This window comes from Coptis chinensis, chromosome 4, assembly GCF_015680905.1.
Source record: "Coptis chinensis isolate HL-2020 chromosome 4, ASM1568090v1, whole genome shotgun sequence".
Classification (NCBI taxonomy): domain Eukaryota; kingdom Viridiplantae; phylum Streptophyta; class Magnoliopsida; order Ranunculales; family Ranunculaceae; genus Coptis; species Coptis chinensis.
The window spans coordinates 9199106-9271194 of record NC_141459.1 but is presented as its reverse complement, the minus strand read 5'-3'; the positions used below and the strand labels follow the sequence as shown (position 1 = coordinate 9271194).

General features: G+C 34.3%; 5 protein-coding genes and 1 long non-coding RNA gene across 6 annotated transcripts; 2 read left to right on the top strand and 4 right to left on the bottom strand.

Annotated features, from left to right (window-relative positions):
• Positions 1-22127: 22127 nt before the first annotated feature.
• Positions 22128-22418, bottom strand: LOC147501724 (zinc-finger homeodomain protein 2-like). Its single transcript, XM_086604382.1, has one exon. The coding sequence runs from the start codon at positions 22416-22418 to the stop codon at positions 22128-22130; it is 291 nt and encodes a 96-aa protein (XP_086460508.1).
• A 22300-nt stretch (positions 22419-44718) lies between these two features.
• LOC147501723 (uncharacterized) lies at positions 44719-46317 on the bottom strand. The gene is made up of 3 exons (XM_086604381.1): positions 46145-46317; positions 45160-46093; positions 44719-45060 (listed from the first exon to the last, which is right to left on the bottom strand). The coding sequence occupies exons 1-3, from the start codon at positions 46315-46317 to the stop codon at positions 44719-44721; spliced, it is 1449 nt and encodes a 482-aa protein (XP_086460507.1).
• Positions 46318-46412: 95 nt separating this feature from the next.
• LOC147501722 (uncharacterized) lies at positions 46413-47315 on the bottom strand. The gene is made up of 2 exons (XM_086604380.1): positions 47109-47315; positions 46413-47015 (listed from the first exon to the last, which is right to left on the bottom strand). The coding sequence occupies exons 1-2, from the start codon at positions 47313-47315 to the stop codon at positions 46413-46415; spliced, it is 810 nt and encodes a 269-aa protein (XP_086460506.1).
• Positions 47316-53183: 5868 nt separating this feature from the next.
• LOC147501721 (Tetratricopeptide repeat (TPR)-like superfamily protein) lies at positions 53184-54012 on the top strand. Its single transcript, XM_086606734.1, has one exon. It carries the CDS (start codon positions 53276-53278, stop codon positions 53909-53911), a length of 636 nt encoding a protein of 211 aa, XP_086462860.1. The 5' UTR covers positions 53184-53275; the 3' UTR covers positions 53912-54012.
• A 5195-nt stretch (positions 54013-59207) lies between these two features.
• On the top strand, positions 59208-65712 carry LOC147501720 (uncharacterized). Its single transcript, XR_015221438.1, has 2 exons — positions 59208-59451; positions 65245-65712. It is a non-coding gene; the product is annotated as an uncharacterized LOC147501720 (long non-coding RNA).
• A 27-nt stretch (positions 65713-65739) lies between these two features.
• Positions 65740-70574, bottom strand: LOC147501719 (AP2-like ethylene-responsive transcription factor AIL7). Its single transcript, XM_086606733.1, has 9 exons — positions 69967-70574; positions 69187-69763; positions 69029-69111; positions 68157-68165; positions 67975-68063; positions 67206-67279; positions 67051-67101; positions 66863-66939; positions 65740-66635 (listed from the first exon to the last, which is right to left on the bottom strand). The coding sequence occupies exons 1-9, from the start codon at positions 70115-70117 to the stop codon at positions 66121-66123; spliced, it is 1626 nt and encodes a 541-aa protein (XP_086462859.1). The 5' UTR covers positions 70118-70574; the 3' UTR covers positions 65740-66120.
• Between the last annotated feature and the right edge of the window lie 1515 nt (positions 70575-72089).

The following is a 72089-nucleotide window of genomic DNA, read 5'->3' as shown; positions in this document are numbered from 1 at the left end:
TGACACTCCAATAGACACATCTTCTTTGTTGTTATGGATCCCCTCATGTGAACAGACCAAGAGACCACTAGAAGGTACGTCCACATGTGATTGTCTCTTAACTGCATTCCTAACACGCGTTTCAAATCCCTATTGTCGACCATACTCTTTGTAATATTTCTTCGCTTCCTCAAAACTATTAAATGACATCCCTACATACGGTGCTTCTAACAATTGTATGTCTTTGTTTGTGGCTTCAGTTGGAAAAGAATCCACTAGTACATAATAGGGAACATCGAAGGCTCCATTCAAAGTCATTGTTGGTACAAAAAAACAAACAATTAATTAACTAGAGAAATGTAAAAGAGTGCAACTTAGAAAAAATTACTTGCAATCAGTTAATTAGGACAAGATGTTTTTCTACATCCCAAATTTTATCTTGTGCTGGCACGCATTTATATAATACAAGATTTAATGAACTTCCCAAAAGGGCAAAAACAAATATACATGTGTATTAACGGAGAATGACATCAACTGAGTTGGTGCATGCATTGATGTTGAAGAATGATATCAATTAGTACTATAAGTTAACAACCCCATAGACCAATTAGATTTCTTGTTTGATTGTATAGTAAAAACACGATCGTCCGTATAACCCCCCAGACCCCATAATTTATAGAACATCCAGTTTTGGTTCAAGTTTAACTACTCGATCACCTATCTAATTTATTTTTCATAGCATAATTGATATTAGTTATTAAAACCAATCCCATAACTCAATGCTAACGTTATGACTCGTGAATCGACTTTCGTAACTCTTGCATTGCAGAAATCCATTTGACAAACTATTTCTATTCAATTATCTTTAAAACTAAAAGAGAAAGTCAAAAAAAAAAAAAAAACAAAAAAAAAAAAAACAAAAACAAACCTTTTATTTTGTTCTTTGGTGATTAGAATGAAGAAGAACGAGTTTTTTCTCGTCCAGAAACGAAATGAATTAAACTAAGTACCAAATCTAAAACAACCCACAACTTCACCAACAAAATGAATTAAAACCTAATTTTTTGTGGATATGATCTACCAACCACAAAGATCATCTCTTCAAAAATTAAACTTGTTTGACAATTTTTAACATTGGCAAAAGATGATTTCAAAAACTCGACATTTTTTTGCCGTTAGATATTTTTTCAAAAATGGACAATAATTTTTATCTAAGTTAGAGGATATCAAACTAGTTGAATTTTTGTAGAGATGTTCTTTATAGTTAGTAGATCATATACAAAAAAAATAAGTTTTTAATCATTTTGTAGGTGAAGTTGTGGGTTGTTTTAGATTTGGTACTTATTTTAAAATCCTTTTAGAAGTCGGGCTTAAAAGTTGAATTAAAGGCTGATTTTTTGTAGATATGATCTCCCTACCATGAAGAACATGCTCACAAAAATTCAACTCATTCAAAGAATTCTAATATTAGAACATGCTCACAAAACGTTTAGACCGTTAGATGAAAAATTAAAAAATTAACACAAATGAACACTAATTTTAACATGGTTAGACATATCCAAATATTATAATTTTTTGTGAAAATGATCTTCATAGTGGGGTTATCATCTCCACAAAAAACTAGGCCTTAATTCATTTGTATGTCGAAAATGTGGCTATAATGTGCGCATAATGAATGTGCCTCTATCCCATATATATATATATATATAAATGAACACTAATTTTAATATGGTTAGACATATCCAAATATTATAATTTTTTGTGAAAATGATCTTCATAGTGGGGGTTATCATCTCCACAAAAAACTAGGCCTTAATTCATTTGTATGTCGAAAATGTGGCTATAATGTGCGCATAATGAATGTGCCTATATCCCATATATATATATATATATATATATATATATATATATATATATATATATATATATATATATATATATATATATATATATATATATATTGGTGGAGTTGAATTAAAGGTTGACCTTCTGTATATATGATCTCTCCACCATAAATAACAAGCCCACAAAATTTTGGCTCATTCAAATATTTCTAACCTAATCAAATATTATTATGAAATTGGAAAATTTTAAACAGTTATATAAACGTTCAAATTTGAACACTAGTTTTTAACTTTTCACAAGGTTAGACATATATATCCAAATATGATGAAATTTTGTGGGCATGATATCCATTGTGAGAAGATTATATTCACAAAAAATCAGGTCTTAATTCAATTTGTAAGTTGATGGAGTGGCTCGGGAGTAGTTTTATTCCTTCCTCTAATCCATATCTAAAAAGTAGCTATTTAAGTTAACTTAAAATAAGTAAATTAGTAAAAATTTACCTAGAAAATAAATTCAATCATAATTTTTTGTGGATATGATATACTCAACATTAAGATCATCTCCACAAAATTTCAGCTCATTTGGAAACCTCTAACATTGGAAAAAAAAATGATTACAAAAACTAGATATTTGTAGACCGTTGGATTTCTTTTTAAAGATGACAACAATTTTTATTTATGTTAGAGGTTTTCAAATGAGTTGAAATTTTGTGGAGATGATCTTTATGGTGACACTACTAAAAAAAGGTTTTTTATGACGACTATTTTTTTTTCTACTTTGATGGCTTCCGTATAAGACGTCATTATTTCTATCTCACCATTAATTTTATGACATTTGATGTCAAATGTTGACGGTTATAAGTAGGGATATCAATGTGTTTCGATAACCCAATAACCAACCCGAACCAAACTGATAAAAAATGGTTTGGGTTTTGGTAATTTACTTTACCTTCCACAGACCTGAAATTGAACCGAACCGATAAGATATTGGTTTGGTTTTGGGTTTGCCCTCCACCGAACCGATATAAACTCAAACCGATAAGATGACATTTTAGTAATATTTATGATTAATTTTGTATATGTTTATCAATTGTGTGGTTGAAATTAATTGATTTAATTTAAGATTTAATTGATTTTATAGTTTTCGGTTCGAGTTGGTTCGGATTCGGTTTGTAATATATCTTTTCGGTTCGGTTCGATTTTGGGTTCCCAACTTTCTTATCGGTTCGGTTCGGTTTCGGGTTCCCAACTTTCTTATCGGTTTAGGTTTGGATTTTCCAGAATCCGACCTAAACCGATCCATTGGCAGCCCTAGTAATAAGTTAGTTATCATAAATATCTTTGACTTTTTTTGTCAATGTGTCAAGTTTGTGACTAACAATTGTATACTTACCGCTCACTTTATGATGCATGATGTTAATGTTGATTGTTATAGCCTAGCCATCATAAATTGATCAACTCCCAAATGTGTGTTTTATTACCCATATATTGTCGCATTACAACTTTTCTTATGCTTAACGAAAAGACAACTCATAGCTTTTACTGCCTTTTTTAGGTTAAGAAGTATTTCAAACCACTTATTATAAAAGTTGCTTCTTAGCACCAAAAGGAGCCTTATCACGCTTATTATGAAGACCAGTAGCTGTTATAGAAAAGTGTTGAAAAAGTCAAAGTCAACGGTCAAAGTTAAAAATCAAAGCCCTCAAATAAGAAGACTAGAGATGGAGGCCCTTATCTCAAAATATAATGACTTTCTTCCTAAACCTACCTTGGTCATGAAGAAACCAAAAAGCAAAAACAAAAGTGAAGTGTGAGGTGTCTAAATTATAATGGAGAAGGGCAAATCTGTAAAAGGCAAAAGTAAGGGTATATAATAAAAAGGGTTAGTTAGACTAACCCCCTATTACTAGTTGCAATTAGTGTTACCCCCCCCCCCCCCATTTTCAAAAATATTAGTGATACCTCCCCATTTGAGTGATCCAACAGTCAGATTTCTTTATCTGAAAAAAAAATCATCTCGTAACCGTTGGATCTTGCAATTGGGGGGGTATCACTAATATTTTGAAAACGAAGAAAATTGCAACTAGTAATGGGGGTAAGTCTAACTAACCCTAATAAAAAAGCAAGGGAGAGAGAAACCATCTATTGTCTTAGGATCAAAACCATTTGGTTTGTTTAATTTATTGTCTTATTTTTCAATTCATATTTTTATTTTCTAGTTGTTTTATTTCATTTCAATCAACTTGTTATTTTCTGTTCTTATTTCTATCAATCATGTTTACTTGTTCTTTGTATCAATCTTTAATCTTGCTCACTTGTTATTATTTCAATATTTTAATCAATCTTCTTTTTCATATTTTCAAGTCAATTTAATACAACAATCAAAGCTTTCAAGTTTTCATTAACTTATAACCATTCTTATCCATACAAAAGTCTACCTTTCTTCTTCACATCTCCCTCACTCAAACTCTAAACAATTTAGGATGAACATCACTCTTAAACAAACTTTTTGAAGTATACTCACCACAATCTAAAGCTTTAAATGGCGCCGCCGTCATGGATTGAAGGAGTGAGAGTGATTGATTGAGAATCTAAGAAGGGAGCATCATTCTCATCTCTTCATTTTTATTTTTATTTTCAATTTTTCGTCATTTTATTTAATTATTTTTCAGTACTGATCCAATTTCTTGCAAATCGAGTCTTGAGAACTAACAACCCGGAGAGGAGTCAAGAAGGCGATAAAAATTGACAAAAGTTATGAGAACTGATTGGCGATCAGCCCCTAGCTAGCTAATCGCCCTACCACGCCCAAGATACCACCGACTGATTTTTTCCAATATCGGTTGATTTGAAGTCAGTAGAACTTGTTTGTAATAGTTAGAGATAAAAAGAAAAAAAAAAAAAAAAAAAATTTATGAAAAATTGGTTTTTGATTGATTTCTTATGATGAACACGAGTTAAACTTGGTTTAAGTTATATACTTACCAAGGAATTAGAGTTTTAATTACATTAGGAGGTTCAAGTGTATGAGGCAAGTTGTGGATCATAACTCACACACTATGAATAAATTTGGTAATCAACACTCTAAGTCCATTTGATTCTAGTTAATATAGGTTATCAATCTAAAACTAGATAATTAGATTAGTATAATATTAGTTTAGTTTTAAGTTTGGGCTCTTGAAGGAAAAATTGTATAAATTGTCAAAAACCCAACTTGTGGGCTTTTTAAGTGGGCCTGTATTGTAACTTAAAGCAGAGTAAAGCTCGAAAGGTTGGGCCTGATTCTCTAAATCACGCGCCAACTGACGTCACATTCTCCTCAAGCAGTGTGTAAGCATGGCTTGAAAGGTAAATTCTAAACCTCCTCAAAACCCAAGTAAGAGGATACATTGTGTGTTCAAGCACGCTTACATGATTGTTTGAAATTTACTTCCGCACTGCAATTTACTTTCGTGCATAAAGTTGAACACAAGCCACATAACAACCATTGGGAAGTCATTACCCAATGTAGGTAAATTGGACGTTGTTTGATTTTTGAAGCCCTAGACAAAAAAAAAATGAATTAAAATCAATCAACTAGAGTCCAAAGTAGTCACGCTCCTCCAAAAAAGTCAAAAATATAGCCACGAGGATTTAGAGTAATCATTTACCAGATTCATGTGGACCAACTACCTTCCTCACTCTCCTCCCCCAGATTCATCGTAAGTGAGATTCTTAGTAGCACACCACTTGGTGAAGTGACTATCTACTTTTCTGAGACGTGTGGTAGGATCATCTTAGTCTCGTGCCCAATTGTTCCTTTGAATAGGGCATTGTAAAATATATACCAAAAGCAAATATTTTCAAATATATATATATATATATATATATATATATATATATATATATATATATATATATATATATATATATATATATATATATATATATATATTTTTGCATCATCATTGATTGAGCATTCATATCTTATCAATATGTATCTCACGGAATTACAAATGCAACCCCAAAATCTTGTTCTTTTTGTGGTAGTCCTTATCACTAGTTATCTCATTGTCCATCATATACGGAATTCGAGTCTGCTACGGGAAATCCTTATGTTCATGAACTTCAATTTTTAAACTTCCCTAGTACCCCATTCACTCAAGAGTTTTATAATAATGCTGACAATTCACGGAGTTCCACCACAAATAGTCAACCACCATTCATCTATCCACATGGTCAGTCAGAGTACGGTTTCATCCAAAACTCATTACCATTCACATCACCATCCATATCAAATTCATATCCCACTACAACATCCATCATAGATCAACTCTACCAGGAAATGGCCAAGTAAACAATACTAACTCAGCAAATAGCAACTACCATATGTTTTCTCCAATCCGATTCAAATAATGCCACATCTGAGACTAATATTCTTCCTACCAGTCCAGAACCCATCCGACAAGAGAAACAAGGTGTTAATATAACAAAGGCTATTGCTAAAGCCCATCCTGATAATAATGACCAATTAAAATCTCATCACCATTCACTTGACTATCATGTGAATTCCAAATCTTATGATAATGACTATATGCCCAAAATCACAGTTTCTTTCACATGCCTTAATGAATCATCACACATAAATGAGAAAACTCCGGCAGAAGAAACTTAAGAGCATGTATTGGACTCAACACATTTGGAAAAAGGCATCGAGAAAATTTATGAAGATATAGGCAAAGAGGACAAAGAAAATGAAGTGCTTGGAAAAGAGGAGTAAAATCTATGGTGAAAAGTGGATTTCAATTTAGTTTGGCCGTTAAAGACTTATATATGGAACAATCCTTACTATTGTAGATATAAACCACAATCTTGTGGAAACACTAAAACTAGATAAAGAATTCTCTGAGTCCTCGAGATCATGTGAAGAACCACCACCCAACCATCACCATCCCAATTTAACACCTCTTGAAATCGAACCTCCATTCATAAAAAAATCCACAAATTTATGAGGACAGCACCACAAAACCATTTCAAAGAAACCTCAAATTCGTACTTAAGCTAATTGCCCTTAAGATCATTTATAATTTTCTAAATCTTCCAAGTAAAGAGACTTTACCCAATATACAAACGCAAGGGTCCATCATTTCAATAGTTGAGAAACCTGGTATGTCCAATTCCCCATCATTTGAGCCTCATGAAGGACAACTACTACCAACTTCTCACTCTTTTTAGACAATTATATTCAAACATGACGGGTTATTACATAAATTCCATGATGAGTTACATAAGTTTTCTCTTATCATTTTGCATTTTACATTCTACATGCATCAATTCATTTGGTTTGGGGGTGTATGTGTTTTTACATGTTTTTATGGATTGATCCTCAATTGTTTAGATTATTAGTTTATAGCGAGAATAAAACGCAGCCTTTGAAGTAATAAATTAGGTGAACGAAACTGGAGCGCTAAAAACTCTTTCTTAATCATCCCATCTACGAGGATTGAATCCTTTTTTCCGCTGTATTCCTATTCCATTCCATCTTTTCCTTTAAGGGGATACATCAATAAAGTAACCGGACCTCTCCACTTGGAGGGTGTGGTTGTAAGTGCCGGAGCCTTAGTCCACAGTATATCTCGCACATTATTTATAAAACATTTTGTACTCGTCGTTGGAGTAAGTGTGAACCTGTGAAGTGAGTATACAATTTTTATTTTCTTTATTATACACTTCTTTTTCAAAAATATTTGTTTTCTTTGTGCTATTAATGATAGATTCTCGATACATTAATAGTTAAGTGATTTTCCAAAACGGGCAATGGATTTTACACAAACCAACCCTTAGAACAACGTAATCTAAGGGCGGTTTAAGATCAGCTTTGCTTACTAATGGTTGTCTATATCATCGAGCTATTCGCATGGGTCAGGACATTCCATGTCTTGCGGAGTAAATCCCCCAACTCGCATAGTAGAAGCTCTATTCGTCTAGATTAGGTTTGCCACAGAGCCGACACGAAAGTTGCCTAATATTATTTGCCATGTTTTGTTTTCAAGTAGTAACATCTAGAATCACTGCTTTTAAGTATGAGTTTCTTAAAACATCTCTCCATAGTTTTCAAAACCAGAAGATATAAAAATGAAAGTTATACGCCTAAAGTAACCAAAATGATACCGGATTAACGTATAATTGTATTTTTTTGGCAAAACCTCTATATGGATAGAGATATATTTTGAATGAGAAAACCAACTAAAAAAAAAATGAGGCGTCTCCAAATGAGAATTAAACAAATAAAGTAACCCAAAGTGATACTATTCTCTGTTTTATTCTATCTTTTTGCATCCACCTCTCAATTTTGTCTCGAGAATCTGACGTTAAAAGACTCAAAAAATTTAAAAATTTTAAAAATTTCCTTTCTTAAAAATCTTTCCCCTCTCGTTTAAATCTTTTCCCCTTCTAAATCTCTTTCGTTTTTGAAAAAAAAATTCAAAAATGTCTTCTATAGCAAACAAAAATCTTCCACCTAACAAAACTAAATAGATCAGTTTCAATGATCGTGTGCAAGCACTTCCTAGAGAACTGTAGCTTAAGATGTGGGCACATATACTGAAAATCATTCCTAGTTTAGGTAAGAGTTCATACGCATGTAAGAGACGAGCTATGAGAGAAGACTGTTGCTTGAATTGTCAAACACCAACTTGCCCCGTCTTCAACCTCATAATAATTCTGTTTATAAAGTCTACAGGTGTTATCCCCCAGTGCATTATGCTCAGTTTAAGAGAGTAATCCAGTTATCTAGTTGGGATTGACTTAAGTTTTTATAAACTTCCAAGTCTTGGGGATCTGACTTAAATGACCCACCTATTTAAAATTTTAGTCAAACTTATTCAAAACCCAAAAAAATTAGTTAAAATTTTCTTTATGTTATCTGTACATGTTTCCATACAGTTCTTGTACAGTTCTTTCCATCATATGTTTCTCATCTACCGTTAGATGTGAGTGTACCTATACCGTTACGTTATATTTTTTATGTTGATCATTTTGGTACCTCACGGGTCAAGATCGGAGGAGTAACGAAATATGGATCGGTTCTTGAAATTGGCAAGGCACTGAGGACAAGATCGAAATTTCTTGATTTCATTTGGGCTTGGGCCAAACTTTCAAACTTTCACTAAAATGAGGGGTGGGATATGGATTATCCATTTTAATTCGATTCAAATATGGTTTTACTCTAAACGGTTCGGATCCTCCTAGATCCGAATCCAAAATATAAAATTTTTGCCATCAAGCTATTAATTATCCCATTTACACGGTATGCCATTTTGGATCCATTCGGTCATGGATCCGGATCCTTTTGTTGGATATGGGCATGGATATAGTCCGATCCGATCCTCCGACCAAAAATTCCCACCAACCCACCTTCCTTTCTTCCTCCTCACAAATCCCCAACCCTAGCCCCTCTTGACTCTTGCTCTCCCTTCTAGCTCGCGACCGCCTGTACACCTCAACACACCTCCACCCAATTTTTTTTACAATCTTCCCCATTTTGCAACCCCCATTCCAACTAAAAACCCCAATTTTTTAAATTCCTACTCTAAATAGCTCGAGTTCTTAAAATCGTGCCGGAACAAAATTTTCAAGACCTCTTCTATTTCAATATGTTTGAAGTGCACATCGGGCAAAGATTATAATAAGAGGATGGGAACCCTTGGTTTTGTTGGAAGGTGTGGATTATTCTCCTTCTCTTACTCTTTCGTTTTATAACTACGTGCTTAGAGAGGAGGATGACCGCATTATGGTTGTTAAGGATGGCCGCTCGCTGGGGCTCACCAAGGAGGTGGTAAGTAGAGTTCTGGGGATTCCTCTGAAGGCTTATGTTCAGACGGAACAGTCACCAGACGGTAAGACCATTGACGTGATGATGGTAGAGACACTTCTTGAAGGGGTTAAAAACCACAAGTCTCACTGTGTGTTTCAGAGTTTGCTACGAAGGAACCAGCTAGCAGTATCTCAGTAGACAGCCTTTTACAACCTACTAGGCTTGACCAAGCCTTTGGATATAGGTAAGGCTATGCTTCATCTTTTATGGATTCTTCGAGAGCAAAAGAACAGCTTCTGCATCGTCTCCTTTATCTTCGAGCAACTCTATGAACTTAAGAAGTCAACTGCCCCTCTACCAGTGCTGGTCACCAAGATCATGCAGCACTGGGGGTTCCAAGCCACAGACGCCCTAATGGAGGTTAAGGACGCTACCACAGGTCCTATCTATGCCCATTGCGTCCAGAAGTTATGGCTTCCACTGGCCGCTGAGCAAGCACGCCCAACCAAAAAGGTGGACTACTTCGTTGAAGATGCCACTCGACAGTTCACTCAGTCCATGGACGGAATTCACTTCCTCCATGGAGGCCAGAGGTTTCTGCATTCGTATCTCCACCAGCTTAGGGAAACTCAAGGGAACATCATAGTGGAACATCAGGCTATCAGAGCGAACCATCATACCATTAGAGAAGAGTAGCGGTCCTTCCAGCAGGAGCAATAATGCTTTCAGCACAGTGTCACTAGAACACTACAGAGCATCAAAGATGAGCTCTCGTGTAGTGATAGACATGCCAGGTCCCGATGTCAGCAAGAAGAAGGATCTTCTAGACGTCGAGACGAGTCACACACGGATTCTGACTAGGTCCGTATAGTTGGATCGATTTATTTTTCTGTTTCTTTTTCACAAGTATGACGTAGTATAAGTTTAATTTTATGCTTAATATTATATGTTTGTTTTATTTTGTTTTGTTTTCTTGTGGAATTTTGTTTATGAGTAGAAGGTAAAACAGATACATCATGCTAAAATTTTCCATGCATTTCATATATGTTTTCAAAAATACAAAAACCAAAAAAAGATTTTTATAGTAGAATAAATATTTTTAGTATAATAAACCATATATTTCTCGTTCTATATCAAACAACCAACGCCCCAAACTTATTTGGGGATTACATATTTTCATCATGAAGAACAGAATACATGTGTATCGTCGTTTTTGTTCATGTTTCTATGGTAATCTATTTCCTTATCTCTTCGTACTTTGAGGACAAAGCATAGTTCTATTTGGGGGGTGGTATAGTAACATTTTGCAAAAACTAGACAGTTTTCTATATAGTAGATATAATAGTATATTTCTTCCTTTCTAAAAAAAAAAATCGAAAAAGACCAAAAATATTTTTCTCTTTAGTATTAAAAAGTCTTGTTTCCTTTTTCTATGATGAATAAAAAGTTTAGAAGTCTCATTATAGCAATAGAGTAAGGACTTGTTCTTCGTACTTAGACTAATATACGTACAATAGTTTCTATATAGCAGCGAGTTTCCGAAGTCAAGGTTAGAACAATTAAGTTACATATCCTGTGAGAATCTAGCCAAAAGCCTCATCTAAATGATTATTGAGTGATGACACAAAGGATGTCCGGATAGAAAGACAATACGTCCACTTGCTTGATCACCACACCATATCCTATGACAGAATTTAGGCCATTTTTGATCGATATAGCCAAATAAACGTTAAAACCCCAAAAAGATAGTTTTCCTCTAGTTACTCCTTTGAGCCTTCACCCTTTCTTAAAACCTTTTTATTCTTCACCAAAAATTCCTAATCCATTACAACACACAATAAAAAGCTTACCCAGCTGACAAGTTGAGAATTGGATGGATATCAGAAAAAGAGAAGAGAAGTCCTTGTACAAAAACAGAACAATTATTTGCTTCAAAAAGAAATAAAAGAAAAGAAAAGAAAGACCCATCCAAAACCAAAACTCCAAAAAATTCAAAGGAGTCAAACAATCAAATATCCCAAAAGTTCAAAATCAAAAGGAGACGATATCAGAAACAAAAAGAAACAAAAGCAAAGTTAGAACTCCCAAAAGTCAAAATCATATGGAGTCACAAAGCCAAAGGGCTAAAAGAATGTATCACAATTATGAAGCAAAAGAACAAAACGAGGTTCTTCTCTGGTTACAAGTATCTTGAAGACCCAATTTCTTGACTTATCAGATTTTGTTTTTCCATTCATTTTTCTTTCTAAACCATCACCCTAGCTCCGTAACTCATAATAAAAGACATATAGCTTGATTAAGAATGGGATGGTGTGATAGTAAGTGGCAAGTGTAATCAATCGACCCCAGTTTCTTTGGACGTTATTTGAGTATGTGAGGAATATAAGTGCCCGCTACACTTGAGAGAATGAACCTTGAGTGAATCTATCAGAGAGTTGTGATTGCAACACACTCCTGTGAGAACCCACCTTAAGGAAGCTCTCCAAAAGTCTCGGAAACAACTCTGCTTTTGCATTTCATTGCTCATGTTTTGTACATTTATCTTTAGATGATTAAACTACTATATATATATTATTCTAAGTTCAAAGGAACTTGTCCTTATTCACCACTAATAAAATGTATGAACTTCTGAGAATAAATAAGGAAACAAGACCCTTTGTACTAAATAGAAAAAGTTTGTGAGTACCTTCACTGGAAAACTCTCACAAGGCTTAAAGCTCGTCCAATAGGGAATTCCTAGTGGTTTAAAGTCTTGTTGCATATGGTCAATGCAATCACACTCTGCAAAACGAGATTAGTATAACTTATAATAAATCACTCATTTATGATCTTAGTTTTTTTCTCATCCTTGCTTGAGGACAAACAAGATGCTATTTGAGGGGTGGTGATTAGCTCCCAAATGTGCATTTTATTACCCGTATATTACCGCATTACAACCTTTTTTACGCTTAACGAAAAGACAACTCGTAGTTTTTACTGCCTTTTTCAAGTTAAGGATTATTTCAGACCATTTATCATAAAAGCTGCATCTTATCACCAAAAGGAGCCTTAATCACGCTTATTATGAAGACCAGTAGCTGTTATGAAAAAGTGCTGAAAAAGTTAAAGTCAACGGTTAATAACTATAATTTAATAATATAAAAATAGTTGTTTAAAATAGTACTAAATCATGCATATCAATATATAATAATACTCTCTAAATATCATAGAATAAAGAGGAGTAATCGTGTTCTCCACTCTTGCTTGCAAGTACTTGTAACAAATATAGACTAATCAAACTATTAACTAATGAGAGAGTAATAAGTTATGTGAAAATAGTAAATAAGATGCTAAAATAGTAAATTAAATGATGAGAAAGGGTATAGAGAAGATTCAATCCACTACGCAATTTGATTGACCATTAGGTTGATTATCGAATTGCCTATTGATCCATAGTGAACACCAAGTCCTCTCGGATCAAAGTTCTACTAGCATGAGTTTAGCTCCACCACAAATCTCTTTGATGGTGGCTCTAAACTTTAGTTCAACTCTTATGATCTTTATTTCTAAATAATCATAAGAATCAAATTTAAAACGCTAATACAAATCAACAACCATACTAATTACCAATTATCCTCACGCTTCATAAACCTCATCTAATGGAGGTTTAGTCTTGTTTCATTGGAATCATACTAACTAAATAACAATAGAAAGACAAAATATAAAAGAAGAGAATTGAATATTAAAGAACTAAGCTTTTATTGATGGGGAACAATGGAGGCTACAAACTAATATTATTCTAACCTAATTCTAACCTTAAAGTAAACTAAACTACTCTACACTAAAGAAAGGGGTGCTAGAAGAGGAGTATTAAGTTTAGCCTTAATCCTCTCTATATAGGAGAAGGTTAGTGTTACATTTTCGTGTATGGGTCAAAAAGGGGACTTTGGGCCTCTAATGTGAGCCCAAAGTCTATTAGGTTAAGTCTAAAGAGGCCACAACTATTGGAAATGACTTCAGTATTATTTTTATCCACTTTTACATCTTTGATTGGGATAAAGCTGGGTCCATTGGAAAGCTTATTTCGATATGGTCGTTTTGACATAAAGTAGGCCCACCCGGGGGCTCGAGTCCAAAGCTACGCCCATTTGAAGTTCTGTTGACTTTTTTGTTTTTTTTCTACCCAAATTGACTTTGACTGGGCTTGAAAAAAGCTTTTCTTCATGATTCTTGGGCTTTAAATGTAGAAATTCCTCTGTAGTCATCTTGACTCGTTTTCTATGCAAAATGACATCTTTAAGCGCATAAACAGCTTCAAGACCTGAAATATACAAAAATACGTAAATAATATTAACTCTTATTTATTATAAACATAATTGGCCTAAATGTAATACTATTAAGGGGGTTTAAACTACACTTTTGAGATCTTATCAATGGTCAAAGTCAAAAGTCAAAGCCTTCAAATCAGAAGACCAGAGATGGAGGCCCTTATCTCAAAATATGATGACTTCCTCCCTAAACCTACCTTGGTCACCAAAAAGCAAAAGCAAAAGCAAAAGTGAAGTGTGAGGTGTCTAAATTATAATGGAGAAGGGCAAATTTGTAAAAGACAAAAGTAGGGGTATATAATCAAAAAGCAAGGGAGTGATAAACCATCCATTGTCTTAGGATCCAAACCATTTGGTTTGTTTAATTTATTGTCTTGTTTTTCAATTCAAGTTTTTTTTTTCTTGTTGTTTTATTTCATTTTAATCAGCTTGTTATTTTCTTATTCTTATTTCAGTCAATCTTGTTTACTTGTTCTTTGTTTCAATCTTTAATCTTGCCCATTTATTCTTATTTCAATGTTTATCAATCTTCCCTTTCATGTTTTCAAGTCAATTCAATATAACAATCAAAGCTTTCAAGTTTTCATTAGCTTAGAACCATTTTAATCTATACAAGAATCTACCTTTGTTTTTCACATCTCCCTCGCTCAAACTCTAAACAATTTAGGATGAACCTCACTCTTAAACAAACTTTTTGAAGTATACTCACTACAATCTAAAGCTTCATAAATATCTATGACGTTTTTTTTATCAATGTGTCAACTGTCAAGTTTGGTATCTAATTTATGACGTCATTAAGAGAGGTGTCAAGAAAATTTATGACACATCTTAGGTTAACCGTTTGGGGTTTTGAGTTTTTTGGTTTTTGGAAGTCAAGCCACCAAGCCTAAACAGAGGACTCAAAAGAAAATAAAAGAATTAAGTTCGCATGCACTATGCCTCTCTTCTCGAAACCAATTTCTACCCCACATCTATCATTCTCTCGAAACCCTAGCTAATAAGCCTCTGTCTATCTTGTTCGTGTGCTGCCATCTCAAATGAATCCTCCTTTATTTTTTTTAACGTTTCTCTTTGAATCCTTTGAAATCTCCGAACAAAGGATCTTTATTCGCCCCAAACCCTCCTCTTGATACGAACAAAATTAACAAGAAACAACTAGTTGGGATTCAAGATTTGATCTAATAAAAAATCTAGCTTTGGATTCGAATAAGATTCACATTGAGATATTACCATGTCAAACATTTCTTCTCCTTATCTTTTTTTTTTTACTTTTATTTTTATTTTTGACTAAGTTATTTTTCATTGCAGGTCTTTTATTAGTGGTGAGAATTTTTCATTATCAATGATTGATTCGTAATTGTACGATATCTTCATCAATTGTTACTAGTGTTTAAGATGATCAGTTAAGATTTTTCCTGTTGTTGTTGATTTATCCTTATGATGAAACTTAAGGTAATTCAATTTCTTTTATCTATCTTTAATTTCTCTTTGTTTCAGATATGTTTTTTCTGTTAGAATTTGTGTTTTTTTGTTTCTGTGAGCGTATAAACTATGACTCAATCAAGTTTGTTGTAACTGTGTTAGATATGCTTTATCATTCTAAACCAGTTTCTATAGTGGATTATGTAAAAGTTCATGTAGTGTTTTGCTTTGTTCATTTGTTTAAGTTCGAACCATAACATCTCTTCATTGCTCGATCAGTTTAATTGTCACTAGCATGTGGTTGCCTAAAGCTCAATCTAAAACTAAGATATATCCAGAAATGCATTAAACAATATATTCCAGTGCATGTGACAGAGTAGGATAGCTTATATTTCTCCATCTTTTTGTTTAATCAGCTAAAACCAAGCCGTTAATTTTGCCTTGGTTTTGCAAAACTATTCATCCATTATCACTGAAGTTTTATTATGAGTGGTAAGTTCAAAGTATTTGAGTGAGGTTCACCATAAATTGTTTAGAACTTGGATGAATGGGAGTTGTGAAGGAGAAAATATAGTATTATTTAGCTTTTAAGACTTCTTTTTGTTTACTCTATTTGTATTTAATAAACACTATGGTAAGAACCAAGTTGAATGATTGAAGAAAACTTGAAAAAAAATTGTTACTTGAATGATTGAAAACACAAACTTGAAATAAATAACTTGATTGAATTGAAAAACATAAACTTGAAAGAAATAATTTTATTGAAATGAAGAACAAAAAGTAAAACAACTTGAATGTAAATGACTTAAAAAATAAATCTTACACTACTCCTACATGACACTAGAATAAGTCTAGGTATATTCTCTTCTCCTATTTTTTTGTTCTTATACCCCTGCTTTTACAAAAGTCTGATTTACCCTCTCCCTCTACAATCAAGACACCTCACCATGGTTGCTTTATGTTTTTCCTTTTTCCTTTTTCCTTTTTCTTTTTATTTATTCTTGATCAAGCTAGGTTTAGAGCAAGCCTTCTTTTGTATCAAGGTCATCCATCTTTAGTCTTCTGAGTTAAGGATGTGACTTTCAATTCTCTGGTTTTGATTAATTGACATTTGCCTTTGACTTTGACTTTTTCAGCACTTTTTCATAGCAGCTTCGAGTATTCATAATAAACGTAAATAAGGTTTCTTTTGGTGCTAAGATGCTGCTTTTATGATAAGTGGTATGAATTGCTTTGTAATATGAAAAATTGAATAAAAGTTATAAGTTGTCTTTTTATTATGCATAAGAAGGGCTATAATGCAGTAATGTAAGAGTAATAAAACGCACATTTGGGAGCTGATCACCACCCCAAATAACATTTTGTTTGTTGATAAACACTCAAAACTGTAATATAAAACCCCATAAAGACATAACAATTTGGTTAATTATGTGTTTAATAATCATGAAATAATTGTATTTTCGTGTTTTTGTAGGTTTGAGCAATCAACGTAAAAATGAGGACAAAGCCAGTATTTAAGCATGGAATAGTTTGTCTACGTGAAGTTTTCCGATTTAGGCCATGCAAAGCTAAATAAAGCCCTTCTAAAGCCCAGGAACTCAAACAGGATGATTCCAGGACAGAACATGATCAACATGCCAAAAAACATTGAACTTATGAAGCTCATATCTTCTGAATCTGGACTTCAAATCTGGTAAGTGAACCATCAAAATGATCAGTGCAACAAGCTCTATCTCAGGTCAGATTTTGTAGAAATCGATTGGTGGACCTGCCACTGGACACAGCACATGGACCCACAAGATGGAATGAGTCATCAATCATGGAGCAAGTCAAGACAAAATTGGGAACCTTCTTTGTACTTCGAGTTACCAATCATTGAAGAACTTTCTTTGTACTTTGAGTTACCAAACTTCTTAATGAGTAGCACTTTGTTGCCTGCAGACTTTCTCTCATAGAGGTCTTCCAATTTTTTCCACAAGCTGAAAGCGGTAGTCTCTTGGGATACATAGTGGAAGACATTATCGTCAATCCACAGTTGAATGTACACAATAGTTTTTCTATCAAGCATCTTCCAATTTGTATCGGATACTTTTGTCGGTTTTACTCCTCCATTCTCAATGAGTTGTCCCAAGTCCTTGCAATAAAACAAGTCTTCCATCTTGGCTTTCTAAATAATATAGTTACCTCTATTTAGACTAGTCATGCGAGTGTTTATAGAATGATCCATCTCAACAAACCATTTCAACTCAAACCTTCTCTAAGGAATTTAATCAAACACATTTCGAGTAAGATTTGGATAACAATCTTTGTGATTAATCTAACTACAACTCCGATACCACTTGTTGGGAAAACGATATCATTCGATCCACACTAAGATAGCTTGCACTTTGGACAATCTACTACTCTAATCTAAAATCTAAACTTTCACTACAACCAACAACCACAACCTAAGCTATGGAATTAACTATCACAGACAAACAATAGCAATTTAAAGTAAATTACCATAATGAGACACAAGATGTAACGTGGTTCAGCTAATGATACCTATTTCCACAAGAGCAAATCATTTTATAAGTGTGGAAAAGAAGATTACAATCACTCATCTCAAGTCATTCCAAACTTACTATATCTCTTTTCACTATCTTTCTTTACAAGTTTTATCTCTTTGCAAAGGTTTTCTCTCAATTTTGGTTGCTCTCAAAATTTGGTTTCTCTGTAAGACTCTTCTTACTAAAAACCTAACTTTGGTTTTATATTAATCTGAAATTTCAGTGCGTCTATAAAATTTCGATTCATTGTAGAAAAATCGAAACTCAGTATGTAGAGGCAAGAGCGTGGGCGCCCTTTGGAACAAGCATAGGAGGGCGCCTCCTTGACCATATTCCAGTAACGATAAGGAAAATCGATGGGGATCTTTTGGAAAAACCTCAAGCTAATAAGGAAGTCTATGGAAAGGAAATTTTCTTTGCTATGGAGTCTGAGACTCACTTACTAACTAGTTGGTGTAGGTTCCATTTCTATATAGCTGATTTTGGGTGGGGAGACCACATATGGGTATCTCCAGTTAATCCGTTTAAGAATGTACTTGTACTAATGGATACCAAGAATGGGGAAGGCATAGAAGCATGGGTGACATTGGATGCGGAGGACATGGCAAAATTTGAAACCGACCCAGAGCTCCTTGCTTATGCACGCGCAAACCACTGTTTTATAAGTGAGAATTCAGAATTGTGCTTGAAGCCAACAGAACCACTATCTTAGCATCCAATTCGTGTTTTCCGAGTTTTTATGCTTATTGTTACTATTAATTTCATCTGTGCAATTTGTTCCGTTTTTTCTGTTAGTAAATAATCTTGTTCGAGACAATATAAATTCCAGTCTCGCACTAAGGGTGTGCACAGGTATTCGATATGCCAACAAACTAAACAAGGTTAAAATCAATAGTTTCATTTCAACGAGATTAGTTCAAAGCTATTTTACACAACAATTAGATATCAATATACTCGTCACCAAGACCAGTCTACACATAATTTTCTACAGTAGTATTGAACCAGCATGTAAAAAGGTTAGATTACCCTTCGGTGAAATTCTGAGTCAGTACATAGTTATTCGTTTGTTCCATACTAATTTTCAGTTCATATTGGGGAAAATAAACAGTTTCCTCCACAAGTGGTTTAATTTAAAAGGAGATGTGAATTTTATTTTTCTATTTGATTTGGATTTAATATAATTATGTTTTTAACATGTAACTTTTAATGTTATTGTTTTATTTAAAAAAGTGTCTCGGATATGTAGAGGAGAAGGAGCTAATTGTTTTTTTAGTCATTCAATAGAGTTGCTTAACTTGGATCAGATGTTTGAGCCCATTTGGTAATTGCCGACGGTGGTGGATGGAGGATGCATGGTGGTGCTGGAGGAGTGAAGAATGGCACAATTCGTATATAAGATATTTGTGGTGAGTATAAAAAGGCATGGGGGTGAGTATTATTGTATGATTGCCTAAAGCTTGAAAGGGAATTTTTGGAGTTTGGCAAATTAAAATGAAATGGTACCCATAGCCCACAGTGTTTATGGGTACCATTGAGTGTCACCCAAAACCATAAATGTAGGACCAAACACATAAATTGACCAATAATTTCGGTTTTAAGCTTGGTTGACCAATAATTATGGTTATAGGATAAAAATTGGCTAACATTAGTATCTATCATTTATAATTTTGCTATAAAGACATTTTTGGGCTGATGTTAGTAAGTTATTTTTTATTAATACCAATTATGGCATTCTCTGATATACTTGCAAACACCACTATACATGTGTATAACACATATGCAAATATTATTATTATACATGTGTATAACACATATGCAAACACTACTATATATGTGTATACCACACATGCACACACTATTATGTATGTGTGCAATAAACATACAAACACTACTACCACACATACACACACCAGTATACATCTGTCCAACAAACATGCAAACACCACTATGCATGTTTACAACATGAAATAAATGAAATTTCAATTCTCATGTTAGTCCTAACATAAAATGTGTGTTGAGGGTCAAAAACATAATTGAAAAGTCACGTGGGATTTTGATTTAACTGATAAAAACTTAAATAGGGGTAATATCGTCTTTCAGCAGTGGTCAACCCGGTTTGTCCTTAAGCCATAATTATTTGCCGACCCAAACTAGAAGCTAAATTAATCTCCAATTTTGTCCTATAGGCCTGTTCTCTGCACCCAAAACCCATTAAAAAAAACCTAACTATTATGGTGTGTGGCCTACCGCCAACCTTTATGGTTGTACAAAATTAGACCCATAGACATAAATTGGAGAAGAATTACGGCTCTAATGCCGGACCACTTATAATTACTAGGTATAACCCGTGCCTTCGACACGGAGTAATATAGTCATTTGTAGTATATCAATTTCAATTGAAGAATTTGCACTAAATAAGTTAGTGGATATAGTTAATTGACTATGAGATAGTTAAATTAGTCAAAATTAATTTGTTGTAAAGCTATTAGAGACAAACTATACATTGAAATTAGTAAATTTGTTGAGATTATAGAACATGATGTTAAGCAATACAAAATTGTTTAAAGTGATGAACTCAATATGATGAGAGAAGGCTTTAAGACATTTTGAAGTTTTGAGGATAAATAAATTTCCTATTTTTTTATCGTTTGAAATGTATGTTATGTGGATCATTTGAGATTTCGTATAATTATACCATTTTTTTTTAATGGAGTAATCTAAATTGGTTGAACTTGTGCAGTATTAACGAAACAATGCTGGGTAGACATTTATTTATTTATTTTTTAATGGAGATTACACAATGTTGGATGTATAGTTAGACGAACCTGTTGTTAGGAGTACATCAATTCTCTTGGAAGATGTGGATCTTGTCCATGGCTGAATGCAGGTGTTTGTAAGTCTGGGACAACGTATTGGGCTGATTGTATTTGGGAGTTTTTCTTTGTCATAAAGGTACCCAAAGGAAAACAAAAATTGAAAGTCCCATTCGAGTTGAAAAGGCGACAACAATGTTGAAAAAACAATAAAATTATATTCCTCAATTTTTTGGAAAAAACTAAACAAAAATGTATAGCTTGGTAGATTTTCCATAAGATCTATTGAAAATCAGTGCCGTTGCTGATGTAGTGAGGCTATATGGAGTAAAAATCAATTCAATAACCGGGTTGCTTACCATTTATGGTCGTTAATCTGAAGGTCAGTAACAGCTTTAATTGAATGAGGTACAGTAGAAGTATGACGAGCAAGAGCTTTTGAAAGTGTATAATGAGGAAACCATATTTTGTGCTAGAGAGGTCTTCAAGATCCATTTCAATTGCACTAGTTTAAAAATAATTTGAATGAGAATATGTGAGTGGCAACGTTTGAATTATAAAATGTAGATTATATTATCCCCACGACAGCAAGTATCAAAACCTTACAAAAATAAGCACTTTAAAAAATCAATTGGAACTCTCATAACCCTTTTTGTTTAATAAAAATATGAAGACCAGCTCAAGAGCATGCTAATTAACTCCTTCTAAGGGAGTAAATAGTTGTGGTTGGGTTTTTTTTGCTGCCGTTGAATATATATCAAGTAACCTTGAAATGCATGTTTTTGATTGCAGAGCCCACATGGAATACAACAACTAAGTTGTCTTTTTTTTTTGTTATATATCAAGTTCTTTTTTATAAGTGCTGACTATTTATAAGAGCTTGTTACTTATAAGTTTATGTAAGTAAAGCTTTGCTACTTACACTTGTGATACTTATAAATAGTAAATATCTATCATAAAAAGGTCTGCCACGTACTTATAAGTTGCTGAAAAAAAAACCCAAAAATAGTAGTCAACCACTTACAATTAGAATAAGTAATCAGCACTGACAAAAACCAAAAATCAAAGACGCCCTAATCCTGCATGTCCTAACTTATAGTCTATCAAACTGGAGTTGTTAAATTTAATATAAAGATGTTTTGGAACAAATTCAATAATGACTCAGAATTTCATCAATTTACACTCCGAGAAAAATGGGTCAACATAATAATAATGTCCATTTTACAACAGCAATAATGTAAGATGCAGGATAAGTTGTCACTTATTTTTCACCTTTTCTTTTTGTTATTATACATCCATACTTTGAAAATATGTTTCTTAACTCCAATTTCCCAACAAAATTGACTAAGAGCAATATCATCACATTTATGTGTTCTCCAACCTAATATATCAGCAAACTGTATCATTATATTCTGCTACATCTTTGTGAACTTTGTTCTAAACCGTTTGCTCTTCCCACTATTATAATCACCAGTCCCACTGAATTCTTCTAACATTTGATCATCGGGTTCTTCTAACAGTGGTGCTTGATTACTTAAAACTGGACCAGAGAGCTCTTGCCGGTGAAAATTCCTATGGCACCCACACGCGGCACATTTAAGAGAAAAATCTCTATTTTCAACAATACGACCACCATGACTTATAGGTATGTAGTGACCACATTCATCTTTAGCATGCCCGCCAATTGAAGCAGCATGATTTCTCATGCACTCTTTATAACTCACAACCTTGTGTTATGATGTAATGAACGATCCACTGTTGTTTGACGCGGTTGTTGTATTCGTGAACGGAACTATGCTTAATTCTAGAACCCCCTCTTTCATGATCTTCACATATAAATAAAAAATTTTTGCTGGGGAAAAAAAATGTCTATGATGAAATGCAATATCCTCATTTTATAGCCGTAACGTGGTAGGGTTGTAAAAGTTGAACCCACATTACTTTATTATAGTGATATATCTACCAAATTTTTTAATTATTTGTATACATCAACGATCTAATTTTTTAACACAGAAACGTCAATCTGTCAAACAAATATTTTATTTTCACGGGGCACATAAAGGGAAACTTTTGTCTATAGTCTTTAAGTGCTATGTATGGGTCCTACTTCATCAATTACTGGAGAAAAAAACTCCATTGAGTGCTTCACTTTTTCCCTTATATGGGCCCCATTGTACGCTTACTTGAGCTCAACGCAATCCTAACTCTAGTCGAACGGAATGAAGTTGAAGTTTCTTTCCTTGTGTCAGATAACATTGAAACCCAAATTTCAAATAATAAAATATGTATTATTGTTTAAGTAAATTATATTAACTTTAATATCGAACTTGGAATGAAGAGATTAGGTGGGTGGCTCAAGCGAGTGAGGGGAAAGGAGGGAAACAAGACGCAATGAGATTGATGTTTGTTGTTTATCATTATTGGGTGTGGAAGGAGAGAAACAATAGAATATTTGATAACAAATGGTTAATTACGGCTGAAGTGGTTAAACTGGTTGTCAAAGACGTTAGGACAAAGCTTGTTTCGCTGAACATAAAGATGGAGAGTGGACCTAATAGAGAGAGATTTATGAGCATTTGGAATATCGAAGTGATAGAAAGGAGGTACAGCAAGATCAAATGCAAATGGGAAAGAGCGCAAGAGGGTACTTATAATTTGAACTCGGATGGCACCTTGCAGAACAATGAAGGAGGATGGGCAGCTGTAATAAGAAATGAGAATGGCGGGACATCACGCACATGGGAGGTCGATTTATAACAAAGATTGCAATGATAGAACTTCAAGGGGTAGAGCAAGGAATCAAAATGGCGGTGGAGCATGGAATTACAAGACTTAAAAGCAAACAGACTCACAAAACGTGGTTGCATTCATTAACAAAAATGCATACCCATGGGAAGCAATACACCTGATGGCGAGTTTAAGAAGAATGGCGACAACTTTAGAATCTTTTTCTACTGTACATGTATTTAGAGAATGTAATAAACTAGCAGATGCATTAGCTTCTAATATCCCAGCTGCTAGGTACATCTCATTAATTCCTAGTTCCTTTGCAGAGGATGTGAAGAAAATAGCATATGAGGATGCAATAGGGAAAGAGTATGTGAGAGAATGTAATGGAAACTAAGTTATTTTATTTACTTTAATAATATAGGGGTAAGGGACCTCTCAAAAACCCTGCTTTCTGATAAATAAAAAAAATTATGTTAACTTAACGTTACATGAGAAAAGTAAATAATAATTAATAGTTAATAGTAATTAAATAATAACAAAATAAAATATCCTCTTCATTATGACATGTTTTTTTGGGTTGGTTTAATATAGAATGTGGATGTAGATAACTGAATGTGTGCATCCGTTAAAAAATATCATGGGTCAGAGACTCATGGTTCCATTTTATTAAAATATTTTGGTCCCTTGGGGTGACATATATAGTGGTCATAGGTACACTTTGATGCCGCAACCTTCTTAAATTCCGCCAAATGCATTCAACATTCTTCTCACCTTAAAAACAGCTCTTCTACTCTAGCATATGCCAAGTTCTATCTATTAGAACAATATTTTCTTCTAACTATTCTACATAATTAAGTGTATTTTTTTAAATCTTTTGATAATCGAAAAATTTATGTGTTTTTATATTTTGTTTTCAAAGTCTTAATGCAAGAGACGGGATGATACACTATTTTGAAATGCTAATGTGATGTTGGCTAAGTTCAGTCAAGCATGACATATATCAATTTATGGAGAAAAATGATATAGTTATTCTGATTGAGCAGCGCCAATATCTTGGTAATCTTTCTTCACAAACCTTTTTTTTTCTTGGAAATGTAATTTGGAAAATAGAACGCGATAATTTATAAGTTAGTTGAAAGCTGAATCACATTGATGTAGAAATATGACATGGTTTTATAGTAAGTAACGCGTACGATTCCATGAGAGCTTTAATTATTTCTGACATGCATTGAACGAATGGATGTTAACATGTAAGTTTTAAAGAGGTGTTTTACAGTAGTTACAATAAGTTAGTAAGCAAAATGTTTATATCCACAGAATAATATAAGAAAATTATCAATAATAATAACAAAAATATATATATATTTGTAACTAAATCTATTAACATGATACAATTTATGTATTTTAAAAAATTAAAACAAAAGTGACGTTCGCTGAACATTCACATACATTTATTTAGGTCTAGACACCTAATGCTACCTCCCATAATAGTAAAACAACACAAATAAATATAGTTAATATGACGACCCTTTTTGCACCTTCGATCTCCTTTGCATAAATATCAACTTCGTAGCACATGGTTGACGTTAACTGTTTATTTAAACAAATAGTTACTAATATAAAATCATTAATGTGTCTAATTGTTCACATAAAAAAATAAAAATCACACAGTACAACAAATAAAGGAACAACATAATAATCTTGTATAATAAGCACTCGGGATTGTAATAAAAGAAATTACTCTAAACAATTGGAAAAAAAAAAATAAAACAATTTATTAATTTTTTTTAGCAACTATGAAGACCTACAATATCCAAATTTGTTATATATATATTGGAGGTCGCTGAAAAATGATAAATACCATAAATATTGTTTTTTATTGGAAATATTCATATTTATTGGTTACCAATGTAGATATATTTTTGCACTGACATTTATTAGAAGATATTTTATATATTGCAACATTATATTGTCATAGTCCAAAATTATCATAAATACTCAAAAAAAACTTTAAAAAATAGTTCAAGTTAAACGGTATATATTGAAAACTCGGTATATATAATGGATTTGAAATGATTTAATATTCGGCACTGATTTAATGCATTTATTCATATTAGGTAGATGATTTTCCTACATATGCTAAGTAGTTTAATAAGTAGTTTAAGAAATTACATTTAACATTTGGAACAAACTAAGACATACGACTCATTATTACTATTGTTTTTCATTTGTTTGTTTTGGTTTATGTTTTTTTTTTTTTAAATTGTTTTTTGTAACTATAAAGGCTTAAAATATCTGTCACACCCCAAATTTTCAGAAAAATTTAAAACTGATATTCAATCATCTGAAAACCCGGGGTGAAACAAAACCCACCAAAATATTATCAACAACGCTATTAAAATCTGAGATCAAATTAAAACTGAAAGAACAACGCTTCATTTACAAATATATATATATTTTTATTAACCAACTATATTACACTTGTTTCCAATTCAAAACCGCATACATTTTCAAAAAACTTAAACCAAAGACTCCAAGAGCAAATCCAAGTCAATTTATCTTCATCCACTGCACTCCACCATCTATGTTCCTAAGAACACACCCACGCTAAACATGGGTCGCAGAAATTGAATTTGCTTGGTATGAGTAGACTAACAACAAAAATATATATAATAATATTTCAAATGAATAAATATAACATTACAAAACAATTTCAACTTGAAGACAATATAGTTCCGTTTTCCAAAAAACGGCGCGGTAGTTTCTTCCCAAGTAAGATTTCACCCCCAACATACAAATTCCAAGAATCTCATATAATAGTACTGCCATTCACACTTTCCAAAATAACTCACAATACAATACCACTTACATTCCATTTATTAACTGCACATATGATAACCAAATAAAAATGAGTTTGGTATACCTTACCTTTAAGCCAACACGCCGCCTTAGGGTAGGATATGTAATGCCCCTCGCAGAAAAGATTAATAGATCCTACCCTCCCTTTAGAAAGTTAGACATTACAATAAAATGAGTTATCTCACCAAAAATTCCATTCATAACCAAACCTCATTTAAGACATTTAAGTCTAATTGATATGACCTAGTTCGTCCCAAGATATTCGGGAATACCACTTATCATAATACCTATATCAAGGGTAGTCATTCATATGACATCATTACGCCATAAAGTTTCTCAAGGCATAATCATAGATCTCGACTATCACAAGTCATTAATAGTTTCAGAATAACATATCAAGTTATAGTCAATTCACAATATAGAACTCACAATCATTTATTAGTATTATTCAATCAACACACTTCATATCCATAACATCACACAATTCATATATTTTTACTTTTAGTATCACTTTCGCCTACTTATGAGAACGAGGAAAAGTCACAACCAAGGAGTACATTCATCCCTTGTGAGTATCAACTCATACAAACTACGTAAACATTTCTCATAAGAAATTATAGACATCATATGCAATAACTCCATCACACGAAAATCAATATTTTTACTTTGCTTATTAATTATCTTGTTGACTCCTTTTATTCAAAGACACACCAACCTTTTAGTTCCTACTCCACGATTTGCACTACACACATTTGCCAAATCACACATATCCGTATATGTTTCACTCCACCAAAATAATCACTACAAGACATAAATTTTATCGCCTCCAGAAACATACTTTCATCTTGTAAACTCGTAAATTTATGAGTCATTTCCATCTCTCGGGCTTTCCATACACATAATCACAAAGCCTCTTTTGGCATAACAAAATATCAGTCATTCATGGCACATTCAATGAATACCTTGGGTCATTCCCGCCACATTCAAGGAATACCCATCATAACACTAATCCGCCATTCATGGCACATTCAATAAATGCCCCGAAATCATTCCCGCCACATTCAAGAAATACCCAAACCTACATTCACGCATATCATTCAAGGAATAAACCCAAGGCTAATACCTTAGTTCCTCTCTAGGGCAAATTCCAAACGATTGGGTCATTCATGGCACATTCAATGAATACCCGGCCATTCATGGCACATTCAATGAATACCCATCTATCACATGACATCACAAGTCATAAACATTTCTTTTCATTACCAAATCCTTGGAGAGTTCTAAAGATGTGGGCTTACACATTAAAACATTATTATCACTTATATTTATACTAACATTACTCGTGTCAAAATAGACCAACATACAGAGTCATTTTCACAAGGACAAGGCAAATCAAACACTTAAATATTATTAAATGTAAATAGACTTATAATCAAACAAATACAATTTACATAATCACACTCATATATACAATATCGTAAACAAATAGTTCATTAGTCCAAATTCAAGTCCACACACACAAATGTCCAAAACATATCCACATATACTAAAGTCTATATTCATATACAACTTCTATCTCACACATATATATTTATGTAGTCTCAAAACAACAGTAATTTCTAACACAAATCACATAGTTATCACATAAACTAATATATATATATTATAGATATAGTGTAGTGGCTGCACTTTTGCTCAAAGCTGCCTACGTATCCAAATCTTTTAAGATTGGAATCAAGCCTTCGTAGTTCTTACCAGCCACATAGTCAATGCTATAGTTTTTTTTTTCTACATTCATCCAAAGGACATGTAACTTAATTATTTAGAAACTAGGGTATGTAGACATACTTTTTCATGTAGAACTCGAAGTCCCAACCTCAGCCTATCTAGAAGAAAACTTAAGTTGAAAACGGTAAAAATCCTAATTTTCAGCAAACTATATTTCTGACGGACTATTTTCTGAATGACACAACGTTTTCCACAGGTGTCCAAATGCATCGAGGCTTTTTTATGCGTTGAAAAGATAACACACAGAACTTACTTTTATATGTTTTACAAAAATACCCAATCTCATTTTAAATGTTCGATAGCTAAAGTTGAACACAGTGCACAGAAACTGATTTCTGACGACTGTTTTCTGCCACCAAACTTCCAAACATCATAATTAATTCCACGGGTCTCGGAATGCGATGAGGCCAATTAGAATAGAAAGCAGACTTCCAAATCTTACTTTTTTATGTTTTATAAAAATTCTAACTCTCACCCTAACTATTTTAAAACTGGACTTGAACACAGTGCGTAGAAACTGATTTCTGACGCACTGTTTTCTGTCAACCAAACTTCTATACCTTATATCTATCTCCACAGACCTCAGAATGCGTCGAGGCTAATTGGGTTGGAAAGAAGACTCAGAAAACTCACTCTTTCATGTTTTACCGAGGTTTTGAATCCGAACCTAACTATATGAAAACGTGGTTCGAAAACAGGCACAGATCCGGATTTCTGCAGTCAGAAAATTCTGACGTGCTAACTTCCTAACACCGTAACCATATCCACAAACCTCGAATGCAACGAGGTCGATTGGGTTGGAAAGCAGACTTCCAGACCTTATATTTTTATGTTTTTCTTAAAATTTAATTCAAACTATAACTAAATCAAAATTTAGTTCGAAATCAGACCAGCGACAACACTCGGTATTTAATCATGGGACAGAGAAAAAATATATTCATGTATCTCAGTCAAACATTTCTACTTTTGACCACATCTCATTCAATTGTATATGAATTTACTTCACTCTGTAGCTGTGTGTAGAAATCAAACATGGACATTCCCAGTAGACGCACATCTAATAACATAAAGAGGTGCACAGTAACTATAGTCAAACATTTCTTAAGCAAATTCAGCATGTACTTCTTATATATTAGACAAGTAGATTTCTCAGGTAGGTGAGGTATGTACCGCCTTTATGTTTTCTGTTTCTCACGAGTACAGTTCCCATTTCCAAAATATAAATGGACCTCCACCTCAAGTTCTCCCAAGGAAAGACAAAACATAAAGGAAAGGGAAACCCAGATAGCTAAGAAATTGTTGTTAAACAACAAAGAAAACTGAAGTTTGCTTAGCTAATACATCCCATGCAGTATATTGGGAAACCTTCACTAAATACCTTAAGTTTATACGTGTAACAAAACAAGGTAGTGGGCCTACCACTATACACCCTCTATCAATTAAATCTAGGGGCCGAAAAATGTTTGAAGCTGCCATACAATACAAATAAGGTCACCTAAATCTAGATATGCGGCCTTCTAAGCAAATTACATATAAGTTTTAAATAAATAGCTCAGTAGAACACACCACCTCAGAAGGGCTGTACATAATCAATGGTGAGATAAAAAAAATGCCTTGATAATCCCAGACGGTGGGTTGTATTCATATAAAAAAATGTGCATCCCATAGCTTAATTTCCGCTCTCTCCAAAGTTTCCATTCTATACAATATGATGGTTCAATTCTCAAAAACAAAAAGGAAGGCACCACGCAAACCTACTTCCAAATATTTATATATATGCCAGCCACCATTGACCATAGAGAACATACCCATGACTATTTATGCATAACCAAAGTAAGGCTTGAGTTCGCAAGAATGCCAATTAACTCTGTTTGACCACATCAATATTTTCATTACAAGGTTCCAATATATAAACTAAGTAAATAACTAATAGAATCATATGATTATCAATCAAATAAAATTTTAAAGAATATGTTTAAACTACTCACCTTACGCCCTCGCTAGCAAAATATCTATCAAGAGATTTCAAAGAAGAATCCCCTCTTCTTCTTTATGTGAAAAAAAAACTCCATTTTTATTTTCTTCTCTCAGGTGTCCAATCCCTTCCCCGCGGTGAATCATTTTTTTTTTCTTTTAACTTTAAAACCAAAAAATATGGAATGGGCTTTATCCACTTTACCCTATCTCTTTATAATCTTTATCCTTTTTACCTTATCTATTTATAATATTTATCCTTTTATTTTATTTTATCTCTTTTTATTATTTTTATTATTTATTGTACTAAGAAAATATTAAATAAAAACACGGGGTGTTATAATATCCAAATTCAAATTGGCCCGAAATGGGAAATATATAAATAAGACAAAGGAGTGAAAAGAATGATGCATAAACTGAGAAAAATTAGATCATAAAGAAGAAGTAAACAGTAACCTGATGGGGCTGACGGTTGCTTGTAGTCGAGGAGATGCGAGAAATAAATTTAGTTGTTCAGGAGCTTTTGAAAAAAATCAGGAATTGAAGAGAGCATCTGAGCAGAGATGGGAGGGAGAGAACATGCGTAGAAGACAGAGAAGATAATATATTTTTCTTTGGGTGTTATTGGGCCTTCTTATGTTCTGCTTTTAATCAACTTAAATATTTTAGATTTAACTTTTGCAATTAGCTTAACCATTTAAGAGTTTAAGCTGGCTTTTATTATGAACAAAAAAAAAACATTTGTAATCATTCACTGTTAAATTCAATAAATATATGAAATGTTAGATGTTTCTCATTGCATCGATTTTTTTTAACATTAAGGTATATATACCAACTAATTATATATGAAAATAATCTAGCTTTATGAAGTTGTTTTTGTTGGTTTATCTTTTTTGAAAGAATAAACTAACTGTGAAAGATGTAATGGTCAAATGCACATCCACTATTGTTGTAATGAAAGCTCTGTAGATGCGTAATAAACACCATTATGTCTTTTCCAATTGTCTAGAATTGAAGCAGAGAAATCAATTGTATAAACCTCAACTTACCCTTTTTTTAAAGTATATAATCAATTGTTTTCAATAAACTAACAAAATTAGAATTTTGGATAAGTAAAAACAATAGTGGTGTAATTAAATAATGTAAAATAATAACATAATATTCAATTTTGTCAATTAACTTATTACTTTTGGTTTTTGGATATGGAAAAGAAAAATGCCAAAACAGAAAAATAAATTTAACTCATAAACTTAATAGGTTGCACAGTTGTTAATGGGTGGCAAAAAATTTTGAACAATTACTGGTAAAAAGTAAGTTTTTTTTGGAAGGGATGCTTTTTCAGCTTCGATTTTCATTACCGTCTTAATTAGCAAAGGAATAGAGTCATTTGTATATTTAACACCGCTTTTCATGGTTGCCACATCCTGAAACTCCAAACTCATGATAAAAAATAATGATGGGTTTTATAAAGTTGAGTGTTTGATGAAAGGGTGATGGAAAAAATTATTGGGTAGGGGGGAAGGATCCAAGGATACATGTGGGGTTGCTGTGAATATGATATGCTAATTATGCTTCGAATGTTGAGAGTGGAAGGAAATATGTACTTGGTTGTGACCGAATATAATACAGTTTTTCTTGAATTATTTGCTAACTTTGTATAGAAAGTAATGCAAGGAGATAGACATTTGTAACCGAGACCAATCGATAAGTTCTGCAGCAACACTATTTTGAGTCACATGTTGTGTATATACACAACGCAAAGTCAAAGATAATAATAACTATTTAATACACTATTTTGCACAGGGCGGGGTCATTTAGGGGTTGATTTTTATATATTAATTAAAATTTAACAAATTGAACTAAATTAGTTAGTTTAAACAGTTGGTTGATTATAAGACGGCTAAGTGTATCAAGAGGTGGTTTTTTTTTTTAATAGAGTCCCTTTTTTTTTAAAAATATGGGGTTTACTTTCACTTGGATGACATGGGAAATTTGATACCGCACGATAATATGTTTTGAATTTTAAACGATCAACATATTTGATGTGTTTAGGATGAGATAGTGGGGAGGCAGAATTAGTTAGGTGTGTAATTGATGTTAATGATAAAATATATCAGAATCAAAGAAATTTAAACAGTTGTCCGACCGAATTGGCTATTAAATTAAATATAGAATGTTAAAAGAAAACGTGATATATATAAATGTTTTGTTAAGAAATTGTTGGGGCCAAACACTATTTGCCTATATTTTATTTATTTAATAATAACACAGTTGGGTATCCTTTTCATTTCGAAGGTTGGTTCACATATTATTTATACGTGTTGTACGTCGAAAAAATTGTATTATTTTTGAGTTGCCTTGGTAGTTCTAAAATGGATCTTCCAGATGTAGTCAGGTCGGTTTCTCTTGATAACGATGAAGTTATGGATAATGTTGGTGCACTGGCTGATGACACTGTTATTGTTCAAACCGATGCAGTAACATCTGTTGTTACGGAGAAAGGCAAGTGTAAAGATATTAATGAGTCTAAGAAGCGAAAGGCTGTTGAAGAGGTTCTCACACGTTTTCAGCGTACCTACGTCGGTAGTAGGTGTGGTCGAAGTAGTGTATCTAGTTTGGAATCAAACATCAATCAAGAGAGGATGTTATTTACTAATGGAGTTGGTGTGGGGCATGGAGCAAGTGTTGATAATGTTATTTTGAAATTTGTTGATGTTCTTAGTGGATTAAGCCTTGTAAGTTTAATTTAAATACCTTTTTTTTTTTTAAATATTTTTCCGATGAGAAATGATTTTATTTCCCATTAATTACCAATTTTATTTAGGTGCAACTGATTCTTCATGGTGTGGGTCGTCTTTATAAAGAATCGTCAGATTTTCAGAGTGACTGGCTTGTTAGTTTAAAGATTGAAAATGAAATGTTGGATGTCAAAACCAATGTTTGTAGCACCATTGCGAAATAAACTGAAGAAATGGCCACGAAAGATTCCGAAGAAAAGGCAACACTGAGGGCTGAAGATGCTCATTTGGAGAAGATGAATCGTCGCATGGCTAAGTTAAAGGAAACACTAAATCATTATCACATGCGTGTGGAGGAGATGGAAGAAGTTTTGACGACTATGAAAGCTGAGACTGAGGCACATGAGTATGATCTCAGATGGTTGATGGATATCGCCACGGGGCGAAGAGCATATTCATAAATTGGAGTCAGAGATAGGGCGGTTAGAGGTTAAGATAGTCCATCTTAAGGGACAGTATGATCTCTCAGTTGCTCGGCTAGGGAACAAAGATATCGAGGTTGTTACAGGCTTGAAGCAATTGGAAAAATTAAAGGCAAGCAGGAATCGTACCATTGTGACATACAACCGGCTGTTTGAGTTGTACCAGAAAAATATGGGGATGGATCCAGACGGTTTTGCCCCAATTATTGTCAAAGGTAAAAACGATTAATGACTATTTGTTAACAGTTGACATGATTTTTTAGTACAAAGGGAAGCACTGAACTATATATATATATATATATATATATATATATATATTACATGGTTATTGTTAGTCACATGTTTTTATCATTTTGTAAGTTTGGAATTTTATTGTCAAAATCTTGGTTTCCATGTGGATTGAGTTAGAACCAATGAAATTTCTATATATCAAGGACCACTTAATACATTGAGATGTATGACTTTGATAATTTTTTAGTGCATAATGTGCAATGTTTGAAACGTTTTTCGTTCAAAAACATATATTGTATAAGTCTGTAACATAATAATGTGTGTTGGTGTTTTAAATTTGGGCATCGTAACATTGGTGTCTTGTACTATATCTAATAAGGAAGATTCGTCAACTATCCAAAGAGCAAATAGTAGCTAAAATATTTCGTTCTAAAAAATATACTTTATCATTTGTGTTACAATTCAACTTTTTCAACACACTATTCATTTGGTTGCAATCTATTGTCACGTGGGGTTATGATGCGACGTTTGTAAAATCTGTATTGTTAAACCTAAAATTCACTTTATAGAAATTGTTTTTATGTTATGGTTACTTTAGTTGAATAATATATTGATTGCTATTAAGATAATACTTAAGTATGGCAACTTTTTAGATTATAGACAAAATTACCTTATGAAGTTCTACAAATTGGAGATAACTTTTATTTTTGAACAACTTATAAGAGGGCATAATAAGATTTAACGGCAATGAAAATACAGTACATTGGAAGGATGATTTATTTTTGTGTAGCCAACAGTTGGGCATAATATTATTTTACAGTTCAAAAACCATATTCTAGTTGCGCGCAATAGCAACATTGTTAGTTGACGCCTTGCTTTATTGGCAGATTCTCCTTTGATGCATCCATGACGTCTCCGTTATGCTTCTGGGAAAAACGGTATATTAGGAATTTGGTTAGCGGCAAAAATGAAATATGTATTACACATACGAAGTGGCTCAATTGTGTCAGATTAATTTGATTTTCCATCATCAAATGCTGATGTGCTTTTGGATCCATATGAGGATGGCTGCACAGTGCTCTGAAAGTTTTACATATATAAGTGTTAGATTACATAAAAGTTTAGAAAATTAGGATTAATTTGGGACTTACGTTTTCGACCTCGGGCAACACTTTTGAAAGAGTTGGGTATTTATTTTTTTTGTCATTTGTTGAAGTTTGTGACTTTGATTTGAAATGTAGCTTTATATCCTGCTATTTTGTCAAAAACTTGCAATGCTTTTTCTGTACCATTTTCAATTATATATATATATAATTCACAAAAAATATAATTTTTTTGTGTAGGTGATACATATCCATTTTCAATTATATATATATATATATATATATATATATATATATATATATATAGGGAGAGATCAATATACCATGGTTTACATCATGGCCCACAACTTCACCCACAAGACGAACTAAAACCTAATTTTTTGTGGATATGTCCAACAAGCCTTGACGATCACCTACACAAAATTTCAGCTCATTTGATGATGTTTAACAATGTCAAAAGATGATTGCAAAATCGAAAAATTTGGCCCATTAAAAAAAAATTAAAGTTGTCAACAATTTTTAATTAGGTTGGAGATTTCCAAATGAGCCAAATTTTTGTGGAAAATCTATCCATAGTTAGGAGATCATATCCACAAAATATTAGCTTTTAACTCATCTTGCAAAAGGGCATGGTATAAAAAACCATGGTAAACAAATCCCTCCCCACACACACACACACACACACACACACACACACACACACATATATATATATATATATATATATATAGTTGTTTAATTGATGGAGAGTATAAATTATGCATTGGAAGCATATGAAAAAAATGATTGTACCTCCAAATCTATATTAATAAGTTCTTGCGCATGTAGTTGCAATAGTAATGTTGCCTCACGATCTAGTGCAATAACGCGTGCAGAACATGTACCATCTTCTATTTCCATCATTAGTTGATATCTACACACATTATATAATTTAAAATCTGTATGTTAACTTGTCAAGAAATATTTGGTATGTAATGGATTTAACATTTTATTTGGCTCGACAGCGCCATGTTTTGCACATTCGTAGTTGTTCTCCTCGGTTATTTTTCTTTGGAAATGTGGACATGCATCGTAGTACCACCCGTAGTCATGAAGCACGCTGGAAATTGTTTCTTTGCAAGTAAACTTCATCACTTGTGAGTATACATACGTGAAGGTTACATGTAAGGTACGGTGTTCAATAATTGAGATGGAAGAACTGGAAATAATTTTTTTTTTAAAACAATATACTTGTGAGGAAATTTTGTTTGTTGCCGCAAGAATTTTAGACAAACTTTTCCTGTTTATGTCTAATTACATGTAGGGTACGGTGTTCAATAATTGAGATAGAAGAACTGGAAATAATTTTTTTAAAAAACAATATACTTGTGAGGAAATTTCGTTTGTTGCCGCAAGAATTTTAGACAAACTTTTCCTGTTTATGTCTGACACTTCTTCAATGCTTTGCAGGTCCCTTTCTGTGGTATCTCATAATCTAATTGCATTTTGAATTGGACTGTTGATAAAAAAAATTGTTGTTAACAACATTTGTTGTTTCACATATTTGGATGTTTTTGTACAACTTTTTTTTAGTTAAGTGTTACCTGTTTAGAACATCCAACACTTCTAGAATTTGAAGATTTAGATAAATTCTTGTAGCAGCTATCGACGAAATTGTGTATTCAGCTGCATCGTAGTGCTTTTTTTTAATTATTATATTGAAAATGGTTCAAACATAAGGAATAATGTCAATTCTTTTTCCTAAATAATTATATACCATTAAAACTTTTGACAGTTGCAGACGTCACGATGAGGACTGTCTCATTGACATGATTGTTGATCGTTTGGTCATCGAATTGTACCACACAATTTTCCCATAATGTCACTTTTAGGATGTAGCCCCTATAAAATTTCAAAAATCAATTGCGTATATCAAAAGTAAGGGCATTTAGAAATAAGTGCTACAATATATTTTAACTCACTCTTCATCTTGGAGCTCCATTTCTCTTAATTCAGTTTCTTTTCCGTTTTTCTTCATTACATTTTGTAGTTCGCTACATGCGTAGAGACGCCCGACGATATCTAGAAAACAATATTTACAAAAGACAAACAAACGTATGTAAAAGGATTTGAAGTAAGAGTTAATGAATTTTTTGAAAATAGTCGAGTATGTTGTTACCTGTGAGGTACTTCTTATCGACTCTCGTTGACAATTGACTGAAATTGGTAAATGAAAATCCAAATTCTGGAAATTTGATGCATTTGGTTTCTATAATTTTTAGCATTGTGCTCCATTTGAAGTAAATAATATAGCCATGAGATGTTAGGTCATATATTCCTTTGAATTTGGATGAAGAAAATTGTTCAATTTGATAAATCTTCATCTCTACTAACTGCTGACTGAATTTTGATATCAATTGTTTAGGCACTCTTGCATGTATTTGATGTCCCTGTTATACACAACAATCTTAGTGACTAAAAAATTGTTATGAATCATCTAAGAACTGTAAAAGTTTGGTGATATATGATATATACTTACGTGTTGGTCGATGAGTAACATGTCGAAAGACTTTAATTCATCTGTGGAGTAATCAGTTACTTCCCATATTCTACTCACCTTAACAATAATTTTCCAACTTCCATTAGTGGCAGTAATATCGTTAATGCAATGTCATGGAACCGTTGCCATTTATGCGATCACTTGAAGTTTATACCGTCTGTATAAGCATGGGGAGAAATGTGCTAAAATTGCAGAAATAATGATATGTAATTGTTTAAACAGATAGTTAGAGTCATTGGAAGGCTGAATCTTTTCCACAGAAGAAGTTTTTTATATTTACCAGTTTGACCCTCTTATTTTTTATTCAATTATACAACATAAATCACAAATAGACTCAGTTAATTCAATTAATTAATGGAAAGGTCAAAAAAAAATTCTCGCAATTGAAGTACTTCTTAAACTATCCCCAGCCAAATATGCAAATAGTCATATATCTAAGAAACATTGTTTTCCAAAGTCAATTTCATTATTAATTCTAAAAAACCTCACTAACACCAAAGACACAACATTAAATTGCATTTAAAAAATGGAGACATAGGCAACATGACTCAACTGGGTGTCATCATCAAAAGGAGAAAAGGTAGTATTCAAAATTTGCTATTTTTATTTTTATGAATATATGTGTGTTAAAAGCTAAAGAAATGAAAAGCAAGTGGACAAAAAATAAACACTTCTTTCGATGTTCTCTAATTCTCTTGTTTCTCGATCTGGTTGTTTCTCACTATGCTCTCATTAACCACTTTATTTATGTTAGCATCTTTTGCGTTCATAGAAGCGATAATCCATAAATGGAATTTGTTTCAATAATTGCATAAGCGATTAAACCTAAAAAACAAAATTCGCAAGTTCTAAAATGGGGTTTTGCATACCTTTAATTATTTATAGAATGATATGGAAATCTTGCTTTTTGAATTATATGGGAACCTTGGTAGGAGGGATAAGACAATATTTATAGCCGGATAAAACTGCAGCGAGAAATCGAGTTGGAAAGAGTGGGGTATAATATGGAAGATGTTCCAAATGACACAGGGTGACTTCTGTTTTCTTCCCTGTCAACTACTCTACAAGTGGGAACAAAGTAATTGAAAAGTTTATCTTCTCCCTATAGAATGTAAAATTAGGAAGCCTATGCACCTTTCTTTTCACTACTGGCTGTTCTGCCCTATAGTCTAATATGGACCATGTTCCTAATGACGTAGGGGACTCCCTATCTTATTTCATGTCAACCACTCTCCAAGTGGGAACAAAGCAATTAAAAAAATTATCTTCTCCATATACAATGCAATACCAAAAAGCCTGTGCACTTTTCTTTGTACAATCTATTGTTATCCCGGACAACTATCATTGCAGAAAAATGGGGTCACTACGTGTTTAACTTATAATTAATTTCAAACACATTTGTGGCTCTCAACTAATATTTAATTTGCTATTTATATAGTTAACCAAATTTTGTCATCCGAAGATTTGAATTACCTTCTTTGTAAATGTTAAGTTTGCCAGACAATGAGTTATTTCACAACAGTGTCATTTTTTTTTTTTTTATGTGTATTGATTTGTACTCTTTTATTTTCATATCAATAGTGGGTGCAACTTTTTCGTACAATTAGTTTAACAATTAACTTTAGAATTTGAATTTTTTCGATGTTTTCTAATTCTCTTGTTTCTTGATCTGGTTGTTTCTAACTATCCTCTCATTAACCACTTTATTTATGTCAGTATCTTTTCTGTTTGTAGAAGTGGTAATCCATACATGAAATTGGTTTCAATTATTGCATAAGCGATTAAACCTAAAAAACAAAACTCACAAGTTCTAAAATTACCTTCAATTAATTATAAAATGATATGGAAATCTTGGTTTTTGAATTATATGGGAACCTTGGTAGGAGGGATAAGGCAGTATTTGTAGCAGGGCAAAACTGCAACGAGAAATCAAGTTAAAAAGAGTTAGGTCTAATATGAAAGATGTTCCAAATGACATAGGACGACTTATTTCGTCTTTCCTGTCAACCACTGTCCAACTGGGAACACAGTAATATCAGGAAGCCTGTGCATATTTCTTTTCACTACCGATTGTTCTCCCGTACAGTTTGGACCATGTTCCAAATGATGTAGGGCACCCCCTATCTTCTTTACTGTGAAAAACTCTCCAAGTGGGAACAAAGCAATTTTAAAAATTATTGCCTCCGTATACAATGAAATATCAAGAAGACTGTGTGCTTTCTTTTGCACAATCTATTGTTCTCCCCGACAACTATCATTGTAGGAAAATAAGGGCACTATGTGTTTAAGTTATAATTAATCTCAAACACATTTGTGTTTCTCAACTAATATTAAAGTTGCTATTTATATAGTTAACCAAGTTTTGTCATTCGAAGAATTTGATGGGTTTGTTTATAAATTTTGAGTTTGTCAGACAATGGGTTGTATTATAACAGTGTCAGTTGTTTTTAATGTGTATTGATTTGTACTATTTTCTTTTGATATCATTAGTAAGCGCAGTTTTTTCGTACAATTAGTTTGACTATTAACTTTAGAATTTGAATTTATTGATAATCGAAAAAAAAGTGGTGGGGCAGTAAACAAAATTCATTGTATATAAATCTCAAACACATTGGTGTATCTCAACTAATATTCAATATACTATTTATATAGTAAACCAAGTTTTGTCATTTGAAGAATTGAATGGACGTCTTTGTAAATATTGAGTTTAGTCAGACAATGGGTTATATCATAACAGTGTCAATTGTTTTTTATGTGTATTGATTTGTACTATTCTTTTTTTATATCAATAGTGAACGCAACTTTTTCGTACAGTTAGTTTGACTATTAAATTTAGACGTTGAATTTTTTGATAACCGAAAAAAAGTGGTGGGGTAGTAAACAAAATACATTGTATATAAAGGCTTTCTTGTGTATTGTTATGTACTCTTTTCTTTTGATATCAATAGTGAATGTAACTTTTCCGTACAGTTAGTTTGACTATTAACTTTAGAATTTGAATTCATTGATAATCAAAACAAAGTGGTAGAGTCGTAAAGAAAATTTGTTGTATATAAAGACAATAGTATACATACTTATGGTGGGGTTGGATGAATGATGACGACAAAATTTCAAATGCCTTATATAGAGAAAGGTTGTATAATTTTATTTTATTTTGCATCTTATCCTCAATTATTTGGTATAGCATATGAGTATGAGAATAAGATATAAATTTTTCGGATTGTACTGGGTAACTTGGGTGGTGTTATTTATTTTAGAAGAGAGACGCTCGAGAAAATTGTCAGGATGGCATGAGAAAAATGGGTTGGTGTTAGGATTTCGAGAGTGACAGAATTGTCAGCAATGGTTGGCCCGTTGTGAATTTCATTTTTGATTTCTTTAATATACAAAGTGTTGATTTGAAGATTGTTGACCTGAAAATAGTTTGAAAATTGAAGAAAGCGAAAATGACATTAGAAGACGTGCCCAGAAAAAGTTAAGTATTATAGTCCTATCAGGGTATAGTGCAAGCATTGATTAATGCGACAATCAATATGTTGTAGTTTTTATTCAAAGACCAGAGGTTCAAGAAACAAAGTAGGCCTACTTTGCAAGTGAGAAAATAATAATAATTTTAGATGAATAGATACTCATTTCGAGAAACAACGTTAGCTTTAGAAACAATCTAAGGACACATGTAGAAATTCACTTATTTTATTTGGGAGTTTGTACATTTTCTTAAAACAGGTTGTTGTGTTTTTTGTTTTTTTCCTCAACAATAATTGGATATCAGAAGTCCACCTGAAACATTAGGCCTAGCAGTCCGTACTGCAAGAAAACCATAATTGATTTGAAAATTGTCGACCTGAAAATAGTTTGAAAATTGAAGAAAGCGAAAATGGCATTAAAAGACGTGCCCATAAAACGTTATGCATTGTAGTCCTATCAGGGCATAGTGCAAGCATTGATTAATTCGACAACCAATACGATGTAGTTTTGACTCAAAGGCCAGAGGTTCAAGAAACAAAGTAGGCCTACTTTGCAAGTGAGAAACTAATAAAAATTTTAGATGAATAGATACTCATTTTGAGAAACAGTGTTAGCTTGAGAAACAATCTAAGGACACACATCATAAGTCCACTTGAAAAATTAGGCCTAGCATTCCGTACTGCAAGAAAACCATAGTTGTTTAATTGACCGGTGTAAAAAGACGGTACGGACAGATTTATTTCAACGTTGAAGACTGGAAAACAGTTTTAAAACTTTAACAAAGCTTTAGAAGGTGCGCAAAGGAAACGTCAAGCACATTTATTTATGTTTTAAAATGTAAATGTATTTAACAACATGCCAAATTACAAAGAGCTAAAGCATTTTAAAAAAACATGACTATAAGAAATTAGTTAACCATATCTATTCGATTTGTTATACAAGCAATTGTATTTATTATTTAACAATCATGTATGTTTAATTGGAAGATTTATCAGTTGACTCTGTTCATTAACGAACAACAAAAGTATAACGCCCACAACATTTCAAAGTAGAGTCACTTAAGCAAAAATGGGTGGAGCTCCTGTCCGAACATTTGTAGCACCGAAGGTAACAGAAAAACTTAATTCCAAAATCAATTATAAGAAAAAAACTGAGTCGTACCAAACCCAAATTTACCCATTTAAAGGAAATTAAAGGATTCATCATTAATGATGATATTATGACATGTACTGATTTGTAACATTTTCTCAACGTGTTTTTCTTTTATAGATTTGTCAGCTATGTGAGCAAGAAGGACACACATGTCCAACTTGTCCCTACCTTAATCGAAGATATAAGGAGAAAAATTGCAGAGGCATTATGTATTTGGTCAAAATTTGGGATCGATCAGGCAAAGTAGTTGAAATGTGGCTCAAATGACGATTGGGTTGGATGTTTTAGTAAGGAAATGTAATATACTGATTGCAACCAACCTATGCTTCCTAATGAGAAGAAGATCACACTTGTCCTAGACTGTTGTCTGTGTGGTAATGAATGTTGCTGTGTTGTTAACTATCCTAAGTGAAGTTTTATGTGTCTTAGGGGTGATGTCAGTGCGAAATGTATTGTTGTCAATGTGAGATAGGTGCGAAATAAAAGTTGTTAGTACTCACATAAAGATCACATACAACAATTGAAAGTTTAAATTTATGTCATAAAAATATGACACCACTTCGAAATTGCATAACTAACAGTAACGTCGCAATAGGCAGTTGTCAACTCTTAACTTGACACAGAATCAGATGACGAAGGAGCTCGTGGACAATGATGATGGGTAGTTTGAGGAATCAAAGTAGTCACAATAACTTGTAGTTCATCGATACGTTGTAGCACCTGCTACTGAAGGTCTCCCCGGTTCTCAAAAATTTGTCTCTAGTTCCCCACAATCTGGGCGTGGTTTTCTAAAAATTGGGCATGATTATGCAAGAACTGTAACTGTTCTTCACCATACACCTCCACATGATCTTGCAAATTCATCAATTGTGCATGAATGAAGCCCTGACATTCGTACATTGCCCTCATAACCTAGTAAAGAAAACGAATACCAACTGTAGGATTAACTATGTCCCTCAATGCATCTTCAGTAAAGTAATCTACTTGGGTTGGAGGTGAGTCCTCTTGCTCATGTTGAGTATTTCGCATCTCACTAGGAATCCACCCGCAATACAAGTTCTATAGCTGCCGACATTGCCTACCTTTGAAATTTTCAGCCTAGAAAAACCAGTATAAAAACCCCAGTGTAACATGATTTTTGTGATTAAAGTTGGTAGGGGAGCAGAATTCTTTCGAGCCTGTGTAATTATGTTCCAAAGAAACTCCACCATACAAAATTCATCTTTTTTGTTCTGCAAAACTCATACTAGGTGGAGGATGATCTTCGTAATGTCACATGCTTTTGATGTACCGACTACATTGTGAGCCACCCACTATATCACTGCTAATTGGTTTTGCCTTAGGGAGTTTTTGTAAACACAATGTGATCCTCGATTGTATTCGCCATTAATGACGGTGTCAATCATCAATGTTTTGATAGTATCGTACGGTGACTTTTGGAGTGTTAGTACATTGTCCTTTATTGCAATGTGTGTACTCTCGAAAACCAGTTGCTGAGTGAACTCAAACTCGCGTTCATTCAAACGAACGAAAAAACAACCGTTTTCGAAGCGGCCATTATTGTAAAACATTAAAACTAATTCCGGTAAACATGTAGCATCGGGGCGATGTAAAAGAGGTAACCAACCTCTACGTTGTAATTCGATATAAAAAAAAAAAAAAAAAAATTGGAACAGGCCTTGATTGTAGTTGTGAAAAAAAATTTGTTTAGGAACAATTCGTCTGTTTTGGGCCATTGATAAGTTAGGTTTCTGATGAACAAGATAAATGAGCATGGATGTAGGAAAATAAATATTGTTTTAGGGCATAAAACTCCTGGGGGTGGATGTGTGTGTGTATAGGTGATTAGAGTTTCTTTTAGAGAGAGGGAGAGATAAGAAGGTGGGTTTTTTTTTTATATTGTTACACGCGTACGTGCATCGCAAATTTTTTTTTAATAAACATATTTGTGTCCCTTATTTTCTATTTCTTTAACAATTATTTTTTTATAATATATATATATATATATATATATATATATATATATATATATATATATATATATATATATATATAAAAGAATTATTATAAAAGAATTATTTAATAAAGAAAAATCAATTTGTCAAGCAAACTTTTTTTTTGACACTTGTTTTTAAGTATAATATAAAAAAAAAAAAAAAAAAAAAAATGCAACGTCATTAACTTCATAAAATCAGGGCGAACGCATGTGTGTCAATGCTATCAATGGTTTGATATAATGGAGCCAGTTTTAAATAATGTAAGATCAATTATTGTCAAGGGATAAGAACGCACGTGTCACTTTATGACACATAATTTATTGCATACTGTAATTTAATATAAAGTTTGACAAAATTGAAAAAAGTATAAGGAGACCGGGTAATTTAATATACTGTAATTTATAGGGATTAAAGCATTGGATTTGCTTCTTTCAAATTGACAGCACGCAATTCATTATTTGAATGAGACTTGTGTAATTAATATATTAACATAAATTGTTTTCCCTTGTACAATATCATATCAAAGCAACACTTCCGGGTACACTATATTGGTAATACTGTTAGATAGATCGGGTGGTAAGAGAACACTAATCCTCTTGGAAGATGTGCATCTTGATAGTGCGACATATAGATGTCCATGACTGAATGCGAGTGTTTGTAGGTCGACGCCAACGTACTTCACCAATTGTCCTTGGGACTTATTTATTTTCATAGCAAATGCTAGTCTCACTGGAAATTGACGTCTTGACATTTGAAAATGCATCTCAACAGTAGATGGAGACAGAGATATTCTAGGAATAAACACAGTTTCTCCGGCTTTTGCCCCAGTTAAAATTATTGCTTGAATCACTTTTTTTTCACAACGAAGCACGATTTGTCGTGTCCCGTTGCAAAGTCCATCCCTCGGTGCACTATTCCTAAGCAACATTATAGGGCAGCTGACCTTCAGTTGCAGATTAAAAGGCGGCAAGCTGGGAGATCAAGAGAGTTAAGAAACTCACTTGGGTAATGGGATCCGTTGTTTTCAGAATTGTTAGCATCATCGATGATGTTATCTTCCGTTAAGTAAGAAAGCTTTTCTCTAGGAAACAAATTTAGAGTTGCTTCGTTGATTACATTGACATCGTCGTTTCGTGTAGAGAGTATAGTTTGTTCATTTAGAAAAGCTGGTGATGATGTGCCCACCACATCCAAATTTGGATAAACTGATGAAATGAGTTCCTCTTGATTTCCACACTTACGTATGCAGGTAGGCAGCTCAACCGTTTCCGTAGGACTCGTTCCAATCTAAAAGTTTAGAAAAAACAAATTAGCTGTCGCTCAACTTTGACTAAATATATATCTATAGTAAAGCACCATAACTAAAGATTTGAATTAACAACTTACCTCAACCAAGTAATTGGCAAAGTTTGCATTATCAGGGTCTGACACATCAAGGCGCATGTTTTGGACCAAGTGCACAACATTCACATGCTGCCATAGCTGAGATCTCCTCAATGATGCACCTACAAATTGCTCCTGAACCCCTTTTGGTATAATAGGGAGGGTTTGTCTAAAATCACCTCCAAGAACAACAGTTATTCCACCGAATGGATTTGAATTATCCCTAATATCTCGAAGTGTCCTTTCGACAGCTTCCACACAGTGTCTATATTGCATCGATACTTCATCCCAAATTATTAAGCTTGTCTCTTTGAAAAGATCAGCATGTATTGAGTTCTTGGTAAAACTGCAGAATGTTTCATCCATCACATTTAAAGGAATTTTAAAAGTCGAATGTGTCGTTCTTCCGCCAAACAGCAACAACGCTGCAATTCCATATGAAGCAACTGTTATTACTATATGGTCAAGACTACGACAAGTTGCAGCAATTGTGTTGTACACAAATGTTTTACCAATCCCTGTTGCTATATCCAAGAAAAAAACTTCTCCCCAGTTGTTTACCACTGAATCTATTACCTTGGTATGGGCATCACACTGTTCGTCATTCAGCCTCAAGACATTCAAGGTGGCCTCTGTGTGGAGCCCATTATGTTGGAGTTGTCTTTGCTCCCAAATAAGTCTGTTATCTATAACTTCATCCCAGTTTCTTCTGGGTTTAGGCATGTCTGGGAAATCAGATAATATTCTTCCTGCTTCAAAAAGCAATTGGTTCAACAAATATAACCCATAATCAGCTACTTGTTCTTCGGTTGGGTCAGGAATTGAGAAGGTGTTACGTATTTTCATTGCAAGGTCATCACAGATACTTGTTGCAAATTCATTCCATAATAGTACAGGATTTGTGGGGGAACATTCCAAAAGCATAATGTTGAACAACCTTCACAGTTGATAGCCAGTGTTGATTATAGACGCCTCTTGTAGACATTGCCTCCATTCATCGTCATCTTCTAACAAACCACGTGCAACACATGTCACTTTAAATGTACTATATACAGATCCGTTGACAGTACGAAGATCTGAAAAGGATGTAGGACCTCTGACCACTGTCAAGAGTAAGCGGAGGTAGAAACGTTCTCTAGCATTTGGATTTACAAAGTACATTCTCCCAATAGTGCAACACTGATCTTGCTTCTTCCAAAAAAATTTGTTTTTTCATCTCGAGCACACTGTTCTAAAAAAGCTGTTAGAGTTGATTTCTATCTTTCTGCTCTAGCAAAAATTGCAGCCCTGGTGTCTCTTGCATTGAAAACAACATGATACATTCCTTCAAGATGAACTGCTAATCTTTCAACTTTTGGGTACTCTCTGTGCAAAGGAAACTCAAGCAAACGCCATGCTGCCTCTGGTGGTCCCACATACCTTGCATCAATGTACCATTGGATCTCGTCATCAATGCCAAGTATCACCATAGTTGCCCTGTCGTGACCTTTGTAGATGTATTTGTGAATGTATTTAACGGCACGGACTGATGAACATACTTCAACGTTTATATGGCAATCGAACATTTCTGATAAGAAGGGGTTGTAAGGCACTACATCCCTACTATCAACTTTATAATCCCAAACTTCGTACTCCTTACCAATATTGCGCCTACGGTAAATAGGATACCCAACTTGATCCATTGTTGTTTCATCAATGAATGCACGTGGATAATGTTTGGTACACTTTCCATTCTCCATGCATGGGGCCTGCGGATTCTTGGCGCCACAGGGTCCGTGAACCATACACCTCTTTACAGTTTCAAAAAGTGTTGGTTGGGAGACAGGGTCGGGGAATTTTGCACACACTATCTTATCCACCTGTTTTGCGTTGCATACCTTATCAGGCTGTTTGAGAAAGATGAGGGCATGCATGTGTGGCAGACCTCATTTATGGAATTCAATTGTATATACATGTGCAACTGCTTCGCCGAACACACCATTTCTGAGTATTTCTTCTATAATGGCTTTCCTTTTCAACTCGAATACACGTGCGACCACTTCAAGACGGTCCGAAGCAGTTTGGTGCTGCTTGAGTGCTCTTCTAATCTCTGGCCAGTTTGGGTTTGTCGTAGTAGTAAGAAACACATCCGGATGTTTATTGTAACGTGTTATGGCCATGGAGTCCTGTTAAATTTCGTACATTTGTCTTGGGCTCCCTGTATGACTCGACGAGAGAATGTAACGTTGGCCGATATCTTCTAGAGGCAATCCTTCCGTGGAAATGTCTCTCAAACACTTATACAAATCCGCACGAATGTTGTCTTGGTTCATCCGAACATAATGCAAACGGTTCTGTTCAGTTGCAGCCCAGGCATCCACTATCCACTGTTGAAATAGAGAACCTCCCCTTAAAATAGATGAGTATTCTGTGGGCCGATCGAATAAACGATAAGCGTAATATTGTACTTGAGTCAAATGGGCTTCATCTGTACAATTTTTAGCAATATCCCATTGACGCAGATCTAGTGCCCAACCAAGGTCTCCTCTAGGGAAAAGTAGCACATAATGTAGAGGTGAATATGCTGGGTGACACTCATTTATCCTTTCCAATCCACCTTCTTTATAATGTAGAATGATATCTCGTAACATATCACATTTACTTTCATCCCCAGGCAACATAATGGCAATTTCAGAAGTCGATGGAAGATTGTACCGACGTCGATCAGTACTAGGCGTGTATTGTATGTATGTTGGAATATTATTGTCTGCAGTTGCATTTGACCTTAGGATGTCATTTTCATTTTTAAAAAACTTGGACCATGCATTCGCTTGAATAAGCACCCCCTGAATAATACTTAACACCTCTGTTAACAAATGTGGATTGCGTTGCCTTCTATATTCCAGAGCGGCACTTGCATCGTAAATGTATAGTTGTGTGTGTTTCGGGTCAGCATCACAGTTTGGTAAAAGTGATCCAATTTTATGGCACAATTCTCCATGTATAGTAAATGATTTTGAACCACGACCTCTGAGGACACGATCATTTGCTTTAACACCCAGGCTTGTAAAAGCATTGCATGTGTTGTACCTTCAAATGTTTTTACGGAAATCTTTTGCTAGCCAATCACCACCTTTGAATAGTGATTCAAGGGGTTGTGGTAAAGGTCGAAGGCAAGGGACTTTTATTTTTCCTTGTAGACAACACGACCCAAATAAAGGCTTCTTCTTGGTAGACCTGGTCAATATAATTGCTTAGCTCTCCAATGGAGGGCAGAGCAAGACTGACATTGGACGTTCATTTCGCCAAGATCATGGCGCACATCTAGAACAACAGGCAGGGCCTCAAATGGGTTCCCAAGCTCAAATACATTATAATCTTCTTTGTCGAACGTTTCTGCGTCCCCTTCAGAGGTTTGGTTAAAGTCCACCTCCTTCTGAGAATGTATTAAGTCTATATCAGACGTACTCATAAGAGTAGTATCAACTTATCTGAAATTCAAAATAGAACCAATCAGATTTTGTTGACCACAAGATACCAAAACAAAGAGTTTCCAATAGTAATATATATAAGACTTACTGGCCATTATGCAAGGAAGAAGATCCAAGTTGGAAAGCAAAAGAGAGATTACGTGTAGAATGCGGAGAATGGTGACACATATTTTCAGCTAGAATGTGATGTAAACAATTGTCTGACAAATTGCCTATCATTTGGAAGTTGTAAAATCGGTGTCTCATCATCAATGACATTTTTACCTTTGTCACTTTGTCGAGACGGGGTCAATATAGAATGTTGGGAACCTCTAAAAACATTTTCTGTAGTGGATGAAGAAATAACACTTGGCACTTGAGAAACGCTCTGCAATCGTAAAGTTCTTTCCCTCTCTCTCTACGTGCACGTTGAGCCAGTGCATATTGATTGGGTTGTTCAATTATGTTTGAACGATTGACCATCACGACTTGATGTAGGCTTTGATGGTTTTCGTCACAATTCATATCTTTTTGAGAATGTAAGTCTATCTCAGACGTACTCACATGAGTAGTATTAATTGACCTGAAATTCAAAATAGAGGTACTAATGAGGTTTTAATCACCATAAAATAACAATATGAAAAGTTTATAGGAGTAATATTAGACTTACTGGCTGCTTTGCAAGGGAGATGATCCAAGTTGGAGGCTGAAGGTAAAACTACATGTCGATACTGGAGAAGCATGGTGCAAGTCTTCGCAGGTAGAATGTAATGGTGACAATTGATTGCCAAATTGCATATCATTTGGACACTGTGATATCAGCATGGGATCATGTGTGGAACCTCCTAAAACATAGTTTGTAACTGACAAAGGAACAAAAGTTCCAACTAGAGAAGTGGGCTACAATCGCAAAGCTCGTTCCCTTTCTCTACGTGCACGTTGAGTTAGTTCGTATCGATTTGGTCGTTCAATAACGAAAGAACGATTTACGGTGGCAACCTCAAGTGGCAGTGGATGTTCTGTTGTTGGGCATAATATTGGAGTTACAATCTTCTCGACTCTTTGACGTCGTATTGGCAATTGGGGTGTTCTTTGGTGACAAAGTTGCTCCGAAATAGAACCATGAAGAATCTATAGTAGCAATAGCTTTAAAACAGTATGCTTTTATTTCACATAAGTTGAAGTTATACAAAATAAAACTAAGTTTTGATAGTGGGTTGACCTCAATTTGTGCTGATGTTTGCGTTCGAATGTACTCTTGCACTATTTCTCGGTTCACTGGCGCTGATGTTTCACAATCCATGTTTAACTTATGGAGTAAATTTGAATCAATTTGTGTTATTGTTTGGATAAGCATACTGAAAGCAAATATAAGGTTACATTAGATATACATTGGAAGTTAGATTGTATGTTGAGACGAAAACAATAAAAACATCTTATTCTCTCATGACAAGCATTATTCTCACTTTGTTTTCTAACTTTGCAACACCATTTTTTTTTTTTCTAATATTAAGCAAAAATGAAAAAAATGTTACATGTACATTCAGTGAGAGCCTTGTGTAGGTCTCTCTAACTTAATAAATAAAAAACCTGTAGTAGGCTTTTATGTGCCCTCCTTAGCTTGTTTTCAAGACCAAAAGCCTACAAGGTTGCTAACTCTTGCCTAGTGTTATTCATTATACCACCTGACTTATGGTACGCTTCCAACATAGTCGTTCTACCTGATTTCGACACTGGTTCGAAAAGCAATTGAACACAATTGAATTTTGTTTTCAAATCCTCGAATCTTGTATTAATTAATTTTGTAGTTCCTCTCGATTTTCGATGTTGTTATCGATGATGATATTTTTATATAATTAAATCTGATTCCTAAATATTGGTTGAAGGAGATGAAAGAAAGAAAAGATGGTGAAACAAAGTGGAGACATGTTTTTTCATGAAGTGGAGGGCAGAACTGTCATTGAACAAAAATTGTCCTGACCCCATAATAATACAGATTTTGGGTTTAATCTCCCTGGTTGATACATAACTAGCATAAAAAACCCCTCTAACCTAAACACATGCATAAAACCTCCCTATTATTTAAAACATAACATTAAAGCCAAAATGTAGACCAAAATACCCCCAGAATACCGGCCGACGTCATCAATCTTTACTTATAATTTCGACTTAAGGACAAACCGGGCTGACGTCATCCTATGTAAATTTGTATTTACATATGACAATATAAAATTTACATATGACATCATCATATGTAAATTTATATTTACATAACATATTTACATAACCTTTGTGTCACCCGTCGATGTCGGAAAAATGTCTATGAAATTTCATATTTGCATATGTAAATTTGTATGCACATATGTAACTTCATATTTGCATATGTAAATTCATATTTCCATAACCTGCGTCACCTGGTTTGAACTCAAATGTCAAAAAAATGTCTATAAAAATTCAGTGACTGTAAATATAGTTTTACAAAATGTGTCTATATAACATCAAAATGAGCAATCAATGGAGCAAATACCACCAAGGCCAGGTGGACGACGAAAAGAGGAGCTTGAACAGTTTCTACAAAGTAGAATTTCGTGGTTCCTATTTAAAACCGTAATCGCGCAATTCCCCAATTGAAGGAGACTCCTCTTTCTTTTGTTTATTCTGAATTTCCAGCACTTCAGGCTCCTTGACCACATCCTGACTACTAGAGCCTTCATCAATGTTCACACTGGCGTCGGGAACATGTAAGTTACGAGAATCTTTTTCTTCTTCCGATTCAGCTACATCAGCAGAAAAAGGGATAGCATTGGTTACATTTTCTCAAAGCTGCCATGTCTATGGCACTTGTTTATACAAAAATAATAACCAAACAAAAGTATGAACATTAACTCCGACTTTGTATCTAAATTTCTCAGACTTTTTCACATATTTCAACTCATCCATACAGAAGTAACCAAGCTGAATGATCAAATAAAGAGAAGCTCTAAAACAATAAAATTCCTATACAAATGTGTAAACAGAGCCAAGATAGCATATCTGTTGCTGATTACAAGGAAGTATCTGCCACCCATATATTCTTTATATATACCCCAGAATCCTACTAAATCGGATCTAAATCAATGGGAACATCAGAATATCAAATCAGTTTGCACAACAACAAACACAATAACAAATGCCACAAACAAAATAAAATAGATACACGAAAAAGACAGACTAGTGAAGCATACATCAAATAGAGCTTTAAATCCATCAATAATAACTCAGTCCACTCAAGTTGCCAAAATGAAACAAGGAAAATTGTACAGGAAAAGAAGATTATTTGGGTTTTTCTCTTAGGTCTTGAAGCTACCAATTTCAATGGAAGCTGTAGCATGTGGACATGAGACTAAATGTGCAAGTCTCATGAGCATGAAAGGTTGTAGCAACTCACGAACAAGATCTTCATAGTTTTTTGTTACATTCGGAAGTTAAATACATGCCTAAATCCTAATGAAGCGCACTCTATCTCGAGAGGGGGAGGCGGCCATACACTAACGAGCTAATCCTCTATATATACTATTGCTTGTAAAACAAAATCTTCTTGGGCAATAAACGACTTCGGTCGACTCCATCTCAATATAGTTTACATCACACGTATTTTCTAGCCAAAAATATAACGTATTCACTCGAGATTAGTGATGCATTGCAAGAGTAAAGGAAAAACTTGTTGAAGCGCTAAGAAGCGTATGGAGATTTCAAAAGCTTCAAATTACATCAATGAAGCAATAGAAAACAAGAAGTATCCTGAAAAACAAGCTCTATTCTACAGCTCTCCAATTATGCTATCATTGAGTTTTGAGGGCATGCCATTATTTCTAAATTAACACGAAAAAGCACATAATAACAAAATTTAACAAAGGCAGAACATGTATAAAAATGCCTCAAGTAGTACTCACCTCCAATTATTATCTATACCGAAACAATGCTCTAAAATCAATTATCCAAGCCTGACCCAAAGAGCTTCGCTCTTGATAATGGGGTTTGCACAAATCCTTCCACCTTAAAATCCTTTGGACAAACTTCACGACACTTTGCAAACTGCGCTTTCGCCTCTTCATTCCGATCAAGCAAGCTATAAATCACAAACTGATAAAAATAAGGCTGGTAGTCGTTGAAATCAAACGTTTCAAAATCTGCAACGCTTCTTCATCTTCTCCGTCTTCTAGTTTACGTTCTAGTAAAGACTTCAATGCATCAATTGCCTCTGAATGTGATTCAAGAAACTCAGAAAGTGGGGATTTCTCGTTTTTCACTTCTTCTTCAAAAAAAGGCTGAGCCCCATTTCTTGGTTCTTCATGGTCGAAATTACAATGAATATGGAAAAAGGTAAAACGGGTAATAAAATAAAATAGGAAATAGAAATCAGACTGGAATTTTGCTGATATTAGAAAGCAGAGAGTTTTTGTGATATGGGCTGATAAATATGGAGGTTATGTGATATAGGATAGGAAGGGATTTACACTCATCCGGATTCAAACCAAAGTCTGAGCCCCATTTCTTGCATAATAATATGCCAACTAAAACACAATATTGTCCTATAGCCCGTTCTCTATTCTTACTGCCGGCCTTATATACTCCTCCATAGGCTGTTCTAATAATACATATCCCAAGAACCAGAGTTCCCCAAAAAAAAAATGGCAACAGACGTTCTAATCCAATTCCTCCTCCTAGTATTAGGCCTAGGAATGTTTTTCGCAATGCGTACTTTCCCAAAACAAGTCTTAAACAAATTCCGTTTCAAAGGCCGAGCAAGTGTGCAATCCAAACGTCATTTCGTACAAGGTGCACAACTATTAGCCCGTGCCAGATCAGCACCAAACCGAACCACAACCTTAAACCTCGCTAAAGAAGCCACAAATGAAGCCGATAAAGCCTTATCATTCGACCCAAAAGACGCGGCGGCTCATATTCTAAAAGCATTAGCTTTAGATCTCCAAGGCCATCAAACATCGGCTTTGAAATCACTTGACTCGGCTCTTTCTCCACCGGCTGTTAAGTCTTTATCGGATAGAGAACGTGGGGACTCGTTATTTAAAAGGGCTGAGTTGCAAATTGGAGTGAATCGGAGGAGGAGAGTTGACTCAGCGATTTGTGATTTGTTAGAAGCTGTTAAATTGAGTCCGGAGAATTGTAAGGCGTTTTGTCTTTTGGGTCAGTGTTATGAACAGAAGGGAATGAAGGATGAGGCTAGAAATGCTTACGTGGAAGCAAAAAAGGTGGAGCCTACTTCCACGGTTGCACGTGAGGGGTTGGATCGTTTGAAGTTGTAATGATATGAGGTAATGCCGTAATGGAATATGCAATGCCTTGTTGTAGTATTTGTAGTTTTTGCTAACTCAAGTTTGAGCAATTTGAAGTGTTTTGTGTTTAATTTTTGCTAGTTGGTAAGCTTTTGGTATATGTTTCCTGTGATATTTGCTATGTGCCTTTCTTTGGAGCTTACGCTAGAAACTAACTAGACTTGGAGATAGAAAATGGGCAGTGAAGCATAGTGCTTTAGTGCTAAAGGTGTAGGTGTTATTAAAATACTGTTTAGGTGTGACCGTGTGACACGATGTTAACACTATTACGCTAGAATTAAAGGTGCTACTAGTATACAATTGCCATACACCCATACTGGTATGAGGCGGAGCCGAAGAAAGGGTGAGTGTGCCACACATGTTCAGCCTAGACGGTGAGTCAGTTAGGAGTGTGAGAGTGTGAAAAGCGAAAGCATGAGAAGATTGACAGATAGACCCACAAACGTATTCTGAATCTTTGAAATATAAGTTTATTTTCAAATTTGGATGCCTGATAACCAGTATTTGCCGATATATGGACAGGAAGGCTAGATGAAACTTGAAAGATCGATATATGCCTGATTTAGTGCCAAGATATCCTGCTTAATACAGTTCCAGTTCTTGAGAAAGTTGTATAGGGGAGGGGGGGAGGGGAAAAAGTTCTGTTTTAAGAGTGTGTAATGGAAGTCACTGCTTAGATGAATCTTTTCTGGAAATTTATATGAATTTGGGTCATTTTATTTTCTTAATTGTTGCCTTTCAGCATCGGCTAGTCACTTTAGTAAGAGTTTCTGGTTAAGAGAATTCCCTTTAAAAATAGTCCACGATTCCAAATGTCTTGCTTCATAATTGGACTAAAGTTTCTGTTCCCAATATCTTGACATTTTTTGAAGATAGACCTCTCCTACAAGAATAAAATAGGGCAGATCGAGTATATTGTAGCCTAAGCTTGGATGTATGTAATAGTGTATGTTTTGTTGGTCCTCCATTAGAAAAGGCTTTATATGGTTATTGTAAAGGATGATGCAGCAGGAACAACTCAAGTAAGATCTTGATGATTAGTATACAGGTGGCACCGTGGTGGTCTGCCAAACCCTAGTTTATATCTAAGAAATTTTTTAGTAAATAACATATTTCTTTTATGCTAGTTTACCTTTTCTTGTACTATTACTTTGATTGCTAAAGCGGAGTGATGGATATAAGCGATAATATCGTCTAATATATAATCATCATCAGTGTTTAGAAGGTGGGTTTCCTTGTGAAGTAAGTAGTAACTTACAAGCTTCACAATACTCCTTTCCTCCTTTGATAGGTATGAAGAGTACATATTTAAGTTTATCACACATGTAGTTGTGATCTTCATCCTTGAAGTCATTAGCTTACCTTCTTCCCTTTAACTTGTTTCATTCTGTAAAGCGCTTAGCCGCTTATATTGATTAAAGGAGGAGAAGCTTAGCGGTAGAGAGAAGTTACAAGAATGTGCGGGAAAAAACCAACTGGAACATCGTAGCCTCAAATGGGACTGCTTCAAACTCGGTTGATTTCACCAATTACAAACCAATACCTTTTAAGACATTATGATTTAACCCCTTCAGTTCATGGCATTATGCCAGCACTGGTAGAATGTTTTAGCTTGACTTCCGTCAACTCAAGATAGTGAAGAAAATTCTAGAATTAGAATGAGATTGTTGACAGACTCGCCATTCCTCCTGACCTGCAAGATGCCCTGTAGGGAGGACTTCTCTAGGCAACAAAACTCAACCCAATAGTTGATGATAGGAGGTAACATTTTTGTAGCATTAATCGTAAAGTTTCTTGGTCTGTTAGCTACTTGAGATGATGGACGGAACCTGGAGATATTTTCATGCTATTGAGAGTACCTATTGAGCCAAATTACAAAGAGGTTGTCAGGAGTATTTTGGGTTTCCTCTTTCCCTATATCTGTAAGGAGAAGGAAACATTCTTCCCGTTTGGGATCTATTTAGACCTACTATAGACAAAACCTCGAGCTCTCGTCATGTATTTGCGAGTACCCACTGAGGCAAATTCCAGTTGAGTGTTGACCAGGATTTCCTCCCCCATATTTATCCATAGGTGGGGAAGACGGAAATTCCGTCGACAGTTGCTATCAGGATAGACTTGTTATTCTCTTTAAAGTGGGGTAGGACCTTTGCATAAGTTGTGTAAGTGCTCGGTTTTTTTATGTACTTTGAGCAATGGGCTGGAAAGTCTGAGATGTTCATTTTTTTGGAAGCACCCATTGAACCAAAATCCAGATAACTCACGACTTCGGGTTCAGAAGTTCCTCCCACTATAATTGTAGAGTTTTTGGAAGATGTGACAGGTGGGGCTATGGACCAAAATATCGCCGATATATCCGATATATCACTGATATATTATTAGTATTTTGGTATACCAATATATTGATATTTTCGATATATATCTACCGAATATAGAATTCTTTTTTTTCGATATATATCGGAATTTTTGATATAAAACTTTATATTGTCGAGATAATTGATATTTATGATATATATCATTTGATTTTTTTACTATTTTTTAATATAAATTTGATATTTTCAATATATTTCCGATATTTTAAATAGTTTGGACTGGTCAAAAAAAAATGGATATATCATATATATTCCATATATATTGGTTTTTGGGTACACCAATATATTAACCGATATCGATATTTTAGTCCTTGGATGGGACACTCTACAAGACTAAGACGAGGTTGTCAATAAATCGGTTTGGGTTGGATTTTAGAAAATACAAATCCAAACCGATAAGAAAATTTGGAACCCGAAACCAAACCGATAATATTATATTTCATTCAAAACCGAATTGAACCGAAAACCATAAAATCAATTAAATCTTAAATTAAATTGATTAATTTCAGCCACACAATTGATAAACATTCTTATCGGTTCGGATTCAAATCGGTTTCGGTAAAAGACAAATCCGAAATCAAACCAGTATCTTATCCGAAATCAAACCAATATCTTATTGGTTTGGTTTCAAATCAGTAGCAAACTAAATTACCAAAACCCAAACTATTTTTTATCCATTTGGTTCGGGTCGGTTATGGAAACCTATTAACAGTCCCAGTCAGGACAGCTCTAACGTGGTAGAACCGCCCGTTTTTTTTTTCTTTTTCTTTTTCTTTTTCTTTTCCGATAATCTAACGTGTTAGAGCCGTTTTTCTCCTTGAATGTAGGACCTTTGCATTAATCTACTGTACCTGAGTTAGGACAGATGAAACTTCGAAGTATGTTCATTTTTGTCTGAGTACTGTATAATAATGGTGCGTCTGTAAGAGGTTTATCTTCTGGTCGAGTGACACATGAGTGTAGGGATGAGATTTCAGTTAGAGTTGTAGCCAATCACGTTCTGCACAATGATGGTATCATCCAAGTAAATTCATTTCTATAGTAGTATTGGTGTCCTTCACCCTTCCTTCAATCCTTCCAGCACATCCCCCTATTGCATTTAGGGTTGTCAATGGGCTGGGCCAGGCCTGAAACCAGATTGAATCCGAGCCAATAAGATATGGACTTAGATCTTAAATATTATCCGATAGTATTATTGGGCCAGTTCTGGACATACTCTAGTCCGATCCGATAACAGCCCCGTCCGAAAACTAAAATAATTTTGTTAGTTTTTCAATTAAATACTAGTACATTTTCAACTATTAGCATATATAAAAAGTTTGAGGCTTGGTGGATTAGTGATGTAGTGCCACACATAAAACATGGGTTTGACTCTTGTTATACTCAATTTTATTTTCTTTTTGAGAAATCACAAAAATGTTAACTATTTCCGTGTAATCTTATCGGCTAGGGCCGAATTTGATCATGCCCAACAGGACCTATGTTGGGCTTGGACCTTCTAAATGTTAATATAATTTGGGCTGGGACCTAGACATAGGTGAGTCATGTTCAAGTCCGGTCCGTTGAAGCCCTAATTGTATTGTGGGTTATACGACTTAGGGCATCTCCAATAGAGAGTGTATATATACACTTTCACATAAGTGCCATTAGGATTTTATGATCCCTCTTACACATTAATAGTTTTCACATCCAAAATGGTATCCAATGCAACAAAGTTTAAGAGTTTGTAAAATTAAAAAATTAAAAAAAAAACGACGATCAAAGTACGTCGCAAGTGGTTTAACTAAAAAAAGAAATAAAACTCACGTCACTTTGAGTAACGTCCATAGTTTATTAAAACTGGCCCAACCAATAAATGACGGTCTTTACCCGTCGCAAACGTTACCATTCTAAAAAAATTAAAACAAACGTGAGTCGTTTAAGTGACGTCCGAATTTCTTTTTAATTGGGACGTTACTTCAAGTGACTCCCGAGATGTTTATTAACTAATAGCCGGATGGAGAATTCCTCACCCTCTCTATTAACTATTAGTTTATCACCTGGGATTTACACCCACTATTGGAAACATGTTTTTGACATTTAGAGTGTAAATTTTACACTTTAAACAATTTACACCTTCCATTAGAAATGTCCTCATATTATGTTTTATGTGTACTTATAATAGAATCTTAAATTTTCATCATCCAATAAGTTTGACTTCCTACCAAATTGATAGAACAAGCTAGAGATTCTGCTTAATAATAATAGAATAAAGGAGATGATTAAGGCGGAATTTTTCTCCTCCCCACGGCAAGTATTGACCTTCCTAAAATAAATCCCGGTGTGGTTTTCAGTCCAACTTCAGAGGAATATTGAGATACTTGTGCCCCAAGTATATTATTCACGGTCCCGTCATTCCTTCTGATAGACCTCAAGCGCGTCACTGTGGATGGATCTTATAGTCCCAAAATATTTTGTATGGAATTACCTAAAATTTGAGATAAACGTAAAACTTACATATTTCTCTTCCAATTCTCAGACTTATATACACAAATGTATTAACTAATTAACAGAAATGAAAATTGAAAAAAAATACAATATATCCCACAAAATTGAAATTAAAGAAATGGAGAAAAGAAATTCTGCTATTATCTTTAAGTTTAAGCTTGAAGCCTTGACGGATTCATCTGATTGATGATAATACTTCTTGTAGAGAACGGATCCAATTATACGCAAAGACATTAGTCCCCACTACAAAAGTACAAAATAGAAAGACATTTCCCCAACAATTTAAGAAGATGGCCCATGAAGAAACTTTTCATACAAGGCCTATTTATGAAAGCGTGTAGAATAGTCAAGTCGAATTACTTATAAACAGACTCTTTACCCCGGATCTTTAGTCAGTCTCACACTCTCATCTTCTCCTATATTTTGCATTTTTTTCTTTACTAGAGTGAAGTAACAAGAAGTGAATTGGTTTTTCATTTCACGTGACCCAGAAAAAAAGAATTGAAAGGTTTTGAGTAAGGAAAAAAATAGACAACTCAAAAAGCATGAGGAAAACTTTGTTTCTTTGTACACTTGTGGGTCTCCTAACAACTGTGGTATGCTTTTGTTTCATTGAGCTCCAACAGAACCATGAGAAAAATAACGCTCAAGGTAATGTCTAATTGTATTTTAAGTTAAATACCATTTAGCAAAATCTATTTAACCTTGTATCTGTTAGAATAGTTGTATGAACACAAAGAATAAAAGTAGAATAGAAGGAGCGATAGAATAAAAAAACAAGGGACAGAAGATGGCGGGAATAACCAAAGGCGGATTAGTCATCCTTAAGGAAAGATTTCGCCCTTCCAATGGTGCGAGAAAGGCAACGATGGCGTCTTCCTCCAGATTCAATGGTTAACAGCAAACTGACTTTGCACTTAACTACCCTACCCTCTGAAACAGTGAATATAACTCTCTCTACGGGAGAAGGGGAAGAAGAAGAAAAGGATTTGGTTTGAGTTTTACGTTTCTCGAGTTGAGTTTTCGATCAAGTCTTTTTTTCTCTATGGACTCACAGTCCTATTTATAGAGGTTAGGAGAAAGAGAGACCAACTCCTAATAGAACAACCGAAACTTCTTTGCTTTCGAAAAAGGCAAAACAAGTTTAAGCTTTTGGTAAAACCACTACCCACAACAAGCAGTGAAAGCCCAAGCCCGGGGCCCGAACCCTACCCGATGTGGTGGATAACCAATGTGGGACTATCTACTATGCACTAAAGTGGAGAGAACACATATGGTTCATCTCCTCCACTTTGCACACACTCACAAGTATTTCAAAATACACTTAGAGATTCCAACAATCCCCACTATTTCAAAATACTAATAGTCCCCCACTATTTTGGAATAAGATATTACAAAAGAAATGGGTTAACGAAATGCCGAGAGAGAATCGAAAAAAACAATGCATAAGATAATCTGGTGCTTTTCGGGCTTGAACGGTCCATAGGGTAACATGTCTTATAATATTGAAAGTGGTGGATTAAAAATCTTTGAACCAACATTCCCTTGTAGTAAAATAGAGGACATGCACCCACATTGCTCTTTCATTATATGCCCGTTATTGCGTTGCGGTTTTTTTTTGGCCCTTCATACGCCTGTGTTATGTGAATGCTCTAGAGTACTTGCACGAATACTCATAAGAACCGACCAGTTCTACATTCACGTAGGTGGATATCCATCAAGTGTACATAGCGGTTAAAATACACTATCTCATAAAAATAATGGACTATGGATTCCATTAAGAGTAAAATAACTCATCCTTTTCTCATTGCTATTCAAGTTATACAAAGTATACAATAATGCTATCTAGTCATAGGGTGGGGCGCCTCAAAGAAAGACATAGCATACCGGGCGGCGAGGTGACTTGTTTTTCCCTTTGAACCTACTTCATGGGATCTCCAATCACATAGGTGGGGTTGCCGTCGATTGTTAATCTATCTAGGCAAAAGTCCCATCCCCTCGACTTATAACCACTTGCCTCCAAAGAAGTGGTGGTTAGAAATGTGGCCAAACTAAGTCCAACCTAACATAATCTCTAGCGGTTGCTGATTAAGTTATATCTCAACTTACATGTATTCTTTTCCCATTGCACATAAGATAACATGTCTTAGCTATTGCAATGAGGCGGTTAAAAAAGCATATACACATCGAGGTTGTTTAGAGCCAATGGGAAGATTTGCCAAGAGGTTGCTAACCCACTCGGCATCATCACATGCCTTTTCTAAGGCGATTAAACTTGGATGATATCCAAGACACTCAATTTCCACCAAAGGTAAACACATAAACATTCTTGGATCCAAATTTATAACATATTACCGCTTCTAACAATGATGGAAATCTACTAAATATCGATCCATAATCAATGGCTCTGCTATAGTACTTGGATAATCTGACAATATACATCAAAGTTCCTTATAAGGACACAATGGGTTATCAGCTCAGTATACCATTAATGTAGGCAATGTCATGTCTCACATACATTATCCATCAAGTACAATTGGCTACCATTGATATTGACATATTTAGTATGAGAAAACACAAGGAGATTATTTTTCATAAGATGGATATTTGCCACAAAAGGTGTTAACACATGCTTACTATCATAATACCCATACTTTTCAATGAAAAATATTTCTACTAAGTGTTATAACAACATAATGAGACCAACATGAGTTTTAATTCCTATATTCACCAGTAATTCAATTCTGTAGTGCCCGAAATTCCCCTATACCATCCGCCGGTCCGGTTTAAGGTGCTGTTGTGGCCTTCAACCATATTCAAACGTCAACATCTTGACAACCTGAATATAGCGATTCTGAAAATGAGTTTAACAACATAATAAACTATCATTTTCAATGACGGTTTATGATGTGTTTTCAAATAGAAATTTCTCTGTCTCATACACATTCTCAATGCTAGCACTCATGATATTAAATCATCTAAACAAAGAGAGATTAACACATATGTCTTGCTTTGCTCTAAAGAAAGTACATTTTTTTATCAACAACGGTACTTTGACATCCATATGACACTAATATGTTGTTGAATTGCTCATGCCATTTATAGGCTTGAATCAACTCATACAAAGATTTAACTAAATTGTATACCTTCCATTCATCACGGGTACTACTTGGTATTGTAGTTCCATGACAACTACTCAACTAGAGTCTTTAGAATTCGTAGAAGAAATTCTAGTTATATGAGCAAGGTTTCAAAATAGTATAAATCTTGTCTCCTCGATTGAAACCCCTTGGCTATTATTATTAGCATTGTATGTTGCAATACAACTATCACGTTTTAGTTTTCTTTTGAAGATCCAATTCAACCTATAGATCCCCCAAATCAAGAGTCCGGTTTAGAGAGTGTATCCTTCAAAAAGGACACTTCTCATAGATTTACAACTTCCTTATAGGTTAATGAATCTTCCTCGAAAACATATAAACATCATCACCGTGAATGGTGGAAATACTCATTGATAGTCTTCCAAATTTCTTGTGCAAAATAATGGGATTATCTTATGCAGTTCATTATGAACATTCAACCACTCTATGCGATTTCTCGAAAAGCACAACCTCAAATAAAATTAGCATATAAGACATTCAATAATAGTGTGGTATCTACAAAATTGTTATCACTCATGACAACCCAAAAACAAACATCACTATTATGAGTTTCACCAATGAATATCTACTAGATAATTCTAGGTCTCAAAAAGACTTCTTTTAGATTCATTCACAATAGCCTTGGCAAGACACCCCCCACATTTTGAAGCATTTTTGGATAGGCCCAAGACCTTTCCATACTTTGTAGTTCAGTGTATTTCCAATTATCTTGTGAGATGAACTATGGTAAAAAGATGTTATGCATATGGGTCACCACCCCCACAGTTCAATAGTTACTCAACCTAATCAAACTTACATGCAAAACACATTATAATTTTCTACAAACACTAAAAGAAACAACAACAATAAAATGCACTATTATGACAAGAATATATTTTACTCAAGTCTATGATTACTTCTCATATAAACATAGTCATATTATGTTCATGTTATCTATATGAAAGGAAATCCACAAAAGATTCTAATGAATCTTAAAGAATAGAAGAATCAGATGAAAAGGGTTTTACCCGAGATAATATCATTATCATCCTTCTTTTCATCATTCAACATTCCAACTATCATAGGGAGACAATCCACGCACTTGTACATCATCTTAGCTATTTATCCATAGTCATAGGAGGATAATGCCTAATAAGACAATCCACAAATACATCATCTCTTTGTCTAAAATAGTCATTTGGAGGATATTGTCTAAGAAGACAATTCATAACCTTACATCTCCTTGACTAAATTAGGTTTAGGAGGATATAATTGTTTCCCATATTGTTTCCTCTCAGTAAACGATACTCATTACTTAATAATATATGACATGGTTAAACTTCATGTCAATGTTAAATAATGCATTCATGCCAAACATGGTAAATATCATATCATAGGTTCGTGAAAAGTAAACTTTAACTGTACCCTCACAACAAAAATCACGATATTTAAGCAAATCTAGCCACCTAATATGCAAAACAACCTGAGGACTTCACCCCTCTTTTTACATGAGCTCAAGTAAGATAGGATACCCTATTAACAAGACCTCAAGTACTACCACAACATCTAATGGCTCAACCCATTAATGTCTTCAACTAGAAAAATTTACCAATAAACTATTATCAAGTTTAAAGTAAATCCATCCACGATGATTAATATCCAAAACTAGCATGCTACACAACTTTAACATATGCTATATTAGATATAAGCTACAAGTTACTTCATCTAACATGTATTTTCAACAACAATAATTATTATACCCATCGCCTAACAACACGCTCAATTTAATAAAGGTAAGCAATTATGCATTGAATACATTATAATTACTATCCAAGATTTGAGTGTGGTTGATATTAACTATCTTAAGGTCTCTCTTAGACCATCTACATACATCTACATATGTACAAAGAAAATAATATCAAACTACTTCTAGTCAAACCAATTAATATTTTAGTGATAAACACGTATAATTTGTTGACTAGGTTATTAAAGAAGTTTAAGCTTAGAATTTCCCTCCTAAGAAAAACTAGCATGCAACTCAAGGCAAGAATATCACCATATAATCAAACCAAAAGAATTGCAATGAGTGAAAGAATCATACCTAACCGATTGAAAAATCGGATTACCATATTTTCCTCCTTCTAGAAAAACAGTTCAAAAGAACTGTAATTCTGAACCAGCTCAGGACGAATTGGGTATCAAGCCTTATACCACTGGAAAGCTCTTTGAATCAGCTATCCAACGCAAGAAGCGGATTGCAAAACCGAAGCTCTGAGCTGAAAGTTATAGCAGTTTCCGTAACGAGTGACGCAGCTGTCAAAAAAAAGACGAACTTTGACGTTTTTCTTGATAGAAATCTCATATTTGACTCCCACAAACGTAGGAGAAAAGTCTACAACCATATAGGGTTTGATAAACCACAAAAGATCAATAAATATTCAATCTTTAATTGGTTTCCCTATCAAAAACGAAAATTATTAGAAAATTTCTAAATTCATAACCCAATAACACAAACAATAACTCAAAGTAAAAGACTTATCTTTTGATTGTCGATTAAAGCACTCTCCTTTGTTCTACTACAAAAAATCTTTCCTTAAGATTGTTAGAATAGTTGTATGAACACGCAAACTAAAGTAGAATAGAAGGAACATTAGCAATAAAGAAACAAGGACAATTTAACCATAACCAAGGTGGATTAGTCGTCGCCCTTAAGGAAAGATTTCCCCTTCCAATGGTGCGAAGGCAAAATGGCGTCTTCCTCCACAGATTCAATGGTTAACAACTTTTGACTTTGCACTAGAACGGTACCCTCTAGAAACGAGAATATAACTCTCTCAAGGGCCGACAGAAGAAGAAAGAAGAAGAAAAAGACTGGTTTGAGTTTTACGTTTCAGTTGAGTTCTCGATCAAGTCTTTTTCTCTATGGACTCACCTATTTATAGAGGTTAGGAGAAAGAGAGACCAACTCCTAATAGAACACCAAACTTGCCGCTCAAGAAAAAGGCAAAACAAGTTTAAAGCTATTGGTAAAACCACTACCCACAACAAGAAGCCCAAGCCCGGGCCCCAACCCTACCCGATGTGGTGGATAACCAATGTGGGACTATCTACTATGCACTAAAGTGGAGAGAACACATATGGTTCATCTCCTCCACTTTGCACACACTCACAAGTATTTCGAAATACACTTAGAGATTCCAACAGTATCATCTCATGGATATATAATTTTGTGTGTGCGCGCAACGGGATCATTTGGATGACGTAATTGGAATGTTTGCTAATCACTGGAAATTTGTATATGCAGCTTATCAACGGGCCTTCTTCAACGCAGTACCAGAGAACATCGTCAAAATAACAATAGGGGTTCTCCAGTTCACTATATCAAGAACTGCACTCTTCCGGTACTTTTTAATTCCTTTGGAAGCGTAGTAATACTGGTGACAGATTCAACCAAAAAACAAATACTGGTGACAGATTAGCCAGATTTTCATGGAAAAGAGAAACAGAACTTTAGAAAACAAATTGACTGCAACAGCAAACATTTCAAGATACAGTCAGATTGACATAACCTGCAACACAGTTTACTCTCCAAGCAATATTTCATGCAATTGCGTACTAACGTAAGTTCTTTAAGGAACATAACACGACATCATCCACAAGGCTTATATAGACATACAGTATGTGTCAAATACAACTGTAAAATTACGTTTCCGGTATGTTGATCTTCTAGTTTCTAATTGATTGTCTTCAATACAAGTGTAACATTACATTACGGGATGTTCATCTTCTAGTTCTATTCTTGCATAAAAGTATATATTGAAGAACAAAGCACCAAGCATTTCAAATATAAACAATAAACAAAATGTTGGTCCCCTACCTAAATTCATTGATTGACCATTCATATACAGCATAGGAACGAACGGAATCACAGCTAGTAGGTTTGAAATGGAAAACAAAATTCTCCCAAAATTCTTCCCAATTCTCCTAAGCAGACTGGTCAGCCTTACACTTTAAAGGTAAGGCTAACCAATCTTAGCAAACTGAACTAAACCACTAGTATTGGTCAGCCTTACACCTAAGGTAACTCCTAATAAGGTCATTCGAGAGGACAAGAAACGCTCAAAGTCATTATAAACATCAAGAAGCAAAAGACTAATTTGGGACGTTCTCGCCGATCTTGTCAGTTGGAAGACGAACCAATGTTCCAAGGCGGGTAGTTGATGTTTGGTTGGTTGTTGCTGAATTGGTTGTCCATGTTGATAGGGGTGCTAAGGCCATACAAGAAGTTCCGGCTACAATATTCTGGCTGCGGCAATAGAGGTATAGCAGTGGATGAGGTGGAGTCCGAAGAACCAACTGCATTGGAATGGTAGTGGTGGAGAAGGTTCTGGTGATACAGAGCTGCAGAAGCAGTATCATAGGAGACACCACAAGAGACATTAGGTAGGGCAACAATACTGGCGCTGCTATTGCTGCTCTGAGATCGCTGAAAATCATGGTTCGTTATCGGTATAGCAGCTTCAGCTTCAGCTTCAAGAGAGAGCTTAAGGCGTTTGGCTGCTGCACCAATAGGAAGCGCACTGTTGGCAATGGCATCAACATCGTATCGGTTCATCTCAAAATTTGTTACTGCATTCAGGCCCCTGAACTTTATTGCTGCTATATCGTAAGCCTCAGCTGCTTCCTCTTCAGTCCCTGCAAATAGGCATGTGTCTTATTAACAAACTGAGTCTAGCAGCAATATCTCATTAAAAAGGGGAAAGTGATGACCTCAACGTTTCAAATGAAAATATAACTGCAGCAAAAGTAAGCTCCAAACACATTTACGGACAACTTGATACAAAATCAAACAATCCTGATAAACATTGCAGGATGCACTGGGTGGTACCACAAAGCAGAGGATATGTAATAACGTATTTTACCAAATGTGCCAAGGTAGAGATCTTTGTTCCCCGCAACCCTTCCAATCCTAGCTTGCCACCTCCCTTGTTGGTGGTGCCTGCAAGAGCATAAAACCACTTCATTAGACGTACAAATTACAATACCTGGACGCTCCAGTATAACCTTACGGCACACCATGTAACAAAAAGTATATATTTAAGTTGCTCACCTGGTCACTCCTCTGTAGATAGAAGCTCCTCTTGAGAAACCACTGCTTTTCCTGAAGGTTAGGAGTAACAATATTCAAAATAATGTTCAATTACATTCTCACAATCGTGGTGTTTTTTTCAAAAAAAAAAAAAAAAAAAAAAAAAGGTTTTGTACCTTCTCAGTGATGCTATAAACTCTTGCTTTGTCATATTCTTCATTTCTTCCAACTCGTTGGTATAATTTGACACCTAAATAAAAAAACATCCAAACTTAGTACCAAAACTCATGCTCTTGTTCTAGCAAATTTAGTAACATAGCAAGAAGGGAACCAGGCCATAATCAATTATGCCTAAACAGCACCCAAGGTAGGCCATTAGGATATCAAAGAAGCCATAGGCCATTACCGTTTGACAATAACATAGCAGGAAGGGAACCAGCCCAGTAGGATATCAAAGAAGCTATAGGCCATTCCTCTTTGCCAACACAACAGTAATACACAGTAAAGCACCTATGGTCGCCCCTTTAGTCCTAGAAGCTATACGAATAACGATAAGGCGACATATAAACAATTAAAAGGATACTGCCTCTACCCTTTAGTATACAGTCCGGGTCCAATGACATGGCAGCTGTCCTACATTATAACAGAGTAGAGTGGCTGAGGGGTATATGTTCCAACTTCCAACCTTGGTTATAAAGTATCCATCAGCAGAAAACGAAACTAAGAAATAAAGTAAAACCTCAAGGTTCAACTCAATAAAAGAAAGCACGAAGAAACTACCAGCACTAATAATACTAGAAGTGTAAAACAATCCAATAACAAATTTCTTTTCTATTCTTCTATTATCCAAGACACAGTTACACCACTACATCAGTTTTCCTTTATCAAATTCAAAGACAGCAAAGATTAAATAATGTGGCTTATACAGTTATAAGTGTATTTTACCGGGAAATTGGTAGTGGCAGTGGGACCCCAGTACTTCAAAGCAGCTAGATCATAAGCCCTTGCTGCTTTATCTTCCTTGTCATATCCACCTTAAACATACAACAGAAATAAGTACAACCATATTCAATTTACATAACATCAAGTACTTAAAAATTGAACAAAGAACAGAATAAACAACTTACCCAAATACACTGCAGAGCAAAAGCAAAGATCCCACCATTATCCAACATGTTCATGCAATAGAAGAGAAGTAACTAGTTAAAAGCATGCCTCCATTTCAAGCCAAAACAACAGTCAAAGAAGCAACACCAATAACTTAAAAAGTCACTTTAATTTCAGATTCTAAACAGCAAGAATGAGCAATGTGCTTATCAGCACGTGAATTATATCATTTCACTTACTCTTTCTACTTAAAAAAGACTGAAAAAAAGTACCACCCCTAAATATGAGGGGGGGTTTAATAATACCATAGGATTCCAAAAAGAGAGAATATATGTTTCCCTCACTCATCCCCCACACCCCTTTTTTTCTCACTTTGTGTTCAAATTCTGTTCAAATTCCCTACCAGATTTTCAGGAAAAAAAAAGGTAACATAGAATTTGATTTCCAATCTCCTCACTTCCTTTTCTGTGTTGTTTTAAAGTTGTAGATTTTCAGAGACTTATGTCTTGTCAACAAATTTTGTCAGAACATTTTACTTTCTTTGGTCAAAGTTTACTTTAAATGTGAAAATAAGAAAATTACTAAACTAGTATAATTGTCCTAGTGATTAGACTACACACATTAATTCAAAATGGTCAAGATTAGCTTGTGGCCTTGTACTAAAAATTGGCGGCACATCAATTCACTGGATATACTGATGATACAGTACAACTAAATTCGTACACCTGATACCCATTCAATCAATCATCATCATATCTCACTAAGATCTTATTTAAGATCCTCATTTGCTGTCACTCTTAGATCCTTTACACGGATCTCCATGCAGACTAATTTTACTTATTTTCCCAGAAATGCAATAAACCCTAGAAGAATCAAGAATGCAATTAATTACCTTGACGTCCTTTCCGACTTTGCCCTTCTCTTCTACAACTATTATCCCAAAGATGCGCTTCGTATCGGCCGGTCCATCTATGTCTGCATGACCCGATATTTGTCAAATATCGGATTTACAAAAAGCCAAAATACCGATACAAATGAAAATTTACTTACCTTGTAACACCTCGATAAACAGAAGTTCTCTGACCAAAAGTATCGGAAATAATTTTTTTGGGAGTTTCGGGTTCAACAACAACCGAAACGATACCATTATTTCCGGAGTTTTGAGTAACAACACCCAAAGACAAAGTTTGAGGACCATTATCAAAGACCATTAACTCGTTATTTCTTGATTCAAACGAGTTATTATTATTATTATTACTCTGAAAGTTCCCACATGAAGAAAACCGGTTAATATTCCTTTCTGCAGCAGCTGAAACTGATGAATCGTCAACTTCAGAACTTGAGTTATTAGAAATAGCTTGAAACCCAGTTGTGATTCCTTTCAAATCTTGTTCTATAAACCGACTTGGAGAGCCTTGTTCATAAACGTTACTTAAAGAAGATTCTTCTTGGGTTTCACTCAAAGATGATGAATGCCCACCTAAGAAATCTTCAAGCTTTGGAACTGTTGTTGGTTGGAAATGTGAAGCAAGGTATGAAAAATCTCCAATGTTGGGTTCTTGGGGTTCGCCTACTTCTTCAGTTTTTTCAGTATTTGGATTGATTTGATAATGGGATTGTTTGATATCTGCAAATCAATGAAGAAGAATGAAACAAAATAACAATTTTTTCTGTAAATAAAAACAAAATAAGCTAACTAACAGTAGTATTCAAGTGGTTTTTTTCAAGTTGACTGAGTTACATGCAGACAAGATAACTGAGTTCACTAAACCGGATTTTAAGGGTATAGATTCACTAGCAGGCTATGGACAAATACGTATAATAACTTACCGTTATTTCCATAGAAGCTGTTGAAAAGATATTGCTGCTGATAAGAATAATCTGATGAAGTAGAACTTTCAAATGGATTTTGTTGATAATTATATGGTCTTATAGTTTCTAGTGGTGCTTGTGAAAATGAAATCCAGTTTCCATGTGCCATGTTATAATCTCTTCTTCTGCTTTCTTCAAATCTAAAGAAAAAAATCAAAGTTGAGGTGCCCTTCAAGTTTTTAACCCATTAGTAGATTCAGCTAGAAGAAAAAACTGAGAAAATGAATTTGAAGTTTGAACAATAGCTAGCTGGAAAGTTTTTAACAGAAAACACGGATGAAGAGAACATGCAGAGATTTCAACCTTGAGATTAAAGCAGAGAGAGAGAGAGAGAGAGAGAGAAGAAGAAGAGTGTTGTGGGTGTTGTTTTTGTTGAGAGAAGAGGAATGGAAGAAAGAAACAGGTGTAGGGTTTTAAGGGGAGGGTTTAGCGGTTTCAAGTGCCACGAAAGAAAAGAGATTTCAACTTGTCGGAAGGAGAGAGAAATAAAATGGCCTTCTTTTTTGTTTATTATTTATCTTTTTATTTACTCTGCAGCGGAGAAAATTTGTCTGCAACAAAACAATGGAGCGGGAGATCAGGCGGCTGGCTAAAAGAGTGGGGGGGATTTGAGGAGTGAAAGGTGAGGTGAGTGCGTTTACATATAGTCATGGGATCCCTATAGTCATATAGTTTTTCAGTACAAGTGTACAACTAGTACAGTATTTTTTTCTGTTTTCCTTGAAAATACAAACATATCATTTGTTAATCATGAAATGACAAATGTAAAGGCATGGTTTTCTTTTGGAATTTACAAATAAAATATGACCATTGGATTTTATTTACCGAGATTATAAACAGTAATACAAAATCGCGAGTAAAAAGAAAGAAATCAAATTTATTGATAATTTTAATTTTAATTTTTTTTTTTTTATAATTATTATATTTTGTTGAAAAATATCTTTTGGAGAAACATTTTGTCTCACTCATAAATAGGCAGAGCTGTTTAGAACAACTTATGATAGACTCACGTGTATTTGTTCTGATACCACTAAAAAATTTATTATCCAAATTTGTTTTCCGATTGTTTCAACAATATTTTTAAAATCTAAATTTCAAAAGCTAAAATAAGTTGGAAGATTAGTTAAATTTTGAAAACAAATCTAAATACATATTTAAATTAAGAGTTTTAAATATTGAGGCTGTATTGAAAATGTTAAATCGACGAAAATGTTTAATTAATAAGCAATCATAATATTGTATCTCTATTTATTATTATTATTATTTGATTAACAAATATGTTTTAAATGAGATTAATAACTCTTTGACGCTGGCGGGGTTCGAACCCCAGACCTCTGGTATCATCACCCAAAAGTTTATTAACTTTGCTAGTTGGCACCTGCATACATGACCGAAATGTATCATCACCCAAAGTTATCTCCATATTATTGTCTTGTTGACTTTGCTAATATAATCTAAATGGGCACCTAACATTTGTGTTGTGCGAAATTCAAAAGGAGAATGATCCTTACAGACGATTGCTTAATAGAACTGCTTCAAAAAACTTGATTTTCTCTTCCAAGATTAGAAATGTAAGATATGTGAGTAATTGTAACATTATGCATGATTGTTTGAAAAACTACATACAACATGCAACTCGTATAGTGTTTGTTCATCACGTATGATGCGTAGACAACCACTAGCTAGTTAGTTTATTTAAATGACGAATAAAACATTAATTCCAATAAATGTTGTAAAAACTCTATATAGGTTGGTGGCTATTGGCCTAACAACCAAACAACTAAGTATGGCATAATGAAACAAAATATATGGTTGCCAACATTTTTCGATCGGTCATGTACGTAGCATTTTTGTTGGTTTTGTTAGGAATATACAATTTAATTGTACTTACTCTTTACCAATTACCAAACTATACAAACCTTCTGTTTTATAAATGTCTTGTATTTTTTAGTTAAATCCGAGCCTAGTGTAGATACTCTATGTCCTTAAGACAAATTTTCCCCCTCACGGTACTTGAAGGTTGATGGGAAACTGTCTCCCAAGATAGAATGAATTTCTTTATATAAAAAGCTAGCACTTCA

Coding starts and splice junctions, on each gene's coding strand:
- LOC147501719 (XM_086606733.1), bottom strand. CDS start 70,117: ATGGCACATGGAAACTGGATTTCATTTTCACAAGCACCACTAGAAACT. Junction 67,280..67,974: donor CTGCCACTACCAATTTCCCG/GTAAAATACACT, acceptor TTTTTTATTTAG/GTGTCAAATTATACCAACGA. Junction 66,636..66,862: donor TCTCTACCTTGGCACATTTG/GTAAAATACGTT, acceptor GCCTATTTGCAG/GGACTGAAGAGGAAGCAGCT.
- LOC147501723 (XM_086604381.1), bottom strand. CDS start 46,317: ATGTACTTTGTAAATCCAAATGCTAGAGAACGTTTCTACCTCCGCTTA. Junction 46,094..46,144: donor GAAGATGACGATGAATGGAG/GCAATGTCTACA, acceptor TCAACTGTGAAG/GTTGTTCAACATTATGCTTT. Junction 45,061..45,159: donor TTGCCAATTACTTGGTTGAG/GTAAGTTGTTAA, acceptor CTAAACTTTTAG/ATTGGAACGAGTCCTACGGA.
- LOC147501721 (XM_086606734.1), top strand. CDS start 53,276: ATGGCAACAGACGTTCTAATCCAATTCCTCCTCCTAGTATTAGGCCTA.
- LOC147501724 (XM_086604382.1), bottom strand. CDS start 22,418: ATGAGAAATCATGCTGCTTCAATTGGCGGGCATGCTAAAGATGAATGT.
- LOC147501722 (XM_086604380.1), bottom strand. CDS start 47,315: ATGGCCATAACACGTTACAATAAACATCCGGATGTGTTTCTTACTACT. Junction 47,016..47,108: donor TCGGCGAAGCAGTTGCACAT/GTATATACAATT, acceptor AACGCAAAACAG/GTGGATAAGATAGTGTGTGC.